The 64,486-nt window shown below is 37.8% G+C and overlaps 1 protein-coding gene across 1 annotated transcript; it reads left to right on the top strand.

The window, feature by feature from the left end:
• The first annotated feature begins 5,676 nt into the window (after window positions 1-5,676).
• lrrc38b (leucine rich repeat containing 38b) lies at window positions 5,677-29,844 on the top strand. Its single transcript, XM_087801414.1, has 2 exons — window positions 5,677-7,238; window positions 26,873-29,844. Exons 1-2 carry the CDS (start codon window positions 6,611-6,613, stop codon window positions 27,118-27,120), a joined length of 876 nt encoding a protein of 291 aa, XP_087657540.1. The 5' UTR covers window positions 5,677-6,610; the 3' UTR covers window positions 27,121-29,844.
• Window positions 29,845-64,486: the final 34,642 nt, after the last annotated feature.

Genomic DNA, 64,486 nt, shown 5'->3' with positions numbered 1-64,486 from the left:
AGAGAATGAAGTAAAAATACTGACTTGAAGTGAGATCCTTCTAGATTAAAGTGAAAACTTTCAGATTAAAGCGATAATCAGAGAATAAAGTAAAAATACTGACTTGAAGTGAGATCCTTCTAGATTAAAGTGAAAACTTTCAGATTAAAGCGATAATCAGAGAATAAAGTAAAAATACTGACTTGAAGTGAGATCCTTCTAGATTAAAGTGAAAACTTTCAGATTAAAGCGATAATCAGAGAATAAAGTAAAAATACTGATTTGAAGTGAGATCCTTCTAGATTAAAGTGAAAACTTTCAGATTAAAGCGATAATCAGAGAATAAAGTAAAAATACTGACTTGAAGTGAGATCCTTCTAGATTAAAGTGAAAACTTTCAGATTAAAGCGATAATCAGAGAATAAAGTAAAAATACTGACTTGAAGTGAGATCCTTCTAGATTAAAGTGAAAACTTTCAGATTAAAGCGATAATCAGAGAATAAAGTAAAAATACTGACTTGAAGTGAGATCCTTCTAGATTAAAGTGAAAACTTTCAGATTAAAGCGATAATCAGAGAATAAAGTAAAAATACTGACTTGAAGTGAGATCCTTCTAGATTAAAGTGAAAACTTTCAGATTAAAGCGATAATCAGAGAATAAAGTAAAAATACTGACTTGAAGTGAGATCCTTCTAGATTAAAGTGAAAACTTTCAGATTAAAGCGATAATCAGAGAATAAAGTAAAAATACTGACTTGAAGTGAGATCCTTCTAGATTAAAGTGAAAACTTTCAGATTAAAGCGATAATCAGAGAATAAAGTAAAAATACTGACTTGAAGTGAGAACACTGACTTGACAGTAGACGTTTTAAATGAAAAAAACTGAATCAGAAGTCATTGGAAAAAAATAATCATCGTCTTAAAAAAACCCATATAAAACTCCATAATCCAAATGAACATTCGCTAATCTCTGCAACCTTCCTCTGGCAACAACTTCCAAATATTCCCGGTGAAAATGATTCACTGACTTTCTCTCTAAAACCTGGATAAATCGCTGACACATCGGGTCGATGCTGAATCGGGCCAACAAACAGCAGGTGCGTCTATAACCGAATCTTAACCACATGAACGACCAGCTACACATTAATCTACCCGCTTTAAAAATAAATACACCTTGTTTTTATCATAATTACAAAAGCATGATCAAAACTACACGAGGAAAGTAGCCGTATAGAAACGGTGCTTCAACATCATAAATCACATTGTTGGATTTAAAGCCCTTAAAAAGCAGTTTTTAAGGCCTGAATGTTTACATAATCTTTCCTTCTGGCCTTGGGTGACACACTATTCATCAACTTGGCAAAATCTCGACACGAAAAAAACCCCCCCCAGCTTTTCCAGAGACTTACCGGATCACATTTGGGGATTGGACATCTGCATGACTCCCCTCAGCAGCCGACTAGCCATTATGTCTCCCAGTGGCAGTGCTCTAGTTGCATTTCAATGTGAGCCATTTTAAGTATCTCCGAGTCAATTTCATTTGAGCTGCTTAGCAAATAAATCTACCGACAGAAACAGGGCATTTGAAATCTCCTCTCATCTCTCAAGTGTTTTACAGCAACTTAGCATGAACGTGATGTCACTTGAAAAGAAGCCTAAAAAACACACGCCAATGCAAGCATGATGGATATTTGCTTTTCTTTTTGTGGGAATAAGAGATTGAGACACGCCGCAGACAACAAACATCAGATTTCAATATAAAAAATAATAACAAATGTAAATGGTGCCTTATATAAAACTTGACAAAAACATTAAATAAATTACTATATTCAATTGTAACACTATTGATGTAAGTCTATGTATATCTACAGATGAGAGTCACAGAGGATTTAAGAGCAGAAAATGAGTAAATATTTGAATTTTGGGTGAACTATCACTTGAAAGGTTTTTACTTAAATAAAGAGTAGAAATCAGATCTGGTTTAACATCACACGCTTTACTTGTACAAGTGAGAACAACACAGAGTTTACATGTCCGTCTGAATCCTTTTTGAAACACAGAGCTGTTAGTTCGCTGTTATATATTCACAATGTGTGTCAGGAATCTTACTTAACGCTTTTACTTAAACAGAGAGTAGAAATCAGATCTGGTTTAAAGTCACACGATTTACTCTTACAAGTGAGAACAACACAGAGTTTACATGTCTATCTAAATCCTTTCTGAAGCACAGAGCTGTTAGTTCGCTGTTATATCTTCATCGCAGTTTCAAAATGCGTGTCAGGAATCTGACTTACCGCTTTTACTTAAACAAAGAGTAGAAATAAGATCTGGTTTAAAGCACAGAGCTGTTAGTTCGCTGTTATATCTTCACAACGTGTGTAAGGATCTGGTTTAAAGTCACACATTTTTACTTGCAAGGAGAAAGAAGAACAAGTTTACATGTCTGCATGAATCTTTTCTGAAGCACAAAGCCTTTAGGTTTCTGTGTATTTTTTTTTAATGAATATTACAATCAAATGCAGTTTATTCACATTTCTTGGTGTGATTTGTGTCGTCAGACCACATTATGAGGTAAAGCGTCATCGCTAAAATGCTGCCAGCGTTGACAGGAAATGGTTGAAGTACCAGAGACGTTTTTTTTATTCTATTTTTGAGAGACTATATATAGACGATTCATGAGTGCGAGAGGAACAACTAGAGCGCTGCTATGGAGTGTGTCTTGAGGCAAGAAGTGCTGATCACCAGCCAATAGTGCTCAAGAAAAACGCTTCAACGTCACTGATGTCTTTGTCGAGAATTGATCTGCGAAGAAATGTCACTTGGAAACAGATGTTTACAGGGTTCCAAAAAAAACTCCAGTAGTCAGTGTGAATACATACATAGTTTTACAGTTTGATTACACACTTGCCTGCCTTTTGACTTATTGAGCATAAAAATGGGGTGACCTTTTCACTACGTTAATGAGGTCACAGTAAAACTACAAATGTTTTAATTTGGTTCTCTTGTTGACTTACTTTAACTTGTTCAATTCTCAATTGAATTTGTGTAAGTTAAAGGTAAATTTTTAATGGTTATTTCTGGCTAAAAAACTATTTAAATCCCAACATATTTTCACATTTTGTCTGTTATAATTTTATGATTTTGCTTTAAAATAGCTTGATATGAATATATACAGTTTATATATATTTAATACAGGTTATATATTTGTTTTAATTTGTGCATCCAAACCATATGGCACATTAGAGAATTGAATTTTCCTCACATGGTAAAGAAGTTCAAAAATGAATGTAACTGGTCTTTACTTTATGAATTCAAAGTGAGAAAAATATTTTGTTTATGCTTAAATTAACAGGAGCATATTGTGATTTTATGGTGTATGAGTTTTGTAGTCAAAAGAAAAGTCATTCGGTCGACACAAATCAGAATTGAGCAAAAAAAATAAAACTTTTTATTACCAAAATAATTAATTTTTTGGCATAAAGAAATATTTAGTTCTGAATTTCAGAGATAGTTAAACCTGGTCAACTGAAACAGCACCTTATTGTACCTCTGGATATATTTTGTATGACCAAATTTGAGTAAATAGTAGCTCAAACCTGAGGACAATTTTCCAGTTATTTAGTTCCAGCTTTGTAATGATATATTAAACAATATATCATGTTTGATATTGACATCAATGTACAGTAAAGGAGCGCGATTTGAACCATGTATTACTCAGAATAATACCTGAGCATGAAGCATAAGAGGCTTTTGCAAAATGTGAGGGTAATCCTTTCTTGCTATGAGATTTTAATCTCTACAGAGACAAGGTTTGGTGAAAATAATAGCTCTCGCTGACTCAGCAATGACTCACACAGAGAGTGTTTAAATGAATTTCTCTCTCAGGACTTGATTGTGGAGCAGAGATTTCTTTTTTTTGATGTTTAAAGGCTGCGGCGTAATCAGCTATTATTTGCAAAACAGTCTTTAACGCCAGCCTTTGATCTGAGCTCAGTCGACCTCCACGACTTCGCTGATATAACAACTGTGTCGTTGATACTCTGTTAGCGAATGAGCTCTGGCTCATGTGGAATGATATCAATAATTCAACCGCTATCTTCGGTATATCCTGATTGAAACTCAATCTATTTGGATTAAAAAAAAAATGTGGCACTCGTTCAACATGTCAGTCGAGTTCGACTGGTTTCACGTCAAGCCTTTCGAACATGTTTGTGAATTTAAATTATGATCTACGGTCTGAATAAATTACGGCTGTCGGACAATTGATTTACCCGGCAACACAGACTGTGGTGTCGCGTTTCTCTCTCCTTGTTCTGACTCGGCAACAACCTTGATCTAATTGCATTTACCGCTCAGAGTACGTCCTGTTTAAGGTGCTCAGAACATATTGTTTGACAGCTACAGCTCTGGTTAGGGATCCAAGTTTCCTTCCGACTAAAGACCTGTTTCCAGGACATGGATTAGAATCATAATTATCAGAAGTCGACGACTCTTGGTGAGTTTTAAGAGGCTTGTAGGTTTGTTTTATAGTTAGTTTCCATAACTCAATCATTTATACGTTATTTACCTTTTACGATGAACTATTTAACAACACACAAATAAAGCACAAACAAACAAAAACACTCGGGTAACAAATCTAATACTTGTTATTATTATTATATTATTATATTAAGATAGATATTAGAATATCTGACACTGCGGACTGGAACCCGGAAGGTTCATTTATAGCTTCAAACAAATCCTTTTTTTTTAAAATTGTATTTATTTATTGCATCTTATCACTTGTAATGATCTGGACATAGTTTTGAAATAAATAAAAAAGAATTATTTTAAATTGTGGGGTTTAAGGGTATTTATGCTACATTTAAGGTTCATTTTGTTAACTATATTCAGATTTGTATTTTTTTAGAATCCCTTATTTGTCCCACGAGGGGAAATTCGGTAGTGCTTTTGACAGCCCTTACAGTAGCAAGTATTTCAATATCTGTGTTCCCAAGTTATCAAACCTCAAGTGAGCTCCTTTAGCAAAGCTAAAACTTGCTTATTTTATTCTGTACTGCCCCCTCAAAGATTTTTTTTGACAACACTGGCAATAAAAGTTTCACTTTTTGGCCTTGAAAGCCAAATTGAAGTTTTTTTTTACCAATTTGATTTTGTCTTTCATATACTTGTATTTTCTGTATTTTCGTTTCAAAAGTCCGTGAATGTTTGATAGTGTCTGCTCGCTCTTGGCTAGCAAGTCATTGACAAATTCTCAAAAGGTTTTGCAGTGGTTTTTGGTTCTTTGTCCCAACATTATGAAATCAGCAATGTCGTGACTCCTCCGTCGTCTGTTGTCACGAACCACATGTCCTTTTGTTTTAAAGCAAGATAAAAACTGTGTCAGTTTGTGACTCTCAAGTCGACAAAGTACATTTGAGTTCTATAAAATGGTGCTTATAACTAAAAAAAACAGTACTCAAAATATAGGAAAATAAATAGTGTGGAAGTGTTGCTTTTTTAAACATCACTGTTTTATTATCCACAATTGGTTCCGATTTGTATTAATAAATGATGATGATGATTCAAAATGTGATCTCAAATTCTCTGACACATATTCAACTAGTGTTTATGTTATTATTTAAAAAAGAAACACATTTTTTTTAAACAAGGAGCTTCAATTTCCTGAAAAGAAAATCATCAAATATGTATTTTCCAACTGCATGCCTTTGTCATTCCTTGACATTCGAGGAAGTGACATCATGTGTTGACAGCATGGCTGAGGCACGCCTCCCTGGAAAGGAGAGGAGCGACGGCACGAGATGAATTGTGCTGGATTCCCAGGCAGACATCGGACTGGCATCGGCCGTGTGCGTCTCAGCGCTTCTCCGGCTCGGATTCATGGATTTTCCCTGCACGGCAACTGGACCTTAATCCAACACCGGATGGTGAAACCCCGGTGTGTTTTCTCTTCACGTTGCCAGGCGCTCGAGAAGCCGAGCAAAGGCAATAATAAAGAGGGGGTGGGGGGGGGGATAACCTTACCACACTCTTGAGCGATGTTCCGTAGGCTGCTCTCTCTCTCGCGTTTCAGGCTGTCAGGCTGTTCGACACGGAATCCTGGGACTAATGGAGGGATGTAACCGTTCTACTCTCCGCTTGACATGCTTCAATCACAATTATTGCATCTCCTCTCTGTGTCAAGGACCTTATCGTCTTTGTCTGTCAGCGCTGCCGGATCAAGCGAGGGGTAGCGTGGCGGACGGAGACTCCGGCTCGACCCCCTTCTCCCTTCTCTGTGGGATCTCATCGGTCGGCGCTCGCTTCCCCTCCCCTCTCGGCTGATTCTGCCACTGCTTACTTCTGACCTCTGCTCGTTTTTGAGCAGGTTTTCGTTCTCCTGCCGGCGCTACATGATCCCCTGAAGAAGCCGCTCCTGCTGCCCTTCACAAAACCCCCCCGAAAATCCACCGTCTACCTTCGTCAGGAACAGGATGTCCCTTCTGAGAAATTGATCGTCACTGACCTCTTCTGACCCCCTTCCCCTCCCTGGCCCTGGTCTCCTGCCCCCTGACCTTTTTGTTTTTCACCTCCCCTGGCCGCCCTCACCCTAAGCCTCTTTGCTCCCAAATCCTTTCCACCCCCTTGACCATGTTGCAATGTGTTTACTGGCTCCATCTTATCCTCGTCTTGCTGACCTCTGAAATATGGACCTGGGGGGAAAATTGTCCATCTACCTGTTTGTGTCCGGATCCGCACACTGTGGACTGCAGTGGTCGCGGGCTCACCCGTCTACCCAAGGAGATCCCTTTGGACGTACGAAGGCTTCTGCTGTCAGACAACTGGATACCCCAGATCCCCTCGGACTTCCTCGTCCTCTACAGCGACTTGGTCTACCTCGACCTCCGAAACAACTCCCTGTCCCACATCGATCCGGGGACCCTGAGCACCTCTTCCAGACTGGTGTTCCTGGACTTGGGAAGCAACAATTTGACTGAAATCCCCAAAGGGACGTTCGGGGAGTCCCGGAGTCTGATCAAACTTCGACTCGGCAACAATCCGTTCCTCAGCATGGTGAGTGAGGACGCTTTCTTGGGCCTCACCTCTCTGAGGGAACTGGAGCTTGAGTGTAATGCACTGTCTACGCTCAAGGTGGGGGCACTGAGTCAGCTGCCCTCCCTGCGGGTGGTCAGGCTGGAGGGGAACCCCTGGGTGTGCAACTGCAACTTTGCCAGCCTGTTTGCATGGATGCTGGAGAATAGCCACAAGCTTCCAAATGGTAAGTGAAGACGTGAGGACCGTCACGTTTAATCCACTGTGACGTGTTCGGAGCGACCACTTAACGCGACTGTTCATGAGTCATTACAAGGACATATATTTGAAAGCATTTAAAGCATTTGACACTTATCTACGGGTACAAAGATGGCGGTAACTCAAGCCAGCGATGGGTTCGCTTTCTTGAGGTTGACTCAAGAGTGAGGGGACGTCAGTACAAGACAGTGAACAACAAAATTGGATATAATAATAATAGGAAAATAATAAAATTGCTGCAAAAAATGGTCATTAAAAACAACAACAATAACCGGTGATGGTCCGAGGAAGCTTCATGAAGCAGTGTCATCATTTTCAAACCCCTCTTTGCACCAGTTTCCTTGTTTTGAACTACTGTTCTAATGATTTTTAAACTGATGGCGCCACCTACTGACCTCTAACTGCTTCATGAAGCTTCATCACTACCATAAAGACCACAAATAAAGGTGTATTTGCTTCTTTAAACCGAAAAGACAAGTCGATAAACATTTCCAACACCAACTTAGCAACAATTTAGAATAAGTCATCAGCGTATAAAGTCATTAAGTGTATAAAGTTAATATCTACTGAAATTGGGGCTATTATTTTGAACACTTTCAAGAAGTTTGAAACAGTTAAAGTGGATTTTCACACTCCTGGCAGCAGTAAATTACGCAACACCACAGGAGTTATCACAGATGAACACATTGCAAGGCTTTTTATTTCTTTTCCAAAATCACATTTTTAATCAGTTTCATGCTTCTTTATCGAGGAGTCTAAAATGTAGCAAATATAAAATACTTCTGGTTTGTTTTTCTTGTAGGAGAGGGAACCCCCCCCCCCCCCACACACACACCACACCTCCCTCCATCACGCTGGTTCTAATTTGGTCTCTTTCTTCCTCCACCCCCACGGCTTATAATGTTTCAGAGCGTAACACGAGAGCGTTTAATAATCAAAACCCCGCTCGTTTGTTTGAAAATCCAGCTCTTGTTAGACGCGCATCCATCATTGATATCCCACGTTTCAACGCCCGTCCAAATATATCTTATGTAACACGTTTGGTGAAGCTTCTGCGTCCAAGTGTTGGCCTCCATTGTTCCGGCTCGTCTACCACTTTTTTTTTTGTTGTATCTGGAGGGTAGAGTTGAGTAACAGGGCTGATGTTTTGGTGTGTTTATATATATGTGTGTGTGTGTGTGTGTGTGTGTGAGGATACATGCGAGCTAATCCCGGATCAACGTAGACTGACCGCGACCCTTCAGATGTGATAATCCGTGGAACCGCCGGCCAGAGGGGCAGCGACACGGACCTTCGCCGAGTGGCTCTTCACACTTTCCAAAGAATGGGGAGAACATTTTTTTTCTTTTTTTTTGGAGAGCGTTGGTTAAAAAAACAGAGGAGAGAACAGAGCAGCTATGTTGTGGGAGCGTTCACGCATGTGGGAGTCGATGGGGTAAAAATAAACACATCTGACATTTCAGCCTCACATGACTAGAAGCTCAGGCCTTTTTTTTTTATTTACGTAAACAAAACATTAAAATCACAAACAATGTCACAATTGACACGTCTCAGGAAATGGAATTGATTCAGGAAGAGAAATAAACGAGTTAGAGATTCAAATGCATCAATATTTTGGTGATAAATTCTTCAGAAAAGACCTAAACACTTGAAAAAAAGTGTCATTTCACAAAGTCATGTTTTGTTTTGACTTGAAGAGATGAATTTACAGTGATTGACATTCTGCTGTATTTGTGTTGCTGCAACCTTTAGTTCGACCAACAGGGGAGAATATTATTATTATATTAACTGGATTCTTTTGTCTTCATCATTATAAATAAGTAATTTTTATTTGTAAAATAAACATTTAATTGAACATCAGGTAATATTACAACAAATTAGATGTTATAACAAGATTAAACTCTATACATTTATTACATGATTGAAGTATACAATTAAATTTACTAAAATAATACAGTTGAGCATATTGAATTAATAACTTGATTAAAGACATATATATCAATGTTTTATTAGAATAAAGCTTTACATTCATTACCAGATTTAAGTTGTTTGTATTACATTTGTTACATATTTAAAGTTGTGCCTGTTACATTAATTAAGAGATTAAACTCATATATTTTATATGTATTACAAGATTAAAGTTTTGTATATTCGTTTATTAGGATATTTAAGTTGTATAGTATTACATAATTACCAGATTTAAGCTGTATATTACATTTACTACATTATAAAGTTATGCATATTACATTAATTTAGATTAAAGTCATATAGTTTATTTATATTACAAGATTAAAGTTTTATATATTTTATTTATTCGGAGATTTAAGCTGTATATTACATTCATTACATTATAAAGTTGTGCATATTACATTATTAAGAGATTAAAGTCATATATTCAATATATATTACAAGATTATAGTTGTATAAATTACATTTTTTAAAAGATTCTTGAGATAACACAACTTTAATCTTGTAATAAATGTAATATATTTCACTTTAATCTAAGAAAAAAATAAAAAATATATCTTTAAGTGGCCCTTATACTCTTTTATGAAATAAAGCTGCTTTAGGTACAAACTTAAAAAAAAAAATAATAATCGATTTAACAGATCAATCAATGTCCGAAAAATGAAACCAAGAAGAAAAATAATTAAAGTGTAAATGAACAAAATACTGCTATTTTAAACTATTTAAGTCAATGTTTCAGTTCTTTCACTAAAATAACTAGAAATGGACCTTTTAAGAGCTAAAACTTTGGCTCTTTGTCTCATGATCTCAGGGTTAAAACACAGAAATCGTTCCACGACCTTTGTCACGACCTTCCATGTACCTACAGTATCTTCTCGTACACGTCTACTGACCACATCCACTGACCTCGGCAAATAAAGGAATGAAATACGTGACACTTGCCATAAAACATCTTTAACGACGCTTTGGAAACCGATCGAGTTCTGAACATCAATCACGGCCGAGTGTTGTCGATACCACTGGCCTCGGTGGGTCCAGCGCCATATATATCAGAACCACAAAGAGGCCAGAGGTTTGGAAGCGCTAACGCTAAACGACTCCCGTTTATGTCGCCGTTCAGAGTGACTTATGAGCGTCTCACCTCCGGCTCTTATTTCAGCGTCACACAGTGTTTATGACACAAACCTTCTGCTGTAGAAGATCTTCAACTGCAAAAAACTTTTCAAAATAATACTTTTCTTTCTGTCTTATAGATGTTAAATAAGCGAAAAGAAGTTTCTGCCACGATAAAACTAACTTTTAAGGTGTTTGGGGTCATCTTTTGATGGTGAAAATTGATGATAAAATAACTAAATATAACAAAATCTCATCAAAGTTTGAAGCAATGACAGTATTTTCGAAAATGATTGATTATATTTTCCTTTTAATTATTATTCACTGACTTATTGTAGTGAAATGGTTAGTTTTTAATTTGGGGTCTTGTTCCCTTGTTTTTAACAAACGTTTTAACGAAAGATAATAAAGTTTTTAAACTGATGGCGCCACCAACTGACCTATAAACGACACAACACTGTTTCATGAAGCTTCATCAGACAATCACTGCTACATACACATATTAGGACAAATAGTACACAACAATAACAATACTAGCAGAACAATGATAAATAACGATAACAATAAATACAATGATAACAGTAATAAATAAAACAAAAATAATAACTAGTGATGTGTTGATGAAGCTTCATGAAGCAGTGTCATGTTGTTTAGAGGTCAGTAGGTGGCGCCACCAGTTTACAAATGATGTTACATTAGAACAGTTGTTCAAAAAAAAAGTAAACGCCATCTAGTGGACTCTGAAAATAATGACACTGTTTCATGAAGCTTCATCGACACATTGCTACTACAATAGCAACAATAGTAGCAGAACAATGATAAATAACGATAATAATAAATACAATTAAATAATATTAAGTTTATTAATAGTAATAAAAAACAACAACTAGTGATGTGTTATTGAAGCTTCATGAAACACTTTCATGTTGTTCAGAGGTCAGTAGATGGCACCATCAGTTTAGAAATAATGTGATGTTTTATTAAAACAGTCGTTCAAAACAAGGAAAACTAGTGCCATCTAGTGGACTCTGAAGATAATGACACTGTTTCATGAAGCTTCATCAACATGCATGCTGTAAATAAACTGACGTTTCATTTCATACTAGTGTTTAATTACATCATTTATTATTTTAGAGTTAGAATAAAATAAAAAAGAATAAATAAAGAATCAAAACATGTTTTCCTGTGTTTCATTGACACATGAGCTTTAAAAACATTGAAATGAAAAGCGTAACGTATGAGATGATGTATTAAACAATCAAGTATAGAGCGAAATAAAACCCAACAAATCTTTACCGTTAGCATTTAAATCCCTGGACACACGAGCCGCCGACACGCAGGATCGACAAACGCGTCCATTACGAACGCTAACGCTGATGAATGTGACGTGAGTGCACACACGGACACTCAGACGCACTTTAAAGGGCAATACTTTTGCGTGTAATTGAGTTTTTCTCTCGGCTCACGACAGTAATATCAAGATAAAACACCCACAGAGATGCTCGTGGAGCTCGTTCACTTCACCTCATCCACTAATGTGCGTCAACACGTCACCGCGGCTCAATCGGTTATTACGGTAATTGCCTCGGAGCGCTTCGTCCGCGATGGAATTAGTGCGTGTGACCATTGTTGTGCAGACGGATGAGCATGAGACGCAGCTCTTGATTTACGGCTGCAAATTGACGATGTTATAAACTACAAAAGAGAAGATCTTATTGACTATAGTCTCAATCACTTTGCTTTACTTTCTGCCGCTAATCTCAGATTAGATTCGTTTTACGTAGGGATTATATTCACGGACAGACCTTCAGGTGAAAACAGTAAAAATAAATCCATTAGAGTTTGTGTTTCACTCATTTTCACTGGTTGGTTTGAGTCAACTTGAGTTAAACTACAACCTGGCGTGTCAAAACAAATTCAGACAGAATTCAAAAATGTCACATTCATTGTCTTGATAAGAATCCGACTGATTATGAAGCAGAAATGTACGACTTAAAAACTATTGTTTCAATGCTCATCAATTATTGCTACGGAATACTAAACACATTTAATGACGATAAAATAAGTCACATATTCGTGTCATCAGATTGAATTAGCTAATTAGCAATTGGTTACGCAACAAAAACATCTTAAGACGTTTCTATTTGTTCAGGCTTTTCCTTGATTTTCTGGAACTCCTGTGTTGTTTTCAGTATTATCTTGATCTTTAAAGTATGTACTTTATTGAATATTGTTTTGATTGTTTAAGCACTTTGTGACCCTGGTCTGGAAAAGCGCTATATAAATAAAAATTACTTACTTACTTACTTACTCATTGGCTTCCCATGAGCTTGAGGCATCTGAACTTTGTCGTTTAAATTCTCGTCTTCAGCGATATTGAGCCCAGAACGCTCAACTTGAGAATAAGTTGTGTTTTCACGTGTTTGCGTAACTTTCTCCGACCGTCCAGATCGAGCTGGAACCAGAGAGGCGGAGCTTAGAACAAAACGTAAATCCATCCATCCAATCAACTTTCCATCCATCCATCCATCCATCCATCCATCCATCCATCCATCCATCCATCCATCCATCCATCCATCCATCCATCCATCCATCCATCCAATCATCCATCCATCCATCCATCCATCCAACAATCCATCCAATCAACTATCCATCTAACCATCCATCCATAAATACATACATAATTACGTACATCCATCCATCCATCCATCCATCCATCCATCCATCCATCCATCCATCCATCCATCCATCCATCCATCCATCCATCCATCCATCCATCCATCCATCCATCCATCCATCCATCCATCCATCCATCCAACCATCCATCCATAAATACATACATAATTACGTACATCCATCCATCCATCCATCCAACAATCCATCCAATCAACTATCCATCTAACCATCCATCCATAAATACATACATAATTACGTACATCCATCCATCCATCCATCCATCCATCCATCCATCCATCCAATCAACTTTCCATCCATCCATCCATCCATCCATCCATCCATCCATCCATCCATCCATCCATCCATCCATCCATCCATCCATCCATCCATCCATCCATCCATCCATCCATCCATCCATCCATCCATCCATCCATCCATCCATCCATCCATCCATCCATCCATCCATCCATCCATCCAATCAACTTTCCATCCATCCATCCATCCATCCATCCATCCATCCATCCATCCATCCATCCATCCATCCATCCATCCATCCATCCATCCATCCATCCATCCATCCATCCATCCATCCATCCATCCATCCATCCATCTTTCCATATATCCATCCATCCATCCATAGAGATAATTTAAAACTACTTTTTATGTAACACAAAAATGTACACAAAGTAGAATAACAACGTTTTTTTTTAATAATAAAGGAGCTATATTTCAAGTTATTCTTTCATCTTGTCTATAAATATCACCACTTTGATCATCTGTAATCACAAAAGATACTAAATCATTGCACTTTGATCGTCTTATTTAACGGTTATATAAACACAGGTTTATTGTGTGAAATAAAAAAAAACAGCAGTTAAAGTTGTGCCAGGAGTAAAAGCCAAAGGAAAAGCAAACATTCAAAATGCAGGGAGGATTGAGAGAATCACACTTGAGAAACATCGAAGCTCCCTCTGCACCGTGAACACAATTCTCCTTCCATTTTTCACGTCCTGATTTCCCCGGTGATTCCGACTTCACACGGCGCCGATATTCGGTTTTGCATAACTTTGATTACTTCAGGTCAGTTCGGAGGATAAGACGAGGTGTTCAGATCCGGGAAACACTTTTCTTACCACACGACTGGAGGATCTCCAGAGGTAGAACTCTAGTGCAGAGGAATGTGTTCGATGTAAGTAAGTAAGTAAGTAAGTAAGTAATATTTATTTATATAGCGCTTTTCCAGACCAGGGTCACAAAGCGCTTAAACAATCAAAACAATACTCAAAAAAGTACATACTTTAAAGATCAAGATAATACTGAGAACAACACAGGAGTTCGAGAAATTCAAGGAAAAGCCTGAACAAATAGAAACGTCTTAAGATGTTTCTTAAAGAAGTCAGTAGATCCATCAAGCGCAAAGAGAGAGAAGATCGTTCCAAAGCTTAGGAGCAACAGCCTGAAAAGATTTCTCTCCTCTGGTCCTGAAGTGTGTTCAGGAACCATAAGTAGATTTTGATCCACAGACCTCAGAGCCCGAGCTGGGGTGTAAGGCTGGATCAGATCAGTGATGTAAGGAGGAGTCTGACCATGAATAGATCTGAAAGTAAGAACCAGAATTTTAAAGTTGATCCTGAAAGAAACTGGAAGCCAGTGAAGAGTTTTAAGGATCGGAGAAATGTGAGTTCTTCTACTAGAGTGGGTCAGAATTCTCTCTGCAGAGTTCTGAATCAACTGCAGACGAGACACATCCTTCTTGTTAAGACATGAAAACAAACTGTTACAATAGTCCAGACGAGAAGAAACAAACGCATGGATTACAAGATCCAGATCATGTTGTGACACCATTTTCCTAAGTTTAGAGATTTTTCTCAGTTGAAGGAAACAGTTTCTGGTCAGTTTTCTTCAGTGTCGAACAAGAGACATGTATTATTGCTCAGTACATTTTTTATTTTATTGTAGTATCATTTTAGACTCTTTTAAGCATTTTGAAATATCCTGGATAGAAATGCAACAGGGAAGATTCTGGAACGCGTTCACACAACACACACAAAGATTACTGCACCCTTATGTAAGAATCTTTCAAAAAGTTAATGGATCCAGATGGTAATCAACACCAAATATTCAATAACTATGTCTCAAAATGAATGTAGATTAATGTTCTTGTTCTTGGTGACGTAAAAATGTGTGAGGTTTTTTAGATAAGATAATGAAAATAAACAAGATTAAAACTGTAATTTGTTTGGTGAAGCAGAACAAACACAGATATAAATTAGATTAATCAAGCATCAAAGAATGAAAAATCAATGTAAAAAAATCAGGATTTTGGCCACTTGTGTATGGAAGTCAATGTATGCAACAGACATTTTTAAAACCTTTGAATTTCTAGCACAGTTTTTTTTTTCTTCTATGTATTAATTCATTTAGTGTAAAATTAAAAAAAAGATTCAGTGTAACACGTTTCAAGGAGAAGCGATTGATCCCTGCTCTCAGATTACGCTGGATTATCATTTTATGTATTTATATGTTGAATTTTACACTTTTAATTTAATGTATTGAACGACAAAAAAGCAGCAATGCTAGAAACTATCTTAATCCTATAAGAATTCAGTGTTAGAAATTCATTATTTATTGGTTAAAATAATTGGTTAACTCTGAATTTTTTAAACCGAATTTCTTAAACTCAGTTCATAGACATCACATTTTTACATGGATTTGTTGACACAGAATATTTTTAAACAGTGTAAAAACCCAACTGACCATGTTTTGAATTTGTTACTATATGAAGTTTGTCTAAAACCTTGGCGAACAAGAGGTTACGAGAGCCCATTAGTAAGTAATAATGGCTTCAGTCCTCCTCCAGCCAGCTGTTTTCATGCCCCGCTTTGTTTATACAACGATTCTCTTGGAGGTGGAGACTTCCGGAATTAATGACACGCAGTGACAAACCTCCGTGTTTGACCAATCAACAGCAGATTTCTAATAATGTGTTGGATTTTCGAGTTATTTTGTGAAACAATCACACATGTCTGGGGATCATGTTCGTCACCAATCAGGTTCCTGAATCGCCGTCTTAAGGGATCAGAGAACACGATCCCTCCGTGTCTCCGGCGCTCGTGGGTTAAGGGTGAACAAACAAATGTATAATTTACAGCGACTCACTTAAGCACATGAGCCGGAGGCGCCCGGAGCGAAAGAGTCCGAAGCGTCTCCCGGGAAGGGACCGAGGTCCGAGGGCCTCTATCTCGGCCATCAACACTCACAAGTTTCCTCTACACCCGAGCAGGTCATGTGACACGACCAGATCCACAGACTATCCAGTGTCTCCACAGAGACTAGTTACCTCTGACAACATGACGCCGCCGACCACGGTGAACTCTTGCTCGCCGCTAGCGCCGCGACGACAGAAGATCGCTTTCGTTCTTGCTGACGGATTCTTTTATCGCGGCGTGATTTCATGTTTATTTAAAGAGATGCAGAGATGGACGAGTGTGAGAAGGTGAATTTCAAAGTGGGATCAGCTCCTGCCAGTACAGGACCCACAAAAATGAAAATCTTTTAAAAAATAAAAGTTGAAAACGAACAAAAACATAATAGCAGGAAAGAGAAAGGATTCCTCAGATATATAGAAGCGTTTAAAGTCTCTTTGGATTATTTAGAATGAAATAAAAACGTGTTAATCGTCGTCCACTTCCTGTTATGTTTCCTAAATTATTGCTAAACCATACAAAGATGGCGTCGCTAAACACAAACCGAATTCTGTGTCACTGAGTGAATAGATCTGTTGGTCCAGGACAAACATTGGCCCTTTGACTGTATTTTTGTGGCCCTCATGAGGTCGTGGCCTCACCATCAATTTTAGTGACAATGTATTAATAACCCAGAAGTTAAAAAAAAACAGTGGCCATGGTTCAGCCAATCAGCAGCGTCGTCACATGAAACCCGGACATTCCATTCGGTCGAACATGTTTGTCTCTTGACCTCTTAAGTATTTATTTTATTGGGTATTTGCTTTGTGACCCCGGTCTTGAAAGGAGCTCTACAAATACCAATGACTTACTTACTTATGTGACGTTACATGCGACTCTTTGTTAATATAAGTGTTTAATACAACAACTTTTTAACCCTTGTGTTATCTCAGGGTCAAGTTGACCCGAAAACAAAACGGAGCTACGGGTCACATTGACCCTGAGATAACACAAGGGTTGAATACGCTTGGATCCTGTGACGTCATCGCGCAGGAAGTGCCTGGATTGAAATTTGTACTTTGTTTGCTACGCTTTGTGCTGTTGCTTAGTATGGAATATATATGGATTAAATGTCATTAAAACTGGATGTATTTCAGTTTCCATGAGGGCGCTCTTGCATCAGCGCCTCTTGTTTCCCTCTAGATATCTCCAGTGTTCCCCATGAGGAGGCAGGACTTTCCTCCACATGATCTAAGCGAGTGTGTCAGGCGTAACCACCCCCCCGACGCACTAATGTGACATGATGTCTGTATTTAACACACTTCTAAGTCCAGATAAAGTGTTGTATCACCATTGTGCGGATCCTCCGTGACAGTCCGTGAGTCACGCCTCGCTCGCCCTGTAATTACGTGACTCATTACAACCGGGCGAGCGTCCGGACGCCCCGAGAGATCAGTCTACGGAGGCGCCGCTGAGGGAGACTCGAACCACAGATCCATCGTCGGACTGTAGATCCTCGTGGGTCGACCGTAATCCTGTCGTCGTTCGACTGAAACGGCTTATCTCAAGCGGTTTAAAGATGTTTTGTTGACGAACCAATCAGGAGGAGAAAGTCGCCCTACATGAGCCATGAAACAACACCTGAAGAAGAGCAAACACTTAAGTAAGAATTACAACAAAGGGATCTAAACATAGTTATTATATTGTTTCTGGTTTAAAGTCTCAAAACAGAAAGTTAGCATTAGCTTGTTATTAGTGTTAGCAATGCTAGCAGTTAGTTCATGAAGCAGTGTCATTATTTTCAGAGTCCACTAGATGGCGGTCCCTAAATTATTTCCCCTTGTTTTGAACAACTGTTTTAGTGAAAAAACATTTTTAAACCGATGGCGCCACCTACTGACCTCTACACAACATGACACTGTTTCATGAAGCTTCGTCAGCACATCACTAGTTTAAAGTCTACGGACAGAAAGTTAGCGTTAGCTTTAGGTGCTGTTACCTGTGTTAGCAATGCTAACAGTTAGCAGTAAACTCATGTCAATTTTTTTTTCACAGGCAATTGTACTTCATTCAATATTTATATAACATTTAATATAGAAAATATCAGGAATATAACATAAATAAAAAACAATATAAAACTTTAGTCTGAAGCTGATTTTGGAAAATAAAATTAAAGACATATTTTTTTAATTAAAAAACGTTGATTTTGTTTTTTTTAAAAGCCTATATTCAAAGATTCTTGACCTTTTAAGTATATATTTGATTTGGTATTGTTTTGATTATTTAAGCGCTTTGTGACCCTGGTCTGGGAAAAGTTCTATATAAATATGACTTACTTACTAAGTTATATGTTTTGTGTGAATTTATGAATACATGCAGCACATGATAAACAGTGAAAACAATAGTCTAATAATGTTTGTTCAAAATGAATAAATATTTACAGGAAAAAGGAAAAGCATCATCTTCAAAAACAGTATATATAAATGATGTTTAAAACACAATACACTATATAAATAAACTGAAATTAAGAAGGAAACCATTACAATAAAAAATATGAAACGTTTTGATTTACTAGAGGGTTTAAGAAACAACTGAATTATGATGAAAGGGTCACACAAACAAACAAAATTCTCCACAAAAATATCCTTATGTTCGCAGATATAGATCTTTTTTATGATAAAAAATAAAAATGAAAGATCAGTTGTTTTCTGACAAAAATCCCAACATCGTTCTCTTGAATCTAAACGAAGGTGATGCTGAAGTTCACATCCGTTACGTAAAATAAAACATCAACATCTGTCGAGCAGATGGACGAAGAAGCCTGTTGATCAGGAGGCGGAAAAAGGTCTGTTTCCAAAAAGCTTGTTTCATCATTTTAATAATATCGTCTTTTTTATTAACCTTGTTGAATTATATAATTTTTTATAATTATAAGTTAAATAGGCCCATTATTAGATCAGTGCTTTCATGATCTGAGGCGGGGATTAGAGACGCTGATAGCAGCTGGATTAAGATGTGAAATACACATCATTATTAAATATTTGTTGGTCTTCAGTTTTACCTGTAGCCACAAAACTACAATTCCAAAGGTGACTCGTTTTGCTGAATCAACGACTTTAAACTGTTACGACACAAGAAAGAAGAACTGATGATGATGGTTACCATGGCGAAAGATTGTGGGATTTTATTAATCGCTCTTTACTGATGGTCCATGTTTTCTTTGAACTAATAGCATGTGTATCAAACTTCTTAGTACTCTGATTGTGTTTCATGCAGTTTTTGACAAAGCTAAGCGAATTAAAGCTAACATTGTCCACATTTATTTTAAAATTCTTGAAAAAAAATCCATCCATCCATCCATCCATCCATCCATCCATCCATCCATCCATCCATCCATCCATCCATCCATCCATCCATCCATCCATCCATCCATCCATCCATCCATCCATCCATCCATCCATCCATCCATCCATCCATCCATCCATCCATCCATCCATCCATCCATCCATCCATCCATCCATATATTCCATATATTCCATCAATCCAAATATTCCATCCAAATATTCCATCCATCATCCATCCATCCATCCATCCATCCAACTTTCCATCTATCCATCCAATCATTTTTCTATCCATTTATCCATCCATCCATCCATCCATCCATCCATCCATCCATCCATCCATCCATATATTCCATATATTCCATCAATCCAAATATTCCATCCATCATCCATCCATCCATCCAACTTTCCATCTATCCATCCAATCATTTTTCTATCCATCCATCCATCCATCCATCCATCCATCCATCCATCCATCCATCCATCCATCCATCCATATATTCCATATATTCCATCCATCATTCCATATATTCCATCCATCCACCCATATATTCCATATAGTCCATCCATCCATTCCATATATTCCATCCATCCATCCAACCATCCATCCATCCATATATTCCATCCATCCATTCCATATATTCCATCCATCCATCCATCCAACCATCCATATATTCCATATAGTCCATCCATCTATTCCATATGTTCCATCCATCCATCCAACCATCCATCCATCCATATTTTCTATATATTCCATACATCCATTCCATATATTCTATCCATCCATCCATCCATATATTACATCCATCCATTCCATATATTCCATCCAACCATCCATATATTCCATATAGTCCATCCATCCATTCCATATATTCCATCCATTCATTCCATATATTCCTTCCATCCATCCATCCATATATTCCATCCATCCATCCATTTTCTATCTATATAATAATGTGTTTAACATGACGAATACCTACCAACAGATTAATTTCTCATTAAAGATAATTTTTCCATTTTGTCCAATTTTTTCATCAGCTTTCCTGGTATTTAATGGAGCGACAGGATGAGAAATGAAATGGCTTCATTTGACATCATCTGTCGATGAAAACAATATCATTTTTGAAACCGGTTTCGATTTCAATCATTTGAAAACGGCTCATTGTAGATGTTCATGGAATCTTCGTCAGGCTGTGATATCAACAGCTTCCTGTGAGAGTGTGAAGTTACAGGAACAATAACACCTTCTGAATCAGCAGGTAACCAATGATTAGTAATGTTTGTTTAACAATATATGCAAAGATATCTTTATTCTTCTATAGAAACTGTGTTTGTTCTATTCAACTTGTCTTTATTGTCATGTGGCTCTTATTTGTTCCGAGGATCGAGGGAAAAATGGTGAAAAGCCATTCATTTGTTTTTCATTTCGAAGCGGTGACTCGCACATTTTGGGGTAGAAGAAGTCATTATGGGATGTTTCATAAGACGGCTTTTGGCCAAACTGCGCAGCTGTTCACTCAGGCTTCACGTTATCGCTCACATTAATGCGTCCGAGCTTCTTATGGCGTAATCTTGGATGCGACGAGCGTCGCCTCAGATATCTAACCGTGAGTTAATGCTCACATGTGGAAGTGGAACGATGATGGACGAGGACATGATCGGCAGGATCGGGTCTCAGAGGTTATTCATCAAGAACGGAGGACGAGACCAGACGTCTCAAGGGCAGGTGGAGGAAACCACTCTATTGATCTGTTTTTGATTAGATCGTCTTCTACTTATTTGTGCATCTGACATAGATTTGAATGACATGACAACAAATATTACCCATTTTTACTGATTCTAAGATAAAGAATTAAGGATTTTGACACTTTTAGAGTGTTTAGAATACGTCGTATCATGACTCCCTCAACCAATGAGCATGTGCCACAGGTTGTCTCCTGTTCATTTGATTTTGTCGGTGGAAAATTGGTCAAATTCTTGTGAAAAATTAAGGAAAATTACTTTAAAAATTACTGAATTATCTGCCTTTCGTTCTGTCCATCCATCCACTCATTCATCCTTCCATATATTTGATCCATCAATCCATTCACACATCCACCTAATATATTCTGTCCATCCATCCAACCACCCATCTGTATATTCCATCCATCTATCCATGAATCCATTCATCCATCCCCCTAATAGTTTATATTCTACCCATACATTAAATCCCCTCATATATTCCATCCACCCATCCATCCATCCATCTAATATTTTTTATCCATCCATCCACGCATCCATCTATATATACCATTCATCCATATATTCCATCCATCAGTCCTTCCTTCCTTCCTTCCTTCCTTCCTTCCTTCCTTCCTTCCTTCCTTCCTTCCTTCCTTCCTTCCTTCCTTCCTTCCTTCCTTCCTTCCTTCCTTCCTTCCTTCCTTCCTTCCTTCCTTCCTTCCTTCCTTCCATCGATCTATCCATGCAACTATCCATTCATCATCCACCTAATACTGTATATTCTACCCATACATTCAATTCATTCATATATTCTATACATTAATACTTCTATCCATCTAAAGTATTTTATCCATCCCTCCACCCATCCATCTATATATTAATCTATATAGTCCAATGTATTTTATCCATCCACCCTTATATTTCATCAGTCCATTTATCTATCATTTTCATCCAACTCATATATTTTATTCATCGTCCATCGTCCCTGTGGGTAAAAACACTCAAAGGGCCTCAAACGCCAGATGACAAGATTAACTAAATTGATGCTTTTATTGTGATTGTGTTTGTTTTGATCCACATATGTTTGGACTCAGTGTCGTCAGTTTATGGTTCTTGGCTGGATTAACGCTGTTGGACTCTGTTGAGAGTTTGCAATCTGTTCATCCACTCACTTTGTCAGTTTGTATTTTCTGTTGCATAACTCCGAGACATGCTCGTGCAACTAGAATAAACTATGCGCTTAAGACAGACTTGTATTTAATTATCTATGAAGTGTGAGTTTCAGCTCATGATATTCGTTTCACGAACTTTTATCAAGCAGTTCAAGTTTCAAACTGATGAATGTTTCAGTCAATCACGAGAGTCGAGAACCAGAGATTCGTCGCTGAAATCTCTTGAAACATTTACACACAGAGGAGTTATTACCTACAAGTTCATTTATTAATAATACATATATGTAACAGCCAGGAAAGTATGAAGGTAAAAAAAGGAGGAGAATTTAAAGAGTGCACATTTGTGCAACATCAGCAGAAAGAAGACGCCTCCTCTGCACGGCTTTACCACTTCCCACGTTTAAACTGCAGAATACATTGAATTTCTATACGTAACGTTGCTGCTGTGAGAGTCTGCATTTCATTTGTTTTAGATTATTTAAGTCTTAATGACATCATTCAAATATTATAGTCTGGATAAAATATATAAAGAATTTATGATTCTACATCTTTATATTTAATTATAAATAAGTATCTTTTTCAGACCTATCAGACCTGAGCAAATCTATACATGAGGTCAAGATAATAACATAAAACTGACCATTTAGAAACGTTTCAGACGACTATTGTACCATTTTATTACTAGTTCAACTCTACACACAACTCTTTTTTTATCTTCCTTTTATCTATCCTTTTTAAGGGTATTGGTTTTAGATTTATTTTTCTTTCACATTTTAAAACTGAAACGTATGTAAAAGGAAATATTTCAATTTATTTTAAGGCTTGATTACCCTTTATTGTTTTTGATATATTTCATTCTAAATTGTAAAACAGGAAATGATTTATTTTCTTCATCATCTTGAAATAAAACTCGATACAAATTAATTAATTTTATCTTATTTAAATAAAGAAATCACTCATTTTCTACTCGCCCTCATGTCGAGTGTTGGGATTATTTTCTGAGTAATCAGTTATTCTTAGAGTTATTGAGAAAAAAGTTTATTCATTTTAATGTAGCGACTGGAGCTCAGTCGTCTTCGTCTTAAATTAGCCTATATTTTACGTTTTTTTGGAAACGTATCTGGATGTTTTTAAGTGTCATTTTGGACAAAGATGAAGACGAAGACAACTGAGCTCCAGTTGCTACATTAAAATGAAAAAATGTTTCTCTATAACTCTAAAAAGGAACAGATTACTCTGAAAATAATCCTAATCCTCTAACTCTGACACAAACCAGCAACTTCTTACTCTGTGGAAGTCGCGCCAACATGATAATGTTAAGAATTGAAAATCAAACTTATCTAATAAGGGCAAACATTTGCTGTAGAGTTTGTATCTTCTCATGCTTTACAGTACACTGCAGTACAGTGCACTTACTTGGCCAGTGATAAAATTTCGACCAGGGTAGTACAGTCTCAAATCAAACACTTCTTCTTCTACTACTTTTTAACGCTGAATGCAACCATTCGTTGAAACACTGTTGTGGACACATGACAGCACTTTTCACAATTGAAACTAGTTATTAAGTTGTGTTTCATTCTGTTATTATTGTTGTTTTGTTGTTTCGAGATACAATGAGTGTTTTCTCGAGACATCTCGAGTATCTGCTCTGAAGACGTGTCGTCAGTGACGTAGCTTTAGTTTAGCGTCATGTACGTCACTAAGATGGTGGTCGTTGATGGTGGAAAGTGTCCATCGATCCACACTCAATTTTCTGGCCATTTGAGTGCTCATGGCACAGTTCATTTTCGAACACTGCTCATTGGAACGCACTTGCACTCAAAAGTGAAAGTGTAGAAGTGGATTTGGGACGCACTCTTGACCTTCTACAGCATACAAACTCCTAATATCGAAATAAAAACTTGGAAAACAAGAGCAGCACTGAACAGAAATAGAGCTTCTCACATTACAGATGCTCTTTAATACCATTCGTCAGTGAACACATGCTATAATTAGAGATAAAGACAACAGCGTGAGGTGAATCACAAGTTGCTCTTTATTGTCTGGAAAGCAGCTTCAGAAGATTTACTCAGTAAAGGTTTGTGCTGGAGTTTGATCCTCAGGTTTGACATTCATTTGTTAAAACGACTTGTCGAAAAAGTCACACCCTTGAGATCCAATAAAGCTCCAACAACGTCCGTTGTCACGTCAGTGATGTCAGAGTGATAAAATGCGTGAACGTGACGCGGTGCTGAACAACAGTGTGATTTATCACAAGGTTCCATCTTCATGGAGGGCTGGTCAAGGTGCCCTCTGACAAAATAAACGAAATGAGGACCGAGCGGAACATTTATGGACCCCCTTAGATGACGGACACGTTCTGATCACCCTGAGTTCTTGAGTGAATAAACACAACGTGTCTTCTTTGCATCAGTAGACGTTTAAAAACATCATTTTCATCCCCTCATAATCAATAAAAGAGAGTTTCAGCTCCTCTCGGTGCCGACGATAAAACTTCTTCACATCAGTTGTTCTCGCTGCAGGTGGGCGTCTGTACACACAGTGGAACTTCACCTCATAAGCAAAAGACTTTCAGTCGACCTTTCGGTTATTAAATCAGCTCCCACTCTTTTCACGGTTGATGCCGCAACACAATCCGACTCCAGTGACCATGAAAGCAGACTTAAGCTTTGAACCTGCTGTTGGAATGTTGTTTGAATGACAGTTTATTCGTTATTAAATGATCAAAAGTTAAGAGGCTTAAATCATTTCCTTCATTCTTCAATAAGGATTTGTTTTTGATAGTGGTGAGTAGTTGGGGTGTAAGAAAATATAAATACGGCAATATATCGCTATATTATTCCAGGATACGGTATCGATACTGTACAGCGCTGTATTGAAGTTTTTTGGCTTACAAAAACGCATGTTTAGTGTCTTGTCATTTATGTTCCCTTTTCGTCCCTTTTGTTGTCCCAGTCATGTGCTCCTGATCTGATCCGCCCTGATTCATGTCACCTGTGTCTTCGTCTCACCTGATCCCAGTTCCCCTTGATTGTTGTGTTGAAATTGTCATTTGTGCGTCAGTCTCTGTCGTGACGTCAAACTTCTGTGGTGTGTTTTTGCTCAAGTCTAGTAAATATTCAGTTCTGGACAAGGTTTTGTGCCTTTTTCTCTTTTTGTTACTGTGCCTTTTTGTGAATAAATGAGTTTGTTCATCATTCGGGTTTCCTGCACCGAGACCTGACATTATCATAGTTATTTTATGGTTTATAGTTTAGTAAAGTGTGTGTAAAATAATATAGTTATATATTTTTCTCATTTATATTTAACATCATTACGTCTGATTTGTGTTGCAATTCAACTTCCGATCCAATCATTTAGTCGTTCAAAGCTAGAGGAACATTGAAATCCTGTGAGATCTTGGCAATGACTGAGGACGAGAGGATACAGCTTTTAAAGCTGATGTTTGGACATATTTTGATTTGAAAACAAATGAAAGCAGTTACGACTTCGTCAAGAGTCATGTGGTCTGTAAATACTACAACACCAGAGTCAAGTACTGGACAATACTACAAATATATACTTGTTACTACAGTATCACAATATATCGCAATATATTGTATTGTTGCCCCTTTATCGTGATAAATATCGTATCGCCAGATTTTTGCCGTGACACTAGTGAGTAGTAGTAGTAATTGTTTCTGGAATTAGAAATGTTTTGAATGTTTTTTTTTGTTTTTTCACTTGATTCTTATCGTGGCCGAATGCTCGACCAACTAGCATAAACTGGAGATCTTGACTTCATAAAACACAGAATACTGGATAATAGAATTACTGAAATGATGCAAATGTGACTGTGGTGACATTGTGTTGTTTTTGGTTTAAAAACTATGTGATGTTTCATTCAAAACCGTTGGTCAAAACTAGGGGAACCAGTGCAAAGACCGCCATCTAGTGGACTCTGAAAACAATGAAGTTGCTTCATAAAGCTTCCTCAGACCATCACTATTTAAAGGTACACGTTTTACTTCTAGGGATTCTGTGAGTCAACAAAATTCTTGAACATGCAGAGGTATTTTTTTGTTTTTATCTGGTACATTCGCTAATCTAGGAATTTTTAAATTGTCCAGAATTGTTGATTTTATACAAGGATTATTTTGTACATTTTCGCCAATCTGTGTTGTTTTCATGGTTTAGTTACAGTTTCTGTCATTATGGTGCTGAGTATTGCAACTCATTCCTATTCTTGAATCATGGGAGCTATCAATCAAATCATGTCAAATACACCTCTTGGCAGAGGTATGCACACTCTCGGTGCTTCTCTAGATGATGTATGAACCAATTCACCTTTGACATAAAGTCCCTGAACTTGACAGACAAAAGCTCTTCTGATTAATTTTTTTCAATCCGTCGCTAAATCTTTCTTTTGTATTTCTGTTGTCGCAGGAGTGGACGGAATGGAGTGTTCGCTTCCCATGGACGGCAGACGGGTGTCCCTGAGCCAGCTCTCCAAGGACAGCTTCCGCGAATGCCAGGCGACGCTGACCCTGACGGACCTGTTGATCATCATCTTCTCTGGCATCTCCGTGTCGGTGGTGGCCATCATGACCAGCTTCTTCCTGGCGTCCACCGTCCACTGCTTCCAGCGGTGGAGTAAAGGCACGAAGGGGGACGAGGAGGACAGCGAGGAATGAACGGGACCGTCGAACGCCGGGCCGCGAGGAACAAGCCAAACTCTTGGAGAAGAACATTACCGGGCGTGCCGGTGACTCATTGACATTAAATAGCTGTTAGCAGGAGAAACGCCTCGGCATTTACTGCCGACATGTAATAACCAACCTCATCATGGATCGATCGGCGAAGCACTTACGTCCCAGTATTCTTAGGACACACCCACACTGCTATGTTTGATATAAGTAGCATCCTCACCTCTGAGACCCTTCCAAACACTGCCAACCCAGCTTTTGTGTTCTACTCAGGGTTATTTAGAAAAACTCACTTGTATTCTTCCATAGTAGGAGAAAATTCACAGAACCACGACTGATGCGAAAATAAATACATTCACCGGATATACCTTCACTTCATGATGGAAACCATAGTAGTGCGGACGTTTCCGTCAAGACGCCATATTAACTCCCACGATGCTAGATACTTGATCACAAAGTTAGAGGTGAAATCTCACAAAAATAACCAGTCACCCATGTACTAATGCCCTATAAAGTGATGTATACTCTAGCACCGGTCGACAAGCAGAGGAGGCCGGACCACTAGTCGATGTCGTTACGTATGTATTTAACGAAGAATATAAATGAAAAATATATTGAATGGTACTAAAAAATCACATGGAGAGCTCATCGTGGGTTTGTGTGAAGCTACTGTTTGGGCCAAAGCACTTTAGATGGTGAACCCCCCCCCCCCCCTTGAAATATGTGGGTCTTCGTCTGCCAAAGATGATAACGGAAGGTTATGGCGAGAGCAAGGGGCGTCGCCAACTGATTCAATCTGTCCGTCAAACAGACCCTATAAAAATATAATCAACAGCTTCCACAGAGAAAGTGATTTCTCACTTGTGTTTCAACTTTTAAGGCTACACTGTTTTTTTGTTTATCAACAGACGCCGTCATTCACCATCAACTTCAGACATCTTATTGGATGTTAAAATTGTCGTCTTGTTCTTTGGTGTCTGCTTCTCTGTAACTCGTCCAACGGCTGTAGAAAAAAAAAATGTTCTTATTCATCTTCAATTGTTGGCAGAATATTCCGGGTTTCTTCCTAGAGCTTTTATTAAAGGTAGAGTTGAAAGAAACCCGCTCACGGAAAGTTGCATTTATTGTGTCACGTGGATTAGTCTAATCTATAAATCATTAGAAAGATGATCATAATCCCTAATAATTCCACATATATATATACATTGGACAAGATAAATGTTTGGCGTTGAATCTTTCAACAATTACATACTTTGTATGATTGTTTTTTTCTATTTTGAAATTGGATGTATCCCAACTCTAACACCATTTGTACCGTACGCAAACAAGAAAAAGTTAATGTTTCAGCAACGATCTAGAATACAAAAAAACGAATTAAAATAATCCTCTGTTTTAAAAACTTAAACGTGCATCGTGAGGTTTCAATGTAGAATAACTTAAATCAATTTTAAATACAAACCTGAACCAAAAGAGGAAAATCTACGTTAAAAAAAAGGATCAGTTTTTGTTTGGAAAACACAAATAAATGTTTACTTACGCATCAACGCAACAGGAAATAATTGCTTGTATGATTTAAAACTCAGATGGTGCAACATTGAAGGTTAAGAATATGCATTTCAGGACATTTTAAAAGAACAATTATGTCCGATGAAGTCACAAGGAGTCTGTCGACAAGTATTAAAATGACTATAACAGTAGTTTTAAATGAAGGAATACAGAATGAAAAGTAAATTTAAACAAAAGCGCATCAAGGACCAGATCATCTGGACATAAATGAAGCTCTGAAAAGTCCCTTTTCAACATAATCTCGACGTCACATTAAGATCCCCGGCCGAGTCTTTGTCATTCAAATGATCCGTTTCCGTGAATCATCGGAGGCTCTTGGCCGTTATTTACATTCTCTGTATTCAAATCCTGCTTCTTTGTGAGTCGGAAACGCTCGGAGCTAGAATATTTCCGACATTCCACGCCTGACACGTGTGGCACTCGGTCCCTGGTTGACGTTGAGTCATTTCGAGAGAAAGACAAAATGCAGGAAAGCCGATCACAGCGTTCAGACGATGGGATGATACAACATTTTAACAATTTATTTTTTTACACCGCAATCTTGCGTTTTAATGACACAAATATAACATCTTTTAAAGTGGATTCACGATTCCAAACTTATATTTTTGTTGGCATCATAAAGAGTTATGACAGATAATTCCCTGGAAATATCATCACAAATATTAGATTTTAATAATACTGACATTTTTATACATATCAATATTATTTCACAGCTACCATGTAGTTGTTGTACATTTAATACTCTATCTTAGCTAATTGCTCGAAGCATTCGTTTGCATGAAAGTTTCATTTATATTTTGGCATTTTTATCCAAGAACTAGAGCATGAGCTGTTTAGTAGCCGTACAAACGGTACCGGTCAGATTCATGGCTATTTTTCTAGCAAAGGTTGACGAGCAGTGTGTTTTATTTTTCCTGTCATTCCCTGAAAATAACGTTACGGAACCCGGAGAGCGGCGGCAGACGACTGTCGCTCTCCTTAGCGTTTGTGTTGCAGGAAGGAAAATTCAATGTTACATTTTGTCAGGATGACTCAAAGTTGAATCTGATGCAATTTCAAAAGTCGAACAGTAGCTGTATGTGGATGTTTGGGTCAGAAAAAAATGAAATAAAGTATTTTTTTCCCGTCAAGATCGTCCATCTTTTGCCTTGTTTTTTTTTTTTTTTTTTTAAATGCAAATGACATTAAAGGTTATTCAATCAAGAATTAAAAGGCAGTTTGTTTCGCACACGTCTGCAAAGGATGTTATTTGACATGAAAAAATCAAAACGACTTCCCTGATTCTAAGATGGAGAGAAAAAGCAAGAACATGAAAAAATGGAATAACCTTAACTGGGCCACTAGTGTTACTAGTCCAGAGTCATTACTATCTTCTCTCACTTCAACTCTGAGCCCAGTTCTACTCAAGGTTTCTGCCTGTTAAAAGGGAGGGTTTTTCTTCTCACCACTGTCACACTGTGAGTCGCTGATTGTTGATTCGCTTGGATCGATTTTTAATCTCCCATATATTGTTACTTAAACTTTAATGTGTCTTAAGATAACTTTTTTTTATGATTTGACACTTTAAATAAAATAAAATAGAATTAGTTATGCTACGATCTTGAGTCATTGACCCACTGAAAACCATTTAAAGGTCAACTAATGTCAAACTCCAACTCTCCTCACTCACATGTTTGGAATGTTTATCAAGTTGCTCTGAAATCTGGGCGAACGAAAGGTTACGAGAGTCCATTATGACGTAAAAATGGCTTCACTCCTCCTCCAGCCGGCTGTCATCACGGCCCGCTTTGTTTATACAACGATTCGTATGGAGATGGAGACTTCAGAGATTGATGATGTGCGGTGACAAACCTCCATGTTTGACCAATCACAGCAGAGTGGGTGTGGTTATGGTAAATACGATTTTGGAAGCGTTTTTCAGTGGGCGGGGCTTAAGATCATTTTCTAATTTCAATATTTAAATGAAAATAGTTTTTTACAAAACGAAAATACAAGGCCTGGTTTCATACAGTCCAGTAGGATTATATTCCTGATGAATCTCCGCTCCACACATGAAGTATTCGTCTGATTTCTTGATATAAGTGATCGGCAGCTTTAGAAGATCAATATCACACGGCAGATAAAAATGTGCTGCTTTTGTTGATGCTGATGAGAGAAAATAAAGGTAAATCAAAGAGCACCAAATATAGTTTGTGTGAAACCACGTCTCCAAATATCTTCCTGTAAAGTCCAGTTAAGATTCTACCAGTTTAATTTTTTATATTTTATTCATGAAGTGGATCTTCACTGCAGACGCACAACTTCTGCACTCATTTCTATGTAAATGTCTCTTTATTAAAGAATCGCTGAGGAAAGTATTCAACGGAACAGAAGATGACGTCGGAATGTCCATTAAAAACATTATCTACGAATTATAAACTCTCATTTTTGAGGGAAGAGAAGTCGTTACATCCGAGAGATGCTTGTCACGGGCACATAATGTGGGCAGCAACCATTTACATATATATATATATATATAAAAAAATAGAAGCTTCGTAAATGTCCAAAAATAGGCCGAACGATATTCGGAGGCAGAGAATCGTTCCGCACACGGACTGTTGGTGCGAAACTGAAAAGCAGCGTGTGAGGGTGGTGGTCGTGATGAGGATACTCCTGCAACCATTTACCTCTTCCCGTTGCCATGGCTACACAGCCGGAGGCCCGATCTCTTGGACGCCGAGGCAGCATCACGGAGAGAGAGAGAGAGAGAGAGAGAGGGAGAGAGAGAGAGAGAGAGAGGATGTGAAGCTCTTCCTCGCATCAGCTAACGTGAACTGGCATTTGAGGCGGAAAAAAACAACAATGTCTGCGACTGTGTCCACACGAACTGAACTGTGACTTGAATGCCTGCACCGTCGGTCGTAAGTGGTTGAAAAAGGTTGGACGCATTATTAGTAGGTCAGATGTAGAGCCGGGTCGTGTGATTCGCTGCTTTTTAAAAGGGTCAGACCGACCGCACTGGCGGATGAAACGACGCAACAGTCGTCAACATATGTTTGATAAACCGAAGGAAAAACTATTAAATTAATAGAATAGTTGGAACAAAAGTGACACCGATTACATCCCTTAATATCTAATATTTATTATCCTCATCATAGCACACTTGAAGCTCATTACGTCGGGCAATAATTCAACGTATTTCTTCATTATTTATTTCATTAGGTGGAAACACTAGCATGAAGGCATGCAGTTGGTGTGTTGTTGTGAGCGAGAGGACTTTATTAATTCATCTGCCCACCGGCTCTTGTTCCTGACCTACAAATGCAGGACGGAGCGGAAAGAGCAAATAAGAAACTCTAGCAGAGAGGAAGCGCTGAATGAATAATGGTCTTTGGTTCTTTGCGGTGGGATTGGGTTTTTAAAAGGAGTGGTCAACGAGGGGTTAGAGTTGAAACCATGGATCTGGGGAGCCCAGTTGATGAATATTTGAAAATGACAAACACCAAAACGACTTTTCGAGCGATTTAAAAAAAACAAAAAAACGGAGGTAGATGGCAACACAGAAAGCCTGAAATAAAACCAGTAGTCCTTTCTTTCATCATTTCAAGTCTTTATTTTCCAGGAAGACATTCCTGAAAGAATCCCCTAAATATCTTGATTTTGCCACGATGCTACTTATGACTTTTTGGGGGGGGGATCTGTAAAAGTACAAACCTGATCTGCTAATGTGTAGATTATAAAACTTAAATTTCAGTTTTGGTTAATACAAAAATCCAACTCTCTCTTGACTCACATGTAGTAAATGTTGAATCTTTCTCTCCAAGATGCAGTAAGTTCCTCATCATGACCATGTTTTCAACTTATTACTTTATAAAGTTGCTCAGAAATCTGGGCAAATGAGAGGTTACGAGAGTCCATTATGACGTAATAATGGTTCACTCCTCCTCCAGCCTGCTGTAATCACACCCGGCTTTGTTTATACAACGAGTCCCTTAGAGGCGCAGACTTCCGGGATTGATGATGCACGGTGACAAACCTCCATATTGGTCAATCATAGCACAGTGGGTGTGGTTATAGTAAGCAAGATTTAAAATACACACTGTTTTCAGTGGGAGGGGGTTCATATCATTTTTTTATGTAAATAACTAAAAGGGAGGAGATCTCTGGAGAAGATACTGTCCTCTGAACACTGTCATCAGTGAACAGAGAAGCGGATGGAGCATGAATGCTCCTCCCATGATGCAACACTAATAGACTCAGGGACTCATTCATTCCTAGTTTGGGGGAAGGAGTGGAGTGAAAATATGATTTTATTTTATGTTAATCTTTGTTTCCTTTGTCTTTGGTGTTTTTCTTTGATCTATGTTCTTTATATTTGGACTTTGTCATCCCTTGAACTTTGTTCCTTCATTTGAAATTTGTTCTTGTTTATATGACACTATCTTCTGCTGTGAACTGGAAACGTAATTTCCTTAAGGAGATCTCCAGAGAGATTCTTGAAGTCCATCCATCCATCCATCCAATATATTATATTCCATCCATCCATCCATCCATCCATCCATCCATCCATCCATCCATCCATCCATCCATCCATCCATCCATCCATCCATCCATCCATCCATCCATCCATCCATCCATCCATCCATCCATCCATCCATCCATATATTCCATATATTCCATATTTTCCATCCATCCATTCCATATATATTCCATCCATCCATTCCATATATTCCATCCATCCATTCCATATATTCCATCCATCCATCCATATATTCCATACAGTCCATCCATCCAGATGAGGAATGTCTCCAGAGCTAAATCAGCATCTGCACAGAAAAACCCTCTGAAGATGTAGAACGTTCATCCTCAGCCTTCAACCACACAGAGCTAATGAGATCCTCCAATCTAGGCCACCGGAATCTTGCCCACCCACCATCATGGCAGGAGGTCGGACAGCTTGGTCCGCCTCAGGGGGAGCTTGAAGATTGTTCTGCGAGCCACGAGCCCACAAGCCTTCAAGTCAAACAGGTGGACCAGTAGTACGTCTCCAACACCGTCTCAAGGTTGATGGCTTGTACCAACATTTGTCCACACACGGGCTGTTTGCAAACTATGTTGCTTCCTGATTGGATTATGGAGATACCGTGGTCACGGGCGGGTAATCCACCTCAAATGTTATTTGTCGTTTCTCTCGTCCGTTCTCCGAACACTTGTTCCACAGATGCCGAGTCAGCGTGCCACGATCCGGCCTCAACACGCTGATGCAAATACTTCATCAGCGAGCGCTTGAGTGAGAGTCATGAGTGAAAGCAGACGAGGGTGAAAGGTGAATGAGGGACGCTGTATCCCGGGGCCACGGCGAGCGCTGATGCGTGCTGACGCTAGACTGCTCATCCGGCGCGGCCAAACTCGGGCTGGCAAGCTGGCGAACCCGATTACCTTCAAAACCTTCTTCTTCCTTAGAGAAAATACCTTTGTCTACGTGAAACCCTGATCACCGGAGCTCGTCAGGATGGGGAGTCACGGAAGACGACGCCACGGGCGGCGTTTTACAACCAGAAGTGATCGGATGAAAATATACGGGGTCGGACGAGCGCCAGATTGTCACGTGAGGACGGCGAATGAGATGTTACCGAACGAGTCATTGTGTCACTGATGACAATAGGAGGTTGTGAGTTAATTCTGTAAAGTTATCCAACAGTTTGGTTCATGCAAACATTTGCTTGGACTTCACTGCGATCATGAGGATCGTGGGAATAATGATGCGGCTCCTTCGGAAGATCTCCATGAAGCTGTTGTGTTGATGACAACGTGATCAAGTAAGTAAGTAAGTAAGTAAGTAAGTAATATTTATTTATATAGCACTTTTCGAGACCAGGGTCACAAAGCGCTTTAACAATCAAAACAATACTCAAAAAAGTACATACTTTAAAGATCAAGATAATACTGAGAACAACACTGGAGTTCGAGAAATTCAAGGAAAAGCCTGAACAAATAGAAACGTCTTAAGATGTTTCTTAAAGGAGTCAGTAGATCCATCAAGCGCAAAGAGAGAGAAGATCGTTCCAAAGCTTAGGAGCAACAGTCTGGAAGGATTTCTCTCCTCTGGTCCTGAACCGTGTTCAGGAACCATAAGTAGATTCTGATCCACAGACCTCAGAGCCCGAGCTGGGGTGTAAGGCTGGATCAGATCAGTGATGTAAGGAGGAACTGCTACTCATTGTTGAGCCGTTTTAGGCAAAACAAAGCTCAAAATGGCTGATGACAAAGATGAGATGAAGCCCAAGGAAGAAATATCTTTAATTTCATTTTATTTGTTTAGTTTTGAACAGACAATAATAAGGGACTTTGGGAAACACAGTACTTGGGTGACTTAGACCAGTCTGTCAAACTGAGCCTGAGAAACAGTGCAGAAAACTTAACACAAACTGTTTCAACTGAGTTCAAAGTCTATAAACGTAGTTTGTCACAACACGATCTGGATCTTATAATCCATGCGTTTGTGTCTTCTTGTCTGGACTATTGTAACAGTTTGTTTTCATGTCTAAACAAGAAGGATCTGTCTCGTCTGCAGTTCATACAAAACTCTGGAGCGAGAATTCTGAGCCGCTCTAGTAGAAGAACTCACATTTCTCAGATTCTTAAAACTCTTCACTGGCTGCCAGTTTCTTTCAGGATCAATTTTAGAAATTCTGGTTCTTACTTTCAGATCTATTCATGGTCAGACCTTCTTACTTACTTACAATTACTGAATATAATTGAATCTTGTGAATATGTGAATTATCTGTAGAGACAAATTGTTCAGCTTTGTTCATTTAAAAAACTGTTAAATTGATGCCCCCCCCATAGTTTAACCTTTGTGTTATCTCAGGGTCAAAGGCCCAAAATCAAATGAGTTTGTGGTATCCCTTGAGTCGTCTCTGGGGTCAAGATAAACAACCTCCAGCCCTGCACAAGGGATAACACAAACACATTTGTTTTCGGGCCATCGGGTCACCCTGAGATAACACAAGGGTTAATAGCCTTAAATTAATAATATCGCTACTCAAATTTTGAATAGTCACCCTCATGTCGACTAATGTTGGATTATTTTCAGAGTAATCGTTTCTTTTTTGAGTTATAGACAAAAATGTTTGTTCATTTTAATGTAGTGACTGGAGCTCAGTTGTCTTTGTCTTCATCTTCGTCCAAAAAGGCACTTAAAAACATCCAAATACCTTCATAATGATCGTCACGTCCATATTGAATTGAAGCCTCGGTGAGAAGAATGTTTCCGGACAACATCGCTGTAAACCAGGGCTGCTGCAGTGCAGACAGGAGACTGTGTACGCTTTGGAAGCGATTGCGATATTTACCAGTACTTTTAGAGTTTTTTTGTTTTCATGAAGGAAACTCTACTGGTCCCTTCCTTGAATTTATTAATTTATTTTACCTGCTCCATAGTAATATCCACGATATTATATTTTAAACGTTGCCCATGCAGATGGAGATAAAAACTATTCACGATTAGATAAGATTAGATTTGGGCCACAATACTTTCTGTGAATGACGAGAGGGGCCCTCAGGATAAAAAAAAGCTTTGAAAAAACATAGAAAGATTGACGGATTCAGTTTAATTATAAAAAGATATTTACTGCATGTAAATAATATTTTCTTATTTATCACTATTTCTAGTTAAATAAACGTTTTATTCACCTAAATATTTTTTGAATATTACTTCCAACTATTTTGAAGGATGAGCAAAACTGAAAAAAGAAACAATTAAAAGAGGGAAAAACAGTGAAAAGCACTTTAAACAGAATAGTAATGAATAGTTTAAATGGTTAGTTTAACTTTAAAAACATTTCTTCTTTATCACTTTAATAGTTTTCCTCCGACCTCACGAGTGTTCATGAATAAAAGAGCGACGTATCAGGTTGTATAAATGTATAATAGTTTCTGAAAATGCCCTGTAAATCCAACAATGTACCTTTTTTTTCTTAAATCCCAAAACCCGCCGTTCAGCACCTGATAAGTGATGAAGTTAACATTAAACATGAATCAGTCGCCACTCATGGAAGGTGACGAGACCGACGTGAACACATGAATCCAGGAGGACATCAAAGATGGATGAGGGTCGAGCAGGAAGGTGACGTCACGTGATAACAGGAGACGGATACAAGCTCGCTGAGACTTAATGAGGTCAATGGGATTCACATTATTTAACGGCTGGAGTGGAAAACTACCTTTTAATAAAGCTGTCCTTCTTGAGTGTCGTTCAGTGAGAAATTCACTGGCGCTGATTATTAACTCTTTGTTTTCTACAACGAGATAGCTTAGCATATTAGCTTAGCATTTTAGCACTTAATAAACCTGTCTTCTCTGACATGTTATATAACTTGGATCACACCTGGGCAAAGTGCAGCCCCGGGGCCTCATGCATTTATGCAGCCACCTGTAATGTCAAATTATGATCATGTATAAATGGTTCTAATGCATTAACAAATGTACTTTGTATTTATTATTCATTTACATTTCAACATAACACTCATTTACTTTCTGTGTGTAATTTTTCGAGTATATATTAATCCCTAGAAAAAAAAAAAATTAGTTGAAGAAATGTTTTGGAAAAAACTCATATATACAAGAATAAAATTGCAACTTATTTAGCTCAATAAATGTCCTAATGACGAATGTCCTTTTTTTTAAATGGATTTTTTCGTTTTCCTTTTTGCTTGACGGCCCCTAACAACATTCACATAATTTAATTTGGCCCTTGAAGAATTTTAATTGCCCACCCTTGACTTAGATGGTTAAAATATGATGATTTGATTAAGAATTTCTTAAAAAGTCTACATTAAATGTAATGTTTCGTGGGCTAGTTGTCCACATCTGTTAGAACCTGTTAAACCTGTCATCTTTGACAATGATATACAGGCATCACGGCTAAAATGATATGTTTTAATTATCAATATCTCTAAAATACTACATTGAAATGTTTTGATATGTTATTATTTCGCATGTTGTCCATTTTGAAAGATTTAAAAATGTATTTACTGGGTAAATATCACACTTTGTTTTAAACGATCAATACATACGGCAAGAAATATTAAATAATACAACTTTATTAATAACAAACTTGCTATTTAAACGGTACAGAGTACGATGATGATGAAGAATTACAAGTCAGAAACAGCTGATTCAAAGCTTTTCATTTGACAGCATGAAGTTGGTTTTCCAACGTGGCGTTTGGGGAATTTACTGCAAAGTAAGGCGAGAAATCTCCAGAATAAAGTGCGGCTCATGACTGGAGAAACCAGATCTAAAGATAGATTGACCCAGTACGATGTTAAATATTGTTTAGTGGTTGTTTGTGGTTGACTGGATTACGTCGTCATTATCGTGAAAAAAACAATTACCGTATTTTCCGGACTATAAGTCGCTCCGGAGTACAAGTCGCACCAGCCATAAAATGCATAATAAAGAAGGAAAAAACATATATAAGTCGTATTTTAGGGGGAAATTTATTTGATACAATCCAGAGACCAAGAATAGACATGTTATCTTGAAAGACAATTTAAAATAAAAACAGAATAGAGGCAACAACAGGCTGAATAATTGTATGTTACGTTACACTGAGAACCTGGTATGTTAACATAACATATTATTCAGAGAACTATAGCATAAATAACTAAGAAGTTTACCAAACCATCCGTGTAACTCCAAATAACTCAAATCACATGAAATCTTCATCCTCGGTGTCACTTTTAAACAACTCTAACTCCGGAGGTAGAAGATGCGGCGCTTCCTCTTCTACGTGGAAATTATAAACACAGGCCTAGAGCGCCCTCTTGTGGTTTAGTGTGAAAAATGTGAAACGATATACCGGTAATAATGTGTTAATAATTTCACACATAAGTCACTCCAGACAAACTATGAAAAAAACTGCGACTTATAGTCCTGAAAATACGGTATAGAGTATCGAATGGGTAAATACAAGCGTGAGGAATGTCAAGTTGAATTGTTGACATCCTCAATCTCAAGGTAACAACAATGTACATTAATGGAGGATATATTTGAGCCAAACGTCCAGACGGGCCACGTAAAAATGACCCGGCAGGCCGGATCAGTCCCCCGTGCCATGAGTTTAGACATGTGTCGCGATAAAAGATTCCGCTAAATTTCTCGTTCAAGTGACACTTTCAGTCGAACATCTCAAATCCCTTCGTTTCAGGAGTATTTCCGAAGTGTCTCCGTCGACCTCCCGGATAATCCAAACAGATGTGGACTCCCCTCTCACATCCTGTAATCTCCCGACTGCCTCTGAAAGCCGAGAGCACCATCTGGACCGATCCAGCCTCTCTTTGAGATCAACCTCCACATCTGGATCACTCTCCTGCCCCCCCGCCCGCCCCCCGCTACCTCCTCGGTGCTACCATGGATGCATGGAGCTTCAGTCCGAGCCGCTCCTGCAGTCATGAATATGTTCCTCCAGATATAGGTCAGATGATCGTTGCACCACAGACTCCGGTGAGATTCTCTGTTCCTACATTTATTTCAATGTTTTTCAATCAAGGGAGCTTGATAGTTTAACGACTACAACCATAATTAATTGACAAATTATGTAAAAGAAAATAAACCTTTAACCCCATTGTTATTGAATTAGTAAAGCTGAGAGTGCAGACCTCCCCCAAGCAGCTCATTTCTACGACTATTGAGATTTCCTATCATTCCTATGGACGTGCCTTTTTTTTTACATCTCTGCCAAGGAGATAATGTGACCCTTACACATTAAACAGTCGCCAAAATGTTGCTTTAAGAATGAAAAATGGATACAGGAATCTAAAAATGTTCGATAAAATATAGGTTTATGAATACATTTTTGATCATGATAAGGATTCTTAGGTAAGCCAACTCTTAACTCACCCAAAAATGAAACTTTATATGGAAACTATTGATTTAAAAAAATAATTAAATAGGTAATGCAGTGGAAGAAAATATATTTGCTTGATTAAGCCAGTTCAAAAGTATATTACCTGCACAAATTATAAGGTGAATTTTACCAGCATGTAACACGTTTGTTTATTTAGAAGATTAAAGTCTACATTTTGTAAATTAATAAATATAATGAATATGTTTTCTATTAATTAATAGATCCGTGCATTTATACACATACAATTATCTTAACCAGTGTACAAATGAAAAATTGGGTCAAAACTTGAATCAATTTTATTTTTTTTATTTTTCTGGACCAATTATTCATTCATTAATAGAAGAACATAATAATAACACATTAATTAAATATAGATATAGATCATGATAAAGATTATTAGATAATCCTACGTAACGTTTCACTCACGTTCCACCAGAAAAGGATAATCGATATGGAAAAACTGTTGATTTTATGTTCAATTTGAATTTGTTTTTTAATTCTTTTGCTTGCTTGGCCAGGAGACAACAGTGCTAACTACTCATTCAAAGGTGAATTTTACCAAACTGTAACACTTCTGTTAATTTAAAAGATAATAATTTAAATTCTACTATTATTATTCATTATAGAAAATGTGGAAATTCAATATATATATATGTATGACCCTGGTCTAGAAAGGCGCTATATAAATAGAGATTATTATATATATATATATATATATATATATATATATATATATATATATATATATATATATATATATATATATATATATATATATATATATATATATATATATATATATATATATAGTTTAATGTTTTTTTAAAATAATGTATTATATCTTTAATGTACTCATTGTTTTAAGTGTAATATCTTCTCAATTAGTTAATTAGTTAATTTTCAATACTATTGACATGCTTTTTTTTGTTTTACCCCTGCCAAGGAGCTTATGTGACCGTCTACCTTTCACTTGTAGATAATAAGAAAAACTAAAAGGTTTGCAGTTCCATCTGGATCTGGAATGTTTTTGAAGGATTGATCATTCTCTAAGATCAGCACTAAAATACAAAAAACATAAAAATCCTTAAGTGAGCTGTCACGATCTTTCGTGGCTAGTATAAGGTTTTCGCGAACTTCTCGAGATCCTGGATCAGATCCTGGTTCAACTCCAGGGACACGAAGCCTCGAAACAGCTGGAAAATAAAGATGTTTCACTAAAAGAACCTTCATCTTCTTTCCAAGAGTCCTGAACAACAATCAAAGTGTTAAACGTGTCTCAAGCAAACAAGTGATTTCAAGACGGTCGTGACGTCGTAAAAGAATTCCCTGCTGAGCCACATATTGATCGGAGCGTCGTCACCCCCAGTTTATCGAGCAGACAAACACAGCGACAGAAACGTTTAGACGCCTCGACTTCCCCCGTCTTTCCGGGGTCACAGCCGACGCCTGCCAGGTAGCTAACGCTAATCGCTCCAGACGGGAGGACACGCCAATCAAATTGACCTTTTTACAAGGAGACGCTGCGACTGTGAAGGATGTGCAGCTAATAAGAGGCGAGAGGATCCAACAAATCCTTCCTTCGCAGTCGGTTTGAATCCAAAGACTGATGAGTTTCAAAGTATTTCTGGACTTACATGAAAGAAGTGCAGATTTATTGAGGTCAAAAATTGCTAATACTAGTGAAGCACAAAACAAATGTATTCGATATAATCAGATAAAGATCAATTCGATACATTTAGATACACGTAATAATCTAAACACCAACTTGAATATATATATATAATATATATTCAGTTACTGTTTTGTTATTTAATGCTATCGTCCTCTTCTGTGTGCTTTTTGGTTTTTCTCTATTCCTTCTGTGCTACTGGAAAACAGAAATTTCCCTGAGAGTGTCATCTCAAAGGGATCAATAAAGTGCAGTCTAAGTCTAAGTCTAAGTCTTGAAACAAACCTTGCAAATATTTGCAAATTACTTGTCGAAAAAAACCCAAAGAAAAAGATAAAGTTATTTTTATTCTAACCAATCTCTATTGATAATAAAATATGATTTGAAAGCCACAAAAAGTAAATTATTGAAAATATTGAAAATAATTAATTGAGTAAGTAATTTGAAAAAAAATATACATGGTGCTTTTGACCATTGATACAGTAAATAGAAAAAGAAAAATCAATAAATATCGGTGTATCAACTTCACATCCTTAGCTAATAGTCAACATAGAGTTTTTGTGTTTCTTACAATGCAGATGTAAATATAGGTTTTTGAAAAATATCAGAACCAGAGGTTGCAGACCTCCCCCAAGCAGCTCATTTCTAGAAGTTTTGAAATTTCCTACCAGGAATTTTGTATACCTCTGCCAAGGAGGTAATGTGACTCTTACACATTAAAAAGAGGCTTAAACTATCGCCAGAAAGTTGCTTAAAGAATAAAGATTTGTGTCTGAAAATTCTAAAAAAGGTCATAAAAGTTCATGAACGTTTTCAGAATAGTAATTATTATAATAAAGATCCTTAAATACTCACACGTACTTACCAACCAAAAACATTTAACATTTTATTTTTAGTTTATTTACTGTATATGCACAGGGTAATCAAATATAAAATACACTTTTTAGCTAGTAAATAAGAATACTAGCTGTACTCATTCTTAAGTGTAATTGAACACTGAAAATTTCAACAACAAAAAATGTATTATATATTTATTTACTGTTTACATTATTTGTTATGTTTTATTAAAACAAAAAAAAAAGTACTATCAGTTAAATGCACATTTTTCAACTCATTGTTTTTCACTTCACCATGAGATCATGTCCAGTAGAGCTCAGTGGACATTGAACAAACCCTTGTCAACCAACATGGCCGCCCTCCAGCCTCCTCCAGTCTCTCCAGGACTTTGTTGCCTCCGTCCAATCCATCATCACTAACCAGGCCACATGGACGTTTATTTTTAGAACGCGGCTCAAAAAAGTGTTGTTTTTTTTTCCGTCTGATTCAACATGAGACGACTTTTCTATCTGAGCCACAGATTCGTCTCATGTCTGTTGTGAGAAACAGTTTCGCTGCTGAAAAAAAAGTTAGTTTTTAAACTTTCAGAGCCAAAAAAATGAACAATGGTTTTCCATCAACACGACGACTTCCATCCGTCTCACACACTCTTGTCGTTCCTGGACGTTCTTCTTCTTCTTCATCATCGTCGCGTCCCTCGAAGGTTTCCAGCGTCTCTGACTGTCCTCGGGCCACGATGGCTGCTCCTGCACTTATTTTTAGCCACTTTCTTCTCACGACAAAAAGGCTTTTACCAGATAAAGCGCAGAAGAAATAAGCGATAGAATGTTGCTGTATTGATGCGTTCGGCTCGTCCCTCCTTCTATTCTCAGACTTTTCATCCATCTTTGCTCAAAATCAGAACCTTTCACTCACTCTTTACTAAATAAACTACTACTACTACTCAACGAAATCAGGTGAGAGTAAATACAAACAGAATAAATAAAGATTCGATTAAAAAGATCAGTTAATACAATCACAAAAGTCTAAACAAACAATATCTCTTTAAGACCTTAAACGCTGACATCGGGGAAGTGTAGAAAGAAAAGGAGAAGAGCAGGGAGTAGCTAGTGCTAGTTAGCTGTTGTTAGCTAATAGTACATTTTTTGATAATCTGTATTTTCATATATCAAGTGAAGTTTCGTGTTATTTTCTTGCCAGTATTGAACAGAATAATAATAGAGAATTTTGTTGGCTAAAAGCAATAGCTAGTGCTAGTTAGCTTGTCAGCTAATAGCAAGTTTGATCTATATTTTCCAAGTGAAGTTTTACGTTCTTTTTTGCCAGTTTTGAACGGAATAATAATAATTAATTGTTGTCTAACGGCAATAGCTAGTGCTAGTTAGCCGTTATTTGCTTGTTAGCTAATAGCAAGTTTGTGATAGTCTGTATTTTCTGAGTGAACTTTTATATTCTTTTGCCAATTTTAAACAGAATAATAAGGAATTTTGTTGGCTAACAGCAAAAGCTAATGCTAGCTAGCTGTTGTTAGCTCATTAGCTAATAGTACATTTGTGATAATCTGTATTTTCATATATCAAGTGAAGTTTTGTGTTATTTTTTTGCCAGTTTTGAACAGAATAATAATAAAGAATTTTGTTGGCTAAAAGCAATAGCTAGTGCTAGTTAGCTTGTCAGCTAATAGCAAGTTTGTGATGATCTATATTTTCCAAGTAAAGTTTTACGTTCTTTTTTGCCAGTTTTGAACGGAATAATAATAATTAATTGTTGTCTAACGGCAATAGCTAGTGCTAGTTAGCCGTTGTTTGCTTGTTAGCTAATAGCAAGTTTGTGATAGTCTGTATTTTCTGAGTGAAATTGTATATTCTTTTGCCAATTTTATACAGAATAATAAGGAATGTTGTTGGCTAACAGTAAAAGTTAATGCTAGTTAGCTGTTGTTAGCTCATTAGCTAATAGTACATTTGTGATCATTTGTATTTTCCAAGCAAAGTTTAAGTTGTTTTTTTGCCAGTTTTGAACAGAATAATAATACTGAATTTGTTGAATGACGGCAATTGCTAGTGTTAGTTAGCTTGTTAGCTAATAGTACTTTTGTGATAATCTGTATTTTCTAATTAAAGCTTCATGTTCTTTTTTTTGTCGGTTTTAAACAGAATAATAAACAATTTTGTTGGCTAACCACAAAAGCCATTTTTGACATTTTTTTTGAACAGAATTATAAAATAAACACAATACAAAATAACAACAACATAAGGTAAATACAATTAAATAAATACAATACAAAAATAAATATATTAAGAAACAAACATGTTAGATTAAACATATAGTACACATCATAAAAGAAATATGATTATATGTACAATAATTATATAAAATAACGATAAAAGACACAATAATGGTTCAAATAAACAACAAATAAGTGCAGAGACAGGGATATAAAATAAGATATTACTTTATTCTTTGCACTTTAGGGAAATTTTAATTTATTATTATTTTCAAAATATATTTTAAAAAAAAATACACATTAAATATAAAAAATAATAAATAAAATACAAAGTAAAGAACAAATAAATATTACACCAGAGTGTTGTATACAATTAAAAAAATTCCAAAGTTAACTTTTATGTCAATTTTTTTTTTTTTTTTAAAAAAGGTCTTTATTTAGACATTTAGTAAATTAACGACTCAAAGAAAAATCTACGAAAAGCAACAAGCGAACAAGAATCTCGACCCATGAAAGCAAAAGGTCAGACTTGTTTCCCTTAAACCCGTCGTCGTGGGTCTGCAGCCCCCCTGAGGGGTAGGAGGGACGGATGGAGGGAGGGTGGAGGTTCTTCTCCAGACCATCGGGCGGCGTTTGCTCGGCTCATGGATCACTGCCAGTCAGCGTAAAGTGGAGAAGACACCACGTCCTCCAGGAACAGGCGGCTTGTCAGCGCCGACCGGAGCGTCCGACCACGAGCGCCCATCAAATCCAGCTCGACAGTCTGCTGCTGAAAACACTTAAGAATAATCTGCATTTTCAGGATCTATCCTGGACCAGACCTGGAGTCTGTGTGGAACCTCGAAGACCTTTCAGCATCCTGGTCAGTCCCACTACAAGTAAGAAAGTACAGGTTATTTGTATAGACCTTTCTAGACCAGGGTCACAAACGGTTTAACAATCAAAAACAATACACAGTTAAAATGTATACTTAAAAAAAATCAAGACACATAAGACAAACACAAGAGTTCCAGAAAATCAGGAAAGAGCACAGATACGAATATTTGTAGATGTTTCTTGAAGGAGTCAGTAGATCATCAAACACAGATGTTTCTTGAAGGAGTCAGTAGATCATCAAACACAGATGTTTCTTGAAGGAGTCAGTAGATCATCAAACACAGAGATCGTTCCAAAGCTTAGGAGCAACAGCCTGGAAGGATTTCTCTCCTCTGGTCCTGAACCGTGTTCAGGAACCATCAGTAGATTCTGATCCACAGACCTCAGAGCCCGAGCTGGGGTGTAAGTCTGGATCAGATCAAAAGAGCAGTAGAGCTGGATGTCATCCGCAAAAATGTGGTAAAAAAACATCAGGAAATCTCTGAATGACTTTTCTCAGGGGAATCAAGCACAGCAAAAATAATAAAGGACCCAGAACAGAACCTTGAGGGACTCCACACAACAGATCCGCTGATTCAGACCTCATTTGATTGCTAGATACACTGAAACTGCGGTTCAAGTCGGTGAATATGAGGAAAATACACAGTTAATAATCATAACTGTCGCTAAACATTAATAAACATGGATTTTGAGTGGCTTGTGTCGTGTGTTTGTAGCATCTTTTATTCATGTGTGCGTCGGCCTCGGGCTCGGCGTGGGTTCAATTCCTCTCCCGCTCACTAATGAGGGGTTCAAACGTGGCAGCAGCTTGAAGCTTTTTTCCTTATTTCATTATTCATCTGTTTGTCTTATTAGCAAAACTGCTGCACACGCCACTTATTGAGGAAGAGACGCCGACCGTCCAGCTGGAGATGATTCAAGACTCGCAGCAGATGAGGATTTATCCAGATGTTTGTCCTTAAAACTGTCCTGCAGTCAACGGATCCTGATGGAAGTTTATACGTCATTTCATTGAATTAAAAGATCAATCCTGTTCATTGTAATCAGAAAGTATCAGATAATACAAAAATAAGGCAAGATTTAGCTCATTATTGAGTGAATAAAGTTTCATACATTAAAACCAAAACAGTTAAATTGAATAATATCATTAAGTATAAAATCCAGGGCTAAGCAACGATTACAGTTTTTAATCCAGTTAATCGCATTATTTCCCCCCCCCCGATTAATCGCGATTAATCACATTGTAAATGTTATATACACAATAAAAAAACAAAAACTTTTAATTCACTTTTATGTCAATGTTTTTTCGTTCTTGAGAAACAAACAAAAATATAAATATTGAATTATATAATTTCATTTAAAAATTGTATAGTATAAAGTATTATTACAAAATATTTTACATTCCAAATCTACAAATCATTTTTTTTTGTTTATACATTTTAAAACTATTAACATATGAGAAGAAAGAGAAAAAAGAAATTGAATAATGTAATTAAGTATAAAAACTAGGGCTGGGATGAGTTGGGGTTTTTAATCCAGTTAATCGCATTATTTCCCCCCGATTAATCGCGATTAATCACATTGTAAATGTCATATACAATAAAAAAAAAATCCAAAATTCACTTTTATGTCAATGTTTTTCTCGTTCTTGTGAAACCAACAAAAATATAAATATTGAATTATATAATTTTATTTAAAAATGAATTATTTTTACAAAATGTTTTGCATTCCAAATCTACTAATCCTTTTTTTTGTTTATACATTTTAAAACTATTAAAACATTTGAAGAAAAAAAAGAAAGTGAAATTGAATAATGTAATTAAGTATAAAAAATAGGGCTGGGGATGAGTTGGGGTTTTTAATCCAATTAATCGCATTATTTACCTGGTTAATCGCGATTAATCACATTGTAAATGCAAAATACAATAAAAAATTCAAAAGAAAAGCAAAGTTCACTTTTAATGATCTTCTCGTTCATGAGAAAGAAACAAAAATAGAAATATTTAATTATATAATTAATTTCACTTAAATTTTTACTAAAAAGACTGTTAATCCTTTTTTTGTTCATACATTTAAAAAATATTAAACTATTGGAAAAAAAATTATGTATAAATACTAGGGCAACGATTACAATATTTAATCCAGTTAATCGCAATATTTCCCCAGTTAATCACGATTAAAGACATTGTTAATGTAAAATACAATTTAAAAAAATTCAAAAGCAAAGTGCACTTTTATGTCAATGATTTTCTTTTTGTTCTCGAGAAGGAAACAAACAAAAATATAAATATTGAATTATGTGATTACATTTCACAATATTGTAAAAGTATTCCAAGTGTTATTATTTTATTTTTATGCATTTAAAAAAAAATTAAACTATTATTAAAAAAGTAAATTTAATCACCAATTGTTTTAACTTAATTAAGTATAAAAACTAGCGCTTTGTGACCCTGGTCTGGAAAAGCGCTATACAAATAAAAATGACTTACTTACAATTACAATTTTTAATCCAGTTAATCGCATTATTTCCCCTGATTAATCACAATTTATCGCATTCTTTATGAAAAATCCAAAAGGAGTGTAAAGTAGTGATGGTGTGATGACGCTTCATGAAACAGTGTCATTATTTTCAGAGTCCACTAGATGGCGTATTTGCACTATTTTCCTTTGTTTTAAACTACTGTCCTAATGAAACGTCAGTTTGAGTGTATTTTAAAATAATTTCTAAACTGATGGCGCCACCTACTGACCCTTAAACAACATGACACAGTTTCATAACTTTTTCTTAGTTACACCATATGAACTGAAGTCTCATAATATTTGTTGTGAAAACACTTTAAACATCAGTAACACATATTCAGTGACAGTGAAATGACTCTAAGTGACATAAATTAACAACGTTTTGCCGACAAGTCACTTTCAGAGGACAATAAAAAGGCTGTTCAAAGTAACTTCATCATCATGAGATATTGAATTACCTAAAAACAGTCACACAAATCAACGCCAAAAATGAACAAACGATCAACACAGATGATTATTAAAGATCATATTTCTGTCTCCGATTTAAGTCAAGAAGAAAACATCGAGAAGTAAACGTTAGATATTTGTGAACAACATGCATTAAAGCACAATAAAACAAATGTCAGCTTTAGTTTCATGCTTTAATGAAATGATTTAAAAATACTATGTTCATGTTTCTAAGCAGGAAAATCACAATTTTGTACAAAATAAATTTCTAAATATATTCGTTTAAATATGTTTTATTGTTTAATCATTATCGAGAAGAGAAAGTGAATCAGCCTGGTTTGTCTTAATATGAAAGATATTTGATCTTCAACATCATCCGGGCGAGATAAGCAGCATCACGTTGACTGACAATTTACTACAATTGATCTGAAAAAAAAAAGTATAAACACGTAGGAAACATAGTCAACCATTTTTAGTAGTAGTGTTGCACTGACATCTAGTGGTACATTTATGTTACTGCGTGTCTTGGAACCGTTTATGAAATTGCTCTTTATTGTTTTTATTTTATTGTTCTTGTCCGTTAGATCAGTTAATCTTTGGAATTAATTTCAATTCGAACATTATTAAAAAAGAGGTTCAAAGGGAGAAGAAAAACTATTATTTCTTATTTACTTTTTCATACAATTCACTGAACAAAATTCTTACTTAAAAAATAATAAAGACTTGAAATAAATAGACTTATAGGATGGTAGGATTGTAGTATTTAGAAGTAGATGAGGTAACAATAACATCATCAACAACAATAGAAAAATAAATAACAATGGAATTAAAATATTTACTATAGCTCATAAATTCTCACAAAAGAAAAAAGTATGTTTAATGTAATTTCTCTTTAATTAATAAAAGTCACTTTAAAATGTATTTTATTCTTTTTTTTGGATTCCTTTTCATGACCTTTCCCATCAGCAACACACTGAACTTTGAACCATGTTGATCACTGTTGACTCCTATCATCTCATGTCTTTAATCACCATTTTCTGACTTTAGTTGTATTTTTCATCTCTTGTTCTTCAGACTTCTCCACACGAGTTGCTGGTCTGGTATTTTCCAGTGACTTTATAAACCCACTATCTTTATCTCTATGTATTCAACAGTGTAGTATCGATGAAGCTTCATGAAACAGTGTTTATTGTCCGTGTGCATGTTAATAAATATGATGCTAAAAAAATAAAGATTACAGAGCAGAGACTGCCATCTAGTGGTGATGTGTCGATGAAGCTTCATGAAACAGTGTCATGTTTTTTAGAGGTCAGTAGATGGCGCCATCAGTTTAAAAATGATGTGATGTTCCATCAACAGTTGTTCAAAACAAGGTAAACTAGTGCAGAGACGTCATCTAGTGGACTCTGAAAATAATGACACTGTTTCATGAAGCTTCATTCACTACATGAAACAACATATATTGTCCGAGAGCATGTCTATAAATATGATAAAAAATATAAATGATCAAAGATCAAAATTTCAGAGCAGAGAGTGCCATCTAGTGGTGATGTGTTGATGAAGCTTCATGAAACAGTGTCATGTTTTTTAGAGGTCAGTAGATGGCGCCATCATTTTAAAAATGAAGTGATGTTCCATCAACAGTTGTTCAAAACAAGGGAAACTAGTGCAGAGATGTCATCTAGTGGACTCTGAAAATAATGACACTGTTTCATGAAGCTTCATTCACTACATGAAACAACATATATTGTCTGAGAGCATGTCTATAAATATGATAAAAAATATAGATGATCAAAGATCAAAATTTCAGAGCAGAGAGTGCCATCTAGTGGTGATGTGTTGATGAAGCTTCATGAAACAGTATCACTCTCCGCTTCATAATGTATTGCTTTGACAATCTAGTCTTTTCAAATGTTACATCCTTTTTAAACTGAGGGCGCCACCTACTGAGGGGAAGGACTTCACGAAGCTTCATCAGTCCATCGAAAGCATCGCGAGGTTTCATGAAGCCTCAGTTCAAGTCAGTGAACAGCTGAAGTCATTTTGAAAAGAGTGACGGATTCATAATGAACCACAGCTCAGAGGTTTCATCAAAGATTGTCTTCCTGCCGTCAGGAAGGAGCGTAATCCTCCCGTTTTCTACCTCAAGTCGTGTCCTTCAAGGAGATCCCAGCGAGATTAAAGTCTCATCTGTTCTTTCAACTCGAGATCTGTGATCTGAACAGCGTTTGGCTTCTCAATCGATTCACTGTTGACTCCGTGATTCACTTGATTTTCTCTTCTCGAGCTCGGATTAACTCTGTTGTTACGTGGAGGAGAAACTAAAACGTTGAGAATCAACATTTTCTACGTCTTAAACTGTCGTGAGTTTGGTTTTTACTTCCAATACAATGTCGGCTTTTTATTCTATGAAAAATACAAACTTTTCTTTTCCTTATGTTGGTAAAATAATTGCCAGAAAAAAGCTTTCTGGAGAAAGAAACAAACAGAAATATAAATATTAAATAAAAACATTTCACAATATTAAAGTCTAATCTATTTGACTATCAATAGCGGAACAAATCTTCCATCTGTGTCTCTGGATGAAAATATGAAGCAACAATGTGTTTTTCTTACCGTCCATCAGTTTATTGCACATAAAAACGTATCGCTGAAAGCGAAGTATTGACGACTGCGGAGAAAATAAAGTCGAACTAAAAGACATAAAAGCTTCGTGGAGTCTATCAATCCTCAAATGGGCAGTTCAGCAAATATTCAAACATTAACTCAGAGTGAGCACAGTGAAGGAAGAATTGGGAGATAAAAGTGCGAGAGACTGAAAGGACTGCGAGTCGGCGGCGAGAATACATTTTCCTGACCAGTGATGCGGGCGAAAGAGTCATAAAATTCTTTTGAGCACAAAGCTCCGATATGTCTTGAATCCTGTTCAGTGTTAATGTGGCAGCTTTATACGGCACCGGCGCTCTTACTCAGCACTTTCAACTGGAGACGGGAAAATAAAATGATTGACGTTTGTCAGAAGGTGTGTGTGTGTGTGTGTGTGTGTGTGTGTGTGTGTGTGTGTGTGTGTGTGTGTGTGTGGTGGTTAAACAGAAAGTGCTTCTTAACGTCATCTCAAGGTCAAGGAGAAATTGTACGATGAACATAGATTTAGATTTATTGTCGTTTATTGATCTAATCTCTCTCTTTCAAGGTTAGGATATCTAAAAAAGTTATTTCCTTTGCTCTATGTTCTTTATATTTGCACTTTCAAATCCCATGCACTTTGTTCTTTATGTTTGCACTTTGACATCCCTTGCACTTTATTTGTTATAACCCGATTCGCCTTCTGTCATACCATTGAATGGGCGCAAATCCTCATATTATCATCCATTCATATGGGCCAGTAGGGCCCTATTCTACCTACTAGCATGTAGAATAGGCTGTTATCAGCTATTCATCTGGTTGACCCAATGTTATTAATGCCCAGTAGAGGAGCCCACACTCCCCCGCCCCCCCTTTTTTTATTTAGCTAGAATATTAATACCTGAACCACAGACGGGGCCGACACCCGTAAATAAACGTCTTGCATCCTCAAATAAACTATTCATTATCACACAGAGACAAATTAAATGAATAAAAAAATATATTGTCTCGAGCGGGTTGCGATCCCTGGGGGCAAAAAAAACCCATGGCCGATGCGCTATCCACTGAGCTAAACCCTAACCCTAACACTAACCCCAACCCTAGGGTCTTTAACCCTAACCCTAACCCTAACCCGTTACTAACCCTAACCCTAACCCTACCCGGTACTTCCGTATCCTTTCGTGTTTTTCCGTATCTTTCCGGTTTGCGTCCAAGAAAGATAAAGTTATCTGTCTTTAAACGGAATAAATAAAACGTTAGGTGTATATTTGCACTTTGTCATACCTTGCACTTTTTTCTTTTTATTTGCACTTTTTCATCCCTTGAATTTTGTTATCTCTTCCACTTGACCCTGGTCTGGAAAAGCGCTATATAAATACAAATTACTTACCTAGTCATCCCTTGCACTTTGTTAGTTATATTTGAACTTTGTTCTTCATACAGTATTTACACTTTGTCACCCCTTAGTGAATCCATCCAAATTAAGTAGCAAACAAAGAGACTTTACTTTTGACCTAAAGTTAAGCGATTAATTTGTAAAAATATAAACAGAAAATGAAAGATAAAATAGTATTAAGTTGAATCATAAGTTAAACATATCTTATTAGTATTTAAAAAGGCGATATCATTTTAAACCCATCATGAAACCACATTAAAAACTGAATTTAAAATTAAATTGTGGAATCCTATCGCACTCATATTATTCGAGATTTTTTTTTTTTGTGCCATTAAATCGAGAATGTTCCCCCGTTCTCGACTTTATTGTGATACCAAGATGAACCTCTAGGTGGCAGAAAAGCCCAACCTAACTCCCTGCAAGACGTCTCGTCATATGATGCGTTTGAGTGCAGCTTCTTGTAGTTAAAAAGTAAGAACCAAAGCATCAAAATTGAGGATTTATTTTTATTTTAAACTGTTTTCTTTTGGGAAGAAACGCTAATGAACTGATTAAGCAACAGGAGGAGTCTATGACAAAGATGTGTATTTTATTTTATTTTTTTACATTTACAAAAACTAGAATTATCTTTTCAGTGTTCTTGTTATAATTATTTAAAAAAAAGAAAGTATCTTTTAAAGACGCTGTTCATGCTCCTGCTGCTCAGTTCTGCTCATCCAAAGACCATTGATCATGTGACTAATAAACAAGATCAAACTCACCAACTCGATGATTAAAAACAGGTGAGGCGCTTGATTGACAGCTCCACTGAAAAACATGAAAACATTTATATAATCCACAAACACATCACCACCGTTTCAAAGAAGTAATTTAAAGTTTTGAGAAGCCAAACGTTTGTGTATTTTACTATTTTTTTTGGCACAATATGAAAAAGAAAACATTAGTAATGAGTTCATGAAGCATCACCACTAGATGTCCCTCTGATCTATAATCCATTTCAGTTCAATTAAACTTTATTGACAGCTTCAAATCAACCAGATATGAGCGACAGGTTGAGAAAAAAACTGTAAAAAAAAAAACGTTTAAGAGGCAAAAACCTGAAGCAGAACCAGACTAAGTGGGAATGGCCTCCTGCTGTAAGGAAGAAGAAAACTTTAAAACAAGGGCGCCACCTTCTGTTGAAGATATGAAACTGCTTAATGAAAGTTAACAAGAGATAAATTAGCAAAACTTGATTACATTCAAGAACTTCCTCAAAACCTTGTGTTTCTAATTATATGTTATCTTGAAAGATGAATTCAAGATGGTCGACGTCAGGGAACCAAAGTCACCGAACCAAAGTCACCGAACCCAAGTTCCAGTTGTAGCTGAAGAACATTGTCACTCAACAACATGAGATTAAGTCACACAACTTATTAAACATGTTCAAGAATAAAACGACAAAACTAAAGCAAATAAAACAACGAGTCACCAGGAGAGAACTTACAAATGTAAAACTAAGGGGATCTAAAACATACACTGAAGAATAAAGAACTGACAAAAGGATTGAAAACTAAAGTAAACCAATAAATAATACAACTAAATATTACGTAGCTGTCAACACACGCGTACGTAATAAAGAAAGACTCAAGACCGCGCTCAACTTCTACATCATTGGACGATGGTCGATCAATGCGGGAACTGAGAGGCTTATGATCAGGTGGCAGATGATTGACAGTTTCGTTCCAGCTGTGTGTCTTTATCTGTCAAACAAAAGCGAGAAAAGGAATGGAAGAAAATAAAAGAACAAACATTATTAACGGCCAAAAGAATTGATCAATAAAAAAAAAAGTTAGATGCTGGTCTGTGACTGTCAGGTGCCACTAGGGGGCACTCTCTGCTCTCAACCAGCATATGAACTTCAGATGATGTAAAGAGCGCCACCTATGCCAACACTTGTTCATGAAACCTCATGACACTTCTTAGACCCTCCATGGCAGGGGTGGGCAATGATAATTCTTCAAGGGCCACATTAAAATTCCGAGAATGTTGTTAGGGACCGTCAAGCAAGAATAAAGACGATAAAATCCCTAAAAAAAAGAAGACATTCGTCATTAAGCCGTAATATTTATTATTCTTGTATATATGAGTTTCTTTCAACACATTTCTTCAACTAACTTTAAATAAATATTTTGAGGGATTAATATATACAATTACATATTAAATGGAGGGAAAAGGTAAATAAGTGTTATGAGACAAAAGTAAATGAATAATAAATACAAAACAAACTTTTTAATGCATCAGAACCATTTATACATTATCATACTTTGACATTACGAGGGCCGCATAAATACAGTGAAAGTGCCTAACGTGGCCCCTTGGTAACTCTGGCTCTCGAAGTAATTGAAAGAATCCAAGTTCCCACCAATAGATTAAAAACAAACAAGTTTCTTTTTTTAGCCAAGAATATGTAGACGAAGCTCTTGCGAAGCCAAGAATAAGTTGACGATTCATCTTATTTACCCTGATTTCTACTTCAGGCTCACGTCCTACGTCACCGGGAAGCTTTTGTTTTTCAGACGCAGCGTCACTCACACAGGAAAAGCACCATAAACCGGCCACACATTACATGGCAGGTGTAAAGAGGAAGAAACATTTGAAGGCGCTATAAACTTGAAAGGCCTTTCGTCTTCGGTGAGACGAGTTAACTAGGTGAGGGGGCTTCTGTGATGGGGGGGTGTAGGGGGCGGAGGTGCAGGAAGCACTAAGGGGTGAAGTGGGGGTTATAGGAAAATGTATTGGTCTAGTTGGAAAAACAGGTTCCAAAAAAAAAAAAAAGTAGGAAAATTTAGGGGTGAGGGGAACTGGAGCTGTGGCCTGTGGATGAACTCATCGGGGACTTTGCTTGTTGGGGTCATTCCAAGTTCAGGTCTTTCCCTCGCTGACTCCGCGAGAGCGGAGGAGCTGTCCATGGCTGAAGGGGCCTGCTCTTGACGGCCTCCAGCCCCTGCTGCAAGCCCCCCAGGGGCCCTGTAACACAAGCCCGTTTCCAGCAGGAGTTCTGTTGGGCGTGTAAAGAACCGGGGCATGTCCTAGGTAAACGGAGGTCACCGTGGGGCTGGAAGGGGTGAGCGAAGGCACCTATAGCAATAAATACATCCCTGACACTCGGATGAAGATTTGTTTTTTCGAGATCTCGTCCTGCTGTTTATTCCTTACGACTCGTGTTACGACTCTCTCCGGCCCCGACTCCGGTAACGTAAGAGCACTTCTGCCTTCACAGATACCATAAAGACTGTGGTCGATTCTGCGCCTATGGAACATTCTAAAAAAAAACAGTACTATATCAATATGACAATTTAGATCCACTTTTTTAAGCAACTGAACGACTGCAGTAAATGCTCAACATCACTCAAGTTCGCCTCAATGTACAGAACTTTCTGTGCGAAGCAATCGTTGTTATTTTAGTTGTTCAGATACGCCAAGATTTGAGGTCCAGTTTTAACCCCAGATCAATTCAGTAACGTATTCTCTGCAGCAACCTTGGCCTCCTAACTGCTGTTAGGGTTCACCGTCAACCCAAGCCAGGATACCCTGGTCTGCGTGTCCAGAATGTCTTCGGTATCTAAAGAGGACCAAGTAACCAGGAGGCAGCAATTCAGGATAAACTTGCGTAGTTTAGAAGTATAACAGTGGGAATTAAAGACAAGAGGAGAAACTAGTTTTTGTCCATTTACTGTGACTTCAGAACACTTGAAAGAAACCACTTGAGCTCTGCACTCACCGAAAGCCAGAACTTGTGAGCCCCGAGGATGTGAGATGTTTCTTGTAGCTTCAGGGCTTTTCCCAAACCCTTTCACTGGCAAAGCGAGTAACACTTTACTTGTGGGCATTTTCCACCGGCTTGTTTAAGCCCCACTAGACCAGACCTGGTTTGTTTTGCTTTTCCACAAGCAAGGTACGTCGAGGTAGATGTTATTATTGGCACATGATCTGCTTTAGTTCCAAGAGACCAGTTCCAAGTCCAGACCTTCTCGTATCCAGTACAAGTCCACCATTCGCTGTGTTATTATGGCCCCGCCCACTGCGAGACGGTAGCAGGGTTAGCAGAAACCCAACAGAACAGAGTAGGGAAGTCGAATCAAAAAGGATGTTAGAACTATTTGGTGGAAAAGCGCAATCAGAAGCCGTTAGTCGACTGTTGTTTTAAAAAAAGGAATGAAACGTACTTTTAAATCATAATATTAACTAATGAAATCACTGCCCAGGGCAAGGAGTCACAGAGGTTATGGTCACGCCAGCGATGCTTTTTATTTTGGTTTGTTTTTATTTTTTGCACATGATAACTCAAAAAGTTGTCGACTGGTACATACAGGCTTCGATAGTGATTCCTTCTGGTGGAGTTCTTTAGTTCCATCTGGATTTAACCCTTGTGTTATCTCAGGGTCAAGTTGACCCCAAAACAAATGTGTTTTAGGTATCCCTTGTGTAGTTTTTCTGGCCATTAAGGTCGTTCACTTTGACCCAGAGGCAACACAAGGGATACCACAAACACATTTCCCGGCCTTCGGGTCAACTTGACCCTGAGATAACACAATGGTTAAGATGGTTTGAGGGTTTTCTTTCGCCGGTATGACCATGCAGGAGCACAAGTGCGACTAGTGGCATCGCATGAGTTCAAGTCCCAGCTCAGGTACCCTAGGTGCCAACACAAACTTTTAAGATATTTTATTGTACGTCATCGTTTAAAATGAAGTCATTGGCTCAGGGATGTGTTTAGTTTACTACTCGTCTAGTAACCTAAGATGTGATGAGGGCTAACAGGGCTCCACCAACCCGCCGTGTATCTCCTCAATAAATCAATCCTGCAAAGTTTCAATTTGAATTCATTTTGTAAATATGCAGTTAGATTGTCAACGAGTTGTTAACGTGAGAATGTTGAATGTGGTTATCAAGTTCAACATTGTTTCAGCAGCTGCTTTAAAACAAAGACCCACGATTTCCCGCCAGAAACATATACTTGAGTTGAAGTCAAAGTGGCTGCTAAATTTGGATTCCCACATTTCCTACCCCCTTCACCCTCGCTCGGAGCCCGTCTTGACTTTAGAAACGAGTGAACTCCAAGTGACACAAGTGCCAGGTGGATGCGCTTGTGGTGCATACGGAGGATTCCGAAGGAGACGAATGAGACTATCTATCATTCGACACTCACAGACCAAACAGCGAGTCAGAGGTGGCCAACTAATCAGGCAGTTTGCAAAGGCAGCCCAGCATGGGTCCTTTGAGTGGATAAGTGGTCCCTCCCATAATGTCAGGAGTAAGCCGGTACCAGGGGTTAGCGAAAGGTTGGCAGGGAGTTAATGAGATGACTGGTGGGGCGATCGGTAATGAGAGGTTTGGAGACATCTAACATGCCATAAGACACGCTTTTATAGCTTCTAAATGACTCGCAAGATTTATGGAGTCTATCACAGGAATTCACATTGGACTTCCTGTCCCGGCGCTTAGTTGTACTTTCGGTGACACTTCGTCTCCGATTTAATTTCAACGGCTTCTTTTCAACACCTGCAAAAAAAAGATTAGGCTTTTAAAAATACGTGCCTGAGTATAAACAAACCCATGACAATTTGTCTTCTGTGCTCCGTGTTGTGAATTTGACAGCGATAAAAACGGGGTTGTGATACACCATGAGAAATTAAAGATTTAGTTGAATTTCTACAAGATTTGAATTCATTAAACTCATGCAGCCAGACTTCTTTCTAGTGATTAGAGTGATTAAATCCAGGGAAAATAAAATAAAAAGCAAGTATATAAAGTTAGCCGTTTTATAGGGGTTGAATTCCAGACATTAGGAATCCAACATACAATGTGTTTTTTGAAATAAATAAATCTTTCTTTAAGGGCATTAGCTATTGGTATTTCTAGTCACAACTTTTGGTCCAACCTTTGCATTATTTTGAAAGATAAAAAGAGTCACTTGGTTTACCCTGATATTAAGTGCAATTGGCTCTTCTTCAGGTGCTAAAGTGATGGAATTTTTATATTCATATTGAACATAGTTTAAGTAAAAGCAAGTAGTATATGTCAAAACAGAGCAATAATGGTATCACTTTAGCACATAAACAAAAGCCATTTGTAAACTATTTTTCTCAAACATCTGGACGAAAGGTTAGACGAAAATGTCTATATTCATTAGATTGAGAATATTTTTGATTTAAATCCAAATTATAAAAACCTAGACATGATCTTGTAAACTATCTTGTTAGTACGGTAATACATGAGTCCATCTAAGGAATCATCTGGTGGCCTCGAGCGTCATTCTACGATAACATTTTTCGGCACATACAGCACATTGTAGTATTTGTCCTTGAGGATTCAAAAGTAAAAGATATGCAGATTAAAGATCCAGGGATACGGGTTTAACACTTGCTTCTTTAATTCAATAGTCTATTGATCGAGAAATGAATTAACTCGATACGTTTAGCTAACTTGCTAACAAGTGATCGCTGTGCTTTTCTTGATTGTATTTTTACAAAAAAACAATGGAAATGTCAATTGATTGATTCATGTTTGTTGTTATTTGTCATCTTGGTATAGTAATAGTAATAGTAATAGTAATTATAATAATACATCATATTTTACAAGATGATTCCAAAAATGTTGTCCCACTGAGAGTTAGAGTGGATATTTAAATTTTTAATTTATCAAGTAAGTAAGTAATGGTTATTGCGCCTTTATAGACCAGGGTTACAAAGCGCTTTAAGGATCAAAAAACAATACACAGTTAAAACTAAATACTATAAAAGGCCGAGACATATAAGACAAACACAAGGTCCCAGAAAATCAGGGAAAAGCCTGTACAAATAATTTTACTCCAAACCAAGGAGATCTAAATGAAGAGCCAGAAGTAAATGATCATCCATAATGTTATCAACCATGATAAAGAATCATGTTTAAAACAGGAGAGGACGTTGAAGTTTAAATTAAGTGATCCTGCTTCCACTGAAACCCAGCGGTGAGATGAACATAATCTTGTTGTGGCACTTCTCTGAGAAAGAACATCCTGTTATCCACAGCGAGAAACTCCCTCTGTGATCCTGATAAGGATGAAACTGCTGTCTGATATTCTCAAGACATTTCGTCTCCATTGACAGTTCAGCAGCACTTGTCCCTTCAAGACGCCAGCAGACAGTCTCTGTCTTGTTGACAAGAATGTGATAGAAATCCTGAGTTGAAGTGAAAGCAGGAGGGGTGCTGAAAAAAAAACACAGCATGAAGGGGGGAGAAGCTGCGAGGGAGGGTGGAGTGAAGGGTGAAGGAAGGAGCATGGGAGGGGGTGGGAGAGGTGGGAGGCGGTTGAGGGGGTGTAGCTGTGCGTGAGTAGAGGACCTCCCCGTGAACTGTGCAGTCGCGAGCCGGGTCATTGGGGCGAGTTTGTCAGAGCGTGCCTGAAACAGTACACCCAAGGGTTCAGCCAGAGTTCACACACTGAGATCCATGTCCGTCAGCCGCCGCTCGCCGGCCAGCATATACACGGCAACGAGAAAACAACCAGCCCCGCTCCGAGACAAACAAACACAGATGCACTTGCAAAAATCCACGCGAGCGTCCAGAATATCATCAATCTTGCCGGGTCGGGACTGGACATGAACTGGCACAGATGTGCAAACAGACTCGCGCTGTGTGTCTACAAGTGGGCTGACGTCTTGTTTTCATTCGAGTGCAAGCAAAGTTTATCTAGAGGAGACACTGGCTGTGTTCACACGTTGAAGTGACCCATTCTTGAGACTGTGTAAACACTCAAACTATCTTCCGGAATCCGAATTTGGTACAGAAAAGTTCATCCTCTCTTGGCCTCGACAAAGTTTGCATAATCGGGTCAACAATAAATCACAGTCGTTTAGAGGAGAAAAGTATTTGTTTTCACTTTCCGAGAGACTTTGTGGATCAACACAGCGTGTTGTTAATGATCGGTCTCTTTCGAGTGTACTTTGTGTCAGTCAGAAATGTGCAAAACCATGATTTTATCGTGGTGTATAACTGGTGTTGTACTCAAGACCACATCGAGACCAAGACATTATCGAGACTAGAGAGTATTGAGACCATTTGGAGGTCAAGAACGAGACAAGACCAAGACCCTTAAAGATAGCCTTGCCACCGCAACTTGCTCTCCAAATTGATACAATTCTGAATATATACTGCTCATAATGCTACCATCATAAGGATGTGTTGAAAACTGCGATTCAGATTTAAACTGGGCCGGTGGCTCCATCTTTTTTTCTTGGTCTGTCTCGACTGGTCTTGAACAGAGAAGGCAAGTCCACCTATTCCGAGACCATGACAATACGGAGTGTAAATGCACCCGAAGCCGAGACTGTAAAATGACCGATCTTGAGTACTTCAACAGTGTTGTAGTCGAGAACACGTCAACCGAGACCAAGACATTATCGAGACCGTAGAGTATTGAGACAGAGACCATAAAAGATCATAAAGTAAATATATATCTATTTCAAGTATGTAGAAAGATAGATATGACAAATGGCAACCTAAATAATAACCCTGTCACCCATCCAAACTGATTAGATTAGGAATATACATTGGTCATATCAGCTCCTATTAAAAGGATGACAAACATGAACAGAATTTCAAAGGCATCTGAAAGGAGTTGAATCACCAGACGAGGGAGGGTACATGGTATGTAAGTAAGTAATTATTTGTAAAGTGCCTTTCTCAGACCAGGGTCACAAAGCTCTTGAACAATCAAAACCAATACGCTGTTAAAATACATACTTAAAAAGGCCATGACAACATTGAGACAAAAATAAGAAAAAGCACAAATAAGAATATTTGTAGATGTTTCTTGAAGGAGTCAGTAGATCATCAAACACAGAGATGGTTCCAAAGCTTAGGAGCAACAGTCTGGAAGGATTTCTCTCCTCTGGTCCTGAAGTTCAGGAACCATCAGTAGATTCTGATCCACAGACCTCAGAGCCCGAGCTGGGGTGTAAGTCTGGATCAGATCACTGATGGAAGGTCTGACCATGAATAGATCTGAAAGTAAGAACCAGAATTTTAAAATTGATCCTGAAAGAAACTGGCAGACAATGCAGGTGGTCATCCTGATTGACACCTGGACGGCAGCTGCATCTTGTTTTCTTGGTTGGTCTCAACTGGTGTCAAACTGAAATTGTGAGTCCTCCCAGTCCGGGACCGCGAAAATACAGAGTGTAAATTCACCCGAGACCGAGCCTCTAAAAAGACCAGTCTCGAGTACTACACTAGTAAGTAAGTAAGTAAGTAAGTAATATTTATCTATATAGCGCTTTTCGAGACCAGGGTCACAAAGCGCTTAGACAATCAAAACAATACTCAAAAAAGTACATACTTTAAAGATCAAGATAATACTGAGAACAACACAGGAGTTCAAGGAAAAGCCTGAACAAATAGAAACGTCTTAAGGTGTTTCTTAAAGGAGTCAGTAGATCCATCAAGCGCAAAGAGAGAGGAAGATTGTTCCAAAGCTTAGGAGCAACAGCCTGAAAAGATTTCTCTCCTCTGGTCCTGAGCCGTGTGCGTGGAACCATAAGTAGATTCTGATCCACAGACCTCAGAGCCCGAGCTGGGGTGTAAGTCTGGATCAGATCACTGATGTAAGGAGGAGCCTGACCATGAATAGATCTGAAAGTAAGAACCAGAATTTTATAGTTGATCCTGAAAGAAACTGGAAGCCAGAGAAGAGTTTTAAGGATCGGAGAAATGTGAGTTCTTCTACTAGAGCGGCTCAGAATTCTCGCTGCAGAGTTCTGAATCAACTGCAGGCGAGACACATCCTTCTTGTTAAGACATGAAAACAAACTGTTACAATAGTCCAGACGAGAAGAAACAAACGCATGGATTACAAGCTCCAGATCATGTTCCGACAACATTTTCCTAAGTTTAGAGATTTTTCTCAGTTGAAGGAAACAGTTTCTGGTCAGTTTTCTGCAGTGTCGAACAAGATACATGTCTTTAGGACATTTAGTGTCAACTCAAGTCATGAATCTGATTCTGCATAAAGTAACGTTTCTGCTTCTGTGTCCTTGAGCGTCGAAATAATATCATATATTGTGTTTGTTCTAGTTGTTTTCATGCGAGTACCAACCAGAGGCTTCCATTCATTGTTGTCTGAATCCATCTCACAAAACCACACAAAAATAAATTGGGAATAAAAAACACATGTACGAGGCTCTGCACAAATGCAGAGAACGTGCAAGGCATTTCTAAAAAAAAAAAAGCCAGAATGAACCATCAACGGCAGCGGATGATACTCAACACAGATTTGCTCTAACTTCAGTCAGTGTAGCTTAAATAGACGCGGCCACTAAGCCAGAATCCCCTCTGTGTCACTGAGCTCTTTGTGGAAACGCTGTCTGCTTTATTCCCATTGAAGACTGGTTGGCCCATTGTCAAACCCAGAGCTTGACCTGGTGTTGAACTCAATTGTCAAACTTGCAGAGTAGTGCTGGACCCTGGTGGGGGAGGAGAGGGTTGCGGTTTCACTGACTGAGGCAAGTGTTTGTCATCTTTCGGTCCCGGGAAGAGTTCAGCCAAATACTTTCATACGTCTGAGCTGATGCGGCGAAAGGCTGTGAAAAGACTCATTTTCAGCCAATTCAGCTTTCATATAATTAATCGGGCGATGACGGCCCTGATGTACGTCTGCGTATTTCACCAGAAAGCCCTCGAGTCATGGGGTGACCGCCGAGGTCTTTCTCCCAAAAGCTCAATCTGGGGATAAGTCATCATTGTGTGTCGCACAAGGATTTGACAGACAGGCCCAGCTGTGGCAGTCAGGCGCCAGAGCACCACGCCTTCCAAGACTGAGGCAGACGAGGCCCAAAACCCAGAACAATCTACTCTTTGTGGATCTACTGGAAATCATCAACTGCATCCAAATGACCGTAAGCCGTAGATACAAGCCAGATGTTGGAATTCCTCGGCTCAGTTCAATCCCAGTCCAGCCTGGCTCATCTCAGCCCGGCAGCGGTGCAGTGGCAGTGATGTGGGCGGGTTCTGATATTTGAAACCCCCTCGAATCGGACCAGAGAATTCTTCTGGAGGTTGCAAATGCAGTCGTGTCTTTTAAGGGCAGCTGTGTTCATCATTACTGGGCCAATAATTCCCCCTTTCAACCAAATTACCCCCAGATGCCTCATCAATATTGGTTTTACTACATGGAACAACTTAAGAGAGTGTTATACCAGCCATTAAAACTGCCTCACTAAATCGCCGACTATCTGTCAGAGCTGGATGTTAAAATAAACCAAACTCCTTTTCTTCAAACATCACATGATCTGGATCTCCGGCCCACATGATAATGTCAAGTATGTTTTTACCTATCAGTGTTCTCGGCGAAGAACCAAGAAGGTCATTCGTCGTCTCGACGGACTAATGATAGAATGCTTGTATGACCATCCCTCCAGCGCCGTAGCACCCGCCGACCTTTCACCTCTGAGGTGTTGAGCAGGCAATTAGTCTTCTTTAGCTTCTGTGTGAAGTGCACAAATAAGAAAGTGGTGATTCCTCACTGTCCCGCATGGCCTTTTCCTCCGCCTTTGACAGGAGGAGTATTCGTCATGATCGCCTGCGGACCTAATAACTGGTGCGCTCAGTGAAGTACAGTCAACAATTTAAGTAGTACCAATTTTACAAAAAACGCCACGTTGAAAGCGGGGGCTTGGCCCACTTGATTCAGAACTCTGCAGTGAGAATTCTGACCCGCTCTAGTAGAAGAACTCACATTTCTCCGATCCTTAAAACTCTTCACTGACTGCCAGTTTCTTTCAGGATCAACTTTAAAATTCTGGTTCTTACTTTCAGATCTATTCATGGTAAGGCTCCTCCTTACATCCTTACTGTGGATCAGAATCTACTGATGGTTCCTGAACACGGTTCAGGACCAGAGGAGAGAAATCCTTCCAGACTGTTGCTCCTAAGCTTTGGAACGATCTTCTCTCTCTTTGCTCTTGATGGATCTACTGACTCCTTTAAGAAACATCTTAAGACGTTTTTATTTGTTCAGGCTTTTCCTTGATTTTCTGGAACTGTTGTCTTATCAGTTTTATCTTGACCTTTAAAGTATATATTTTATTGAATATTGTTTTGATTGTTTCAGCACTTTGTGACCCTGATCTGGAAAAGCGCTGTACAAATAAAAATTACTTACTTACTTACTTACTTACTTGGAACTAGAGCGGGGGCAGGTACTTAAAATAGTATCTGCCTCGACATACCATGATCGGGAGGAATTCTAGAAGTTGAGATAACAGGCAATAGACCAGA

The sequence above is a fragment of the Callionymus lyra genome, chromosome 10 (assembly GCF_982586985.1).
Source record: "Callionymus lyra chromosome 10, fCalLyr1.hap1.1, whole genome shotgun sequence".
NCBI classification, from domain to species: Eukaryota; Metazoa; Chordata; class Actinopteri; order Syngnathiformes; family Callionymidae; genus Callionymus; species Callionymus lyra.
Note: the sequence above shows the minus strand (reverse complement) of the source record. Positions and strands in the feature narration are given on the sequence as shown.

Coding starts and splice junctions, on each gene's coding strand:
- lrrc38b (XM_087801414.1), top strand. CDS start 6,611: ATGTTGCAATGTGTTTACTGGCTCCATCTTATCCTCGTCTTGCTGACC. Junction 7,239..26,872: donor TAGCCACAAGCTTCCAAATG/GTAAGTGAAGAC, acceptor CTGTTGTCGCAG/GAGTGGACGGAATGGAGTGT.